Genomic DNA, 68,685 nt, shown 5'->3' with positions numbered 1-68,685 from the left:
TTTTATCTAATTGGGGAGCACTTGAGAATGACTGACTAATATCAAAATGAACAAAACAACCCCAGTTAATCACTAGTGTCAATTGCTTTCCCCTCTGTTTAAAATTCTTGTTACAGTCTTTTATCTGTTTCTAGAAATCTTTTTAGTTATTTTCTTTATGTAACTTATTTTAGTATCTATGAATTCTTTTTAACTAAAACAAACTATTTAGGTAGTCCTTGCACAATAAACGTCTTATAAACTGTTCACTTTCTACCAATGTGTGCCTCTTTTGTCCCTTGCGCCTTGAACAAGTACCATCTAAGGTGCAAATCCCCCCGATAGGTTTGAAGATGCAATCCCCTCCTATTGCCTTAAGGCGCGCCCGAAGTGTTTGCCTTGCATTTCAATGTTGCATGACTACTCTAGTTTCTTTTTATAATTGTTTACTGCATATATACATGTGACTTAACTTTTATGTAATAAAATTAAAGTCAAAAGAAATTCAAATGCTGTCTCTATTGAGTCGTAAGAAGCTAGTTTACCAACCTTTTCGGTCCTGCTTCTTTAGTTAACTGGGTAAAAGGAAAGCTACTTATAAGCCCCTCCACGAACAAGACCTGAAGACCTAATTGCAAACATTTTACAGTGGGAGAACTTAATAGTGTAACATTGTCCCTATAAGTTCTAATCCTCTTTTGGATTCTTTGTACAGTTCTTTTCGTTCAATTTTAATTCAAATTGTAAAAAAAACAAGACCTGAAGACCTAATTGCAAGCCTGATTCCACAACTTTCAAGTGTCAGGTCTCATTTAGATGTCAGGTTCATGCTGTACAAGGGTTATGTCTGAGCTGCAGAAATATGAAGAAAAGAGATTTTGAATCGGTCGGCTCGTCAGCCGCATGACCTGAAGACAGCAGTTTGCTCGTCAAAAGATGCGTCTGTATGGACCGTCGATCACTTACTAGGAGCAAAAACTCCGCTTGGCCCACAATGACATGGCCCCGTAGGGAAATCTCAATCTTTTGGATCTCCCTATACAATCAAATAGATTGCCTCAAGGGCTCTACTTCAATTTTGTTTTGTTCTTTCTAACTTACGCAATGCTGTTTTGATGGGTTTAATTTTATCTTATGAAAAATGTGTAGGTTGTATGTATTCTTGTTTATTGTTTTTCTTGGTTATTTCAGTTGTTATTATTTTCTCCATGAAGGGTGCTATATTTGCAAGCATGTCATGTATTTTTATGAGTCATATTATGAAACATTATTCTCCATAACCGGAATTGTTAATATTTTCAGTAAGTTCTCTTTGAAACTGCCTATCTCACTTTGCAAGGAGCTTGATAACTATATTTTGATGCTTATGCAGGTGGTTCTCTTGGTTCTTGACGTACATGCATGTATAGCAAGAGATGCACCCCAATTCCGCCAACTTGTTGTTTATTTAATGCAAAACTTCCGAGTTGATCATTCCCTTCTTGAGAAGTGAGTTGATTCACTGTTTCTGGAACGAAGTTTTACATTAGTCAATTGATAGTGACTATAATAATTGTGTCAGATCCCGTTTCAGTAAATCTATCCTTTCTTGTTTGGCTCAGGCGTGGTGCTATGATAATCCGCCGACTCTGTGTTCTTTTAGATGCTGAAAGGGTTTACCGTGAACTATCTGCATTCCTTGAAGGAGAAGCCGACATGGATTTTGCATGCCTCATGGTTCAGGTTCTGTTATTTATATTGGTGTTAGAATAATTTTCTGTTATAGCCACATATACTGACCTTCTCCTCAATCTTTCATGTGTTCCTTATTTATCTGAAGGCTCTGAACCTGATCTTACTTACATCATCTGAATTGTCCGATCTGCGAGTCCTTCTGAAGAAATCCTTGGTGAATACTGCTGGGAAGGATTTATTTGTTTCTCTGTATTCTTCTTGGTGTCACTCTCCAATGGCAACAATAAGCCTTTGCTTGTTAGCTCACGTGAGTATGTTATTGTGGCAATTAGATTATCGAATATTTGAATGAATCTGCATACTAAATTTACTTATCGTTCGTTTCTCCTCACAGGCTTATGAGCATGCTAGTTCTGTCATTCAGTCACTGATGGAGGAAGATATCAATGTGAAATTCTTGGTTCATCTTGACAAGCTGATTCGCTTGCTGGAGACTCCGATCTTTGCTTATCTAAGATTGCAGGTGTAATGTGTTTTTCAACTTAGGGTTTAACCTTTACCCGACTCTGAATATTTGAATGAATCTGCTTACTAAATTTTCTTATCGTTCGTTTCTCCTCACAGGCTTATGAGCATGCTAGTTCCGTTATTCAGTCACTAATGGATTGCAAAATTAGAATAGAAGTGGCTCATTTAAATAAATGAGTAGAATTAGATCATTTCACAGTTGTTGTAGCATTGCAGAATAAAGAATTAAAACTTATTTACCTCAACTGTTTTAACAATTAAAAAGCAAGAAAATGTTAAAACAAGTGAATGGATATAAAAGTATGAACCTGTGATAAGTTTTGACGGATGGATTAGAACTACATAGTTGAGTTTTGTAAGCTCAGTTCTGTTTAGTTCCGTTTCTGAGGTAGCATGACTCCTAATACATTAGGAGTGAAGTACACTACTTGTCAACTCTTTATAGTTACCTAACTATTCTTGAAAAAAAAAATTACGTAAAAAGTAATAACTCAAGGAAAAACCAGTAACTTAATAAATAAATTGAATTCTACAAAATAACTCTACGCTATTTATAATACCATTACAAGAACAATTTGAAATGAACTAATGTACATGAACACCAAGCAATAATGGCTTTGATTGTTCTCAATTCTTTTCAGGTCGTGGAACACTATATAGAATTATATGATGGTTATCTACTATTAGGATTTTATCATTTGTTTAATGCTGTATTTTAGTTTAATATACTATATCCAAGTCGATTCTGTCATTTGATATTTGTGTAATGGTAAATACATATATTTGTATACAACTGTTGCTATTTATATACGTCTGTAGTGTGATTAGTTAGAGTCGTATTCCCTAGTTGACGACTTGCATCCAAGTTTGGGATAAAAAATTTAGTTTGAGAACTCCCATTATTACTTATATTGGAGCTTCTGTAACTTCTTGTGTGGTGTTGGTGTTGCAGCTCCTTGAACCAGGAAAGTATGTGTGGTTGTTAAAAGCTCTGTATGGTCTCCTGATGTTGCTACCACAGGTATACCTAAAAAGTTAAATGTATTCTTTTGTTTGGATCTTTCAGTATCACATGATGATTCATTATGTTTTGGTATAGTTGTTTCTTATAGGGTATAGAGTATAGACAATTAAGATCTAGGAAGATGTATATTTCACAAGTCAAGTTATCAAGTATGAAAGAAATGTTAAAGAACCGTCTTGACATGTTAGCGAATGAATAAAATATAAAGAAGCATCTATTGTGGTGTTCACAAATGAAATAAGAACAAAGAAGCACAGCAGGGACGCCCTATATTTACGCAAGGGTAAATGAATGGGAGTAAAAGAAAAGAAATATAAGCATCCAAGTGTGACAGAATTGAGTTTTTTGAATTGTCTGATTGTTTGAATCTTTTCCTATGTCAGCTTCTTTACCTGAGTTACATTTGGTATTGGGTGCACCTAAATCACTTGTGTCGTTGAGCTTAAAAGCAGTTAAAAATCATTTTGGAATATGCTTTATAAGCTTGAGGCTATTCATTATGCATAGTTAGACACATCAATACATATCAAGTTTTATGTTACTTTGAGTAGTTTCCCCTTCCAAGGAGGGCCTAGGAGATGGCATAAACATTACGTGACAGGACTAGGTGATCATCGTCCATGCACGTGCCAGTTTAATCATTTAATTGTATGATATAGTTCATCTTTTGTCGGTTCAAATATCAAAATTTTAAATTTTTCAATATATATATATATGTTATATATTCTTCTTAAACTATTAATCCGTTACATTCAAATGTTTTTTCGAGTTCTTTCTTTTATTAACATATGCTAGTTTCATTTGATAATGCAGCAAAGTGCAGCCTTCAAGATATTGCGGACTCGGTTGAGAAGTGTACCTTCAAACTCTTTTAATGTTGCACAGTTGAAGCAAACGTCTTCAGGAAATCCATACCCTCAGAATTTTCATCATACACCGAGCGGATCACAAATAATGGAGGATGGACAAATGAATGAGGTTTCAGGAAATGCCCATAATAATGGTATCAATTTCGAGACAAGGTTGCAGCAGTTCCAGCGCATGCAACGCCAACACCGTCTCCATTCAAAATTAAGGTCGCAATCTCGTAATTCCTCGGCATCACAGGTCAGATTTGATCAATACATAGTATAATAATATAGTGACGAAAATACAGTATCATGTATTAGTATGGTAATATATTCCCTTCTCATCTAATACTCTTTTCTTCGCCATCATTACATTTTGTTTAAACTCCTTACAGTTTTAGTATCTGGTTAGCTCTCGTAGTCTGCCATGTACACCAACTTCTAGTGACCGGGTTAGGCACCATCATGACTCACGTCATCTGGATTGGTAGCAGTGGTTTTTCTACACTCACGTTGGAAGAGGGTGAACCGAAATTCACAATATATTGATACTTTGCTTGTATTCAACAGGTAGCTTTAACTGTTGAAATGCCGGTGCAAAGACAAGAAGAAACTCGCAGACCATCAATGTCAGATGTACCGAATCGTCCACCTTCAAGAACATCACGTGGACCATTTCAACCCTGATATTTATATATAAGAACTGAACTTGTTCCGGGTGAGCCGTGAAGATGATTATGTGGTGGGTCCCCTCGAGTTACAAAGTTGTATATCTTATTGATTTATTTGTGTCGGATTTCTGGAGGTTTGACTGTAAAAGAAGTCGAAGAGTTCAAAAGAGTTATAAGCCTGAGGAGAGATATCCTAAGCTTATTATTTCGTTCTTCTTTTACGGGTAAGGCAGGGAAAGCTCATTTGGTCTTCATATTTATTTTCATCGAAGACCAGTTGGGTAGGAAGGAGTCTGGGAGATATTGATTTGTGTTGGAGAGCCGATGGAGGGAGGTCGGACATAGAATGAATTTGCCCTGTTACTTAGAAGAGAGATTTGTCTCAAAAATAAAACCAGCAGCAGCGAATGAATTGTACTCCCACATTTTGTTCATATGGTTTTCTCTTCTTTTTCTTGTATAATTTTGTATCCGGTCATATATTTCCGAATTGTTAGTTATTTTCTTCTTCCAAAATCCAATGACATGAATTTGGAGTCAATTGATTATTGCCTGATTTTGTTTAACAGTTTTGTCTAACCTTTACTTGAATGCCCAGACCAGATAAGCACAACCGTAATTTCTCAGGTGTTGGGCTTAAATTGGACCAATCAGCTACAGTGGAATACTGTGGCGTATCGGTTGCGATTGAAAACACAGATGTTCGGGCTCACACTTTGGCCAATATGATTGAACTAGAATGCTATTCTGTTAGTACATTAAGCTTTTGTGAATTATGATTGTCCATTTTAAGATTGTTGAGAGTGCATTGCAGTCTGTCGAACTTCGACAACTATTAAAATCATCTAAAGGTAAGGAAACTTGCCGAAAAGTCATTTCCTCAGACATCTTATCATCTTATGGTGTCCCTCGACAAGGCGACAACTGAGTACCTGGTTTGACTAGTGAAGGACAAAAGGATGGAGCATGAATTATATTTCTGATGTTTTTCTTCTCTGATTATTCAGAGAGGCAGCTGTTTATGGCTGTTGGGTCCTGTTGCAACCGAGCCACAACCAACCTGAGTTTAATGTTTGCACCCAATTCATGAAGGAGATTTAAAACCGTGTCACCATGAATCGAAATCGTTCTGTTGTTACTTGTTACTAAGGTGGGATAGATGAATTGTAAAGATGAACTTGACCGGGTAGCTGGCTTGAAAGCACAACTGCGAAGCCTCTTCTCCACGAAAGATTTACAATAAAATTGTCGTTGGCTATAAGTACAAGCTCAGGCTTAGTAAGTGTTTAAATGTTTTGGGTGGGGTTGTGGATTCCTCTATGAATAAAATGTTGTATTTGTTGGGCTTAGGCATGGTTTCTGAGGTACAGACAATATCGATATTTGTTAAGGCTTGACTATATGTGCGGCTCAAACTAAGTGTCAAAATCTTGTGGGTGGACTTCACACCCTCGGTATAAAGACAACCCAACACTTAAGTTAGGACAAGGGTCTTTTCGTGGGGGCAATACAGATACTTGACAAGTGCTGAGCCATATAGTAATCAGATCTGACTAAATCAAGAAGTCAACAGACTGACCAAGATTGCACCCGAGCATTACATTGTCAAACCCATCAGAGAGGTGGACCTGAAAGAGCTCTATCACCTGGGCCATGCCTTGAGAGGGCGACACAAGTCTACTAGGTACTTTGAACCCCTGGCTGGCCCAAAGGTGGATACGAGTCAGTTCTGCCACTGAGCTCGGCTTAAGGCGAAACAGAGTAAGGAGGTCTGTAGCAGTTATCCCGAAACTTTGAGACCTCTACTTTCTTGAAGCAAAAGGGCAGGTGAATTCGATTCTGCTCTGCCCCTGGGCTCTGCTCGACTGAAAAATCGAACAACCCAAAATCGGTCTGATTTGGTCTCGACTTGAGTTTCTAGAAATCGCCCAAATCGAACCGACCGAACTTTAATGAAAAATGAAATAATAATTTTGTACAGAAAGTGTTAAATTAAAAAGGATTTTTAAAAAAAAAAACCCTAATCTAAGTCTTCCATACTATTATCCATCCTCCTTCCTAGTTGTTGTTGTCGCCTTCATCAACCACCTATTCAACTTGATTGAAAGGTTTTAAAGTTAAGTGTTCACTGATATTCTATTTACCACAACCCATTCTTAGTTAGTAACTTAAAATCATAAATTTTGTATTTACACTTCTATTTTTTTTTTTTTTAATGGTAGAAAAGTACGATGAATTTTTAATTTTCATTCTCGGCATATGTAATGGCGGAAAAATATGATGGGTTCTTAGTTTTTATTTTCGGCATATGCAATGAAACGAATAACATTAGTTTACAATTTTCTCTAAATTGTGTTCGGCTAAACCGATCAATCGAACTCGACCGAGCCGAACCAAACCGAATCGAACCACGTCGGCCGGCCAAATGATTGGCTTGACTTCGGTCGACGATTTAGTCAAACCGTCATTTATTGGTTCGGCTTCGGCTCGAGCCAAAACCGAAAAAAAACGACCCATGCTCAACCCTAGTTTTTTCCAAACTCCAGCCCTTCTTAATCTAATCATAACGAGAGTTCATCATCTAATCCTCAGCAGAAAGATATCCAAGAAAGCCACCCTAAACATCATCATTAAAGTCATCATCTTCCTAATATGATGACTTTAAACATCATCATTATTGTCCCATTGTAGATCTATAATGGGACACTCAATCTCTAACACTTAGAGTGTCACATAGACTTTTTGGAGTTTTTGTTAAAAAATCATCTCCAATGGAACACTTTATTAGACACTCTAATATGAGGTAGACACATTTATTATAGAGTGTCTTGAGAGAGAAACTCTAAAATGAGAGTGTCTACTTGAGACTCTCTAAGTGTCACTTTTAAATTCCAACCAATAGAATATCTTGCTTTCAACTACTTTTTATCTGTTGAATTGAAGAAGGACATGTGTATTAAGTATATACACTTTAGAGACCTCCTGGAGACCAACAAAAATTAGAGTGTCTCTACATTGACATTTAGGAAAGAAAATCTCTATTGGCCCTTGACAACTAAGACTTTTAGAGTGTTTGTTAGAGTGTCCCATTGGAGATGCTCTAATGTCCCAATTGACCCAATATTACTAAATAGTGAATTATACGAGCATCTCCAATGGGACACTCTTACAAACACTCTAAAAATCCTAGTTGTCAAGGGCTAATAGAGATTCTCTTTCCTAAATGTCAATGTAGAGACACTCTAATTTTTGTTGGTCTCCAATGGAGGTCTCTAAAGTGTATATACTTAATACACATGTCCTTCAATTCAATAGATAAAAAGTAGTTGAAAACAAGATATTCTATTGGTTGGAATTTAAAAGTGACACTTAGAGAGTCTCAAGTAGACACTCTCATTTTAGAGTTTCTCTTTCTAGACACTTTATAATAAATGTGTCCACCTCATGTTAGAGTGTCTAATAAAGTGTTCCATTGAAGATGATTTTTTAACAAAAACTCCAAAAGGTCTACGTGGCTAATTGTTAGAGATTGAGTGTCCCATTGGAGATGCTCTACGTGTGGAGTATTATCAGATTTCAGTTCACGTATTAATGCATGTTTGAGGGAAGCAAAATGAGCAGGAGTAATTCAGAAGAAACATACACTATGACAATAAAGCATTACTTTCTCTCTCCTCTCCATGTCAAGTTTCAGAGATTACATTCACTTCTCTACTCCACCTGGTTCACCCCACCACCACCATCATCATCATCCTCCTACGTGAATCAACACGACGACCCAATTCTCACAACCATCTCCGAAGCAATTAAAAACACCCCATTAAAACCTCTTGATTCCTCTCTCAAGAAACTCATCCCTTCTCTTACAGCTCGCCATGTTATTGATTTGATCACCAAAAATCCTTTCTATTTAGACCCACCTTCATTACTCTCTTTCTTCAAATGGGTATCCTCTCAAAAGGGTTTTCGTCACACCATTTCTTCATACTGCGCCATGACCAATTTCCTCTGTAACCACAAAATGATCAATGAAGCTCAATCTCTTCTCAGTTTTGTTATTTCTCGAAAAGGAAAAGACTCTGCTTCATCAATATTTTCTTCTATTCTTGAAAATAAAGGTACCCATCAACTTAATTTGGTTTTTGATGCTTTGATGAATGCATATACAGATTCTGGTTTTGTATCAGATGCAGTCCAGTGTTTTAGGTTAGTTAAATCAAATGGTTTTAGGGTTCCTTTTCATTCTTGTGGGTACTTGCTTGATATATTGATAAAGTCAAATTCACCTGTAATTGCTTGGGCATTTTATTTGGAGATTTTGGATTCTGGGTTTCCACCAAATATTTATGCTTTCAATATTTTGATGCATAAGTTCTGTAAAGAAAGAAATATTCAAGAAGCCCAGAAGGTGTTTGATGAAATTTCCAAGAGAGGTTTACATCCTTCCGTTGTTAGTTTCAATACTCTGATCAATGGGTACTGTAAAAATGGAAATTTGAATGAGGGTTTTCGGTTGAAGCGAGTAATGGAGGACACCCAAGTTTCTCCTGATGTTTTTACTTACAGTGTTTTGATTAATGGGTTATGCAGAGAGAGTAGAATTGGAGAAGCAAATAAATTGTTCGATGAAATGTGTGAGAGAGGGTTGGTTCCTAATGATGTTACTTTTACTACATTAATTGATGGACATTGTAAAACAGGAAGAGTCACAGGAGCTATGGAAATTTACCAGAAAATGTTAACGAAAGGCGTTAAACCCGATTTGATTACTTACAACACACTTATTAATGGTCTCTGCAGGATTGGTGATTTCGTGAGAGCGAGAAATATCGTCGACGAGATGAAGAAGAAGAATTTGAAACCAGATAAGATAACATATACAACACTAATTGATGGGTTTTGCAAGGAAGGAGATTTGGAATCAGCTCTCGAGAGTAAGAAAGTAATGATAAGCCAAGGGGTAGAGTTGGACGATGTTACTTATACTGCATTGGTTTCGGGTTTATGTAGGGAAGGGAGGGTGGAAGATGCAGAGAAGACATTAATGGAGATGGTGAGAGCTGGTATAGAGCCAGATGAAGCAACTTATACAATGGTGATTGATGGGTTTTGCAGAAAAGGAGATGTTAAAAATGGGTTTAGGATATTAAAGGAATTGCAGAACGGCGGGAATGTGGCTAGTTTGGTGACATATAATGTTCTTATGAATGGGTTGTGTAAACAAGGGCAGATGAAAAATGCTAAGATGCTTTTAGATGCTATGTTAAATTTAGGAGTAGTGCCAGATGATATTACGTATAATATTCTTTTGGAAGGGCATTGCAAGCATGGAAAATCGGAGAATTTTGATAATTTGCGGAGTGAGAAAGGACTTGTTTATGATATTGCTGCTTACAGTTCACTTGTCAATGAATTCCGCAAAAGTTCAAAAGCCAGCTAAGAGCTCATATATGTTTTCTGGAACTTGGAGAGAGACATAGAGTGTTAGTTGTTGGGATGAATTATGATGGTGATGGTTTGGTCCATAATTCTAAGAGGGAACTCTCTCATTCTGAAGAAAGTTCAGCTCCGACCACTCTCTCCAAACCACTTGATAGAGTTCAAGTTTGGGCATGTGGATGAAGTGATCGTTGCATCACATAGCGATGATAAGAGAGAAAAAACAAGGAATAAGTTGGAGGCACTCACCACATAAGTGTTCTAAGTTCATATTTGAAAATTTCGGAGATGGTATTGTAGTGTGGTTGGTTCGTAAGGCACCAGCCGCGTTGAGGATCTCAAGCTAATATAAGAATGTGTTTTATAGCCTAGATGGAGAACGATATTTCATGACTATAGTAACGACATCTAAAACCTCTTTCCACTCATTGCCAATTGGGTTCGAGTTAGATGCCGAAGAAGTTAGTAGAAGGCTTACAAAAGCGATTGTTGTGATATCCTTTTCTTCTTTTGCCTATCGAAGCTTTACGGACCAGTCGGGTGTGGTGGTCCTATTCATGGACATCCTGAATTACAAAGTATCGAACAGATTTTAGCAAGGGTTGGCTATGATTGTTAGCAAGTGACCGTAGTGATTCAAAAGCAGGTTTGTCTGGAAATTGGAGAAGGGAAAAAAAACACCAAATGCAATTTCTTCATTCATACGAAACTGAAGAAACAAAGAGTTCTTCTAAGGACGACCCCAATAACTCTTCTTGCTTAGTCAAGAGAAAAAAAAAACTTGGGCACAATATTCCCTTAATGATTTGACGACGAATAGAATGCTTTTACTAGCAGATGGGTTGAGTTGTTCTTGGTTGGTTCTATCCTGGTCAGATAGGTCGCTTTTAGGAAATTCAATTTGTGTTGTATACCTATGTACTTTGACATGTACATTCATTTGTGAGGAGCGAAAAGAAAAAATGAAGCGAGAAATTTATTTAACCTTCACCTTCTCTACGATTTCAACACTCCCTCTGAAATATTACATCTTTAAACAAAAGAGACTAGCTGAACCAAAACAAAGTAGAACACAGGCGAAACAATATAGTAAATAATGTAATAAATTTGTTGAACTTCAAGTCTCTTTCATGTTGTTGGGCTTCAGTCCTTGTAACGACTAACGTAGATCGTAGTCGATTTCTCAAAAAACAATAACATTTCATAAACATTTTTATATAGCAAAAGTCAACCAATACAATTGAAGGAATTTCATTCTTCATGTTTACTTGTTGTACAAGAGAATTAGAAGAAAAAAAAAGTGACACATCCGTTAATGATAACTCCCCATCCAAAAAGATATTACAATCATGTAAGAGCTTTATACATCATCAGGAAGACAGGAAGTAATAGCTGCTATTTTGACCAAAACCCTCGAAGTTTCACTGAAATCAATACAGACATTTGTTAGTACCTACTCAGCAAATATGGAGATTCATTTGGGGATAAAAAAAGTTCACTAACATGAGATTTGGACAGACAAAAAGTTCACTATCATGTCTGGTGAAGACTGGCAAAGTGACTAACCAATAGCTTGGGCCAGTCCACACCGAATTTCAGTTGGATTTGAGAAATGAAGGTAACTTAATGGCTGTGTAGGTAATCAGGACTAAAAGTTTCAGAGACACAACTTGAGTTCATCGAAAAAATCGCAAAATAGCTCTTCATACCTTAATTCCACACTTGCCTACTCAGACCTAAACGACTGAAAGGTGCACCGGCAATTAGTACTCTATAAAACCTAAGAAAACTGTCATTGAAACCCCTAGACTTAAAAATGATTGGAAGAACATAAGAGCTACTGTTTCAGGGAAAACTCAGCAACGGATAAAAGAGATGTCCTTCAACAACTAAAAACTAAGGATGGACAGCTGGTTGCGAAGTGGATTTATCTATGCTAAGAATAAAAGAAACTATTTATGATTTTCACACGGCTAGGTGGATATAATTAATCTAGGAGGGGCAATCGTTTTCTGTTCATATGGGGAGAGCTTGCTCGATTTGGCATTTCTTTTGCAGCAGTAGACGATAATTTCTTAAGCGAGCAAGAAAGAACAAGCCAACCTCCTTTTGAACTTATCCTACAGAAACAATCTCAGAAGAAAAACGATGATAATAACGGGTAAGAACATAAACGGTTTAGAGCTAAGATAGTTGAATTATAACTTGCAACTGTCCCACCAAGATGCAGAATGCCTTTTCAACTGAACACTTCATGAAGGAGCTGCTCAAAAGTGGAAATCTGAATATAAACTCAGCCGATATCCCAACTCATACCTTCTCAAAATGCACCACCCTTCAGAATGAGAAGGTTCCTGACAAGGTAAATCTAAAAAACTAATGTCAGTTGTTAAGGTTAGCAACCAAGTAATAGAACTGCTGCATCAAAACCTATAGATGATTTTTCAGTTTAAAGTAAGAAGAACCTGGAAGCATTTAGACAAACAACCTGTTCCTCCTTTGAAGTAACAAATAACTTATCAATAATCACTTCGGCCACAAAACAAAAAGAAAAATGATGGGAACTACATAAGAATAAGAGGGATAATGCTACATGTACTCGGATTTATGACCCAATTTTTGACTCAAACTTGATTTGTTACAATCTATACTTTCGATTTTAAATCATTGAGATTTTCGAAAAACAATTGACAGGAGTATGTGGTCAGGAAAATGTCACATCAGATTTTGAATCACAAATTAAGTCACTCGTCGAGTACAAGTAGCATTCCCCTAGAAATGCTTCTTTCCATGAAGTCTTACTCAAAATTCGACTCAAAAGCTAATGCTGCATCTCTACTTGATCACATAATGTCATCACTGCTTTTTGAAAATCTCAATGATTTAAAACTAAAGGTACACATTGTTATATCAATTCATTGAGTGAGACATATAGTCAAACTCTAAGTGATTGTAGCACTCCTCCCCGTGAAAAAGAATCCGAGAGTATCAATGTATGCAACTAGTTAAGAATACTAAATATAGCTACCCAAATACCCAAAGTCTCATAAAAACAAGCTAGAGGATAAAAATTGTCAATGATGTTACACCAACTTCCTATGAAGATGTGACCAATCAATGGACAGGCTGCCACGGCTCTAGAACAATAAACATGATATTTTGAGCGGGCTCCCTAACTTTGACTGATTAGTACTTGTGGTTATGATAAATCTATCGGGTTATCATAAAAGATAGTCGAACTATAGGTCACAACCACCCCCAGCAAGAGGCAGAATACCTTTTCAATTGACGACTTTATAAAAGAGCTGCTCAAAAGTGGAAATCTGAAGTCACCAACATTCCAACTCACACCTTCTTAAAATGCACCAACCTAATCGAACCCACCTTCAGGATGAGGAGGTTCCTGACAAGGTAAATCTAAATAAGCTAATGTTAACTGTTAAGGTTGGCAACCTAGTAACAAAACTGCTACAGCAGAACCTATAGATGAGTTTTCAGTTCAAAGTGCAAAGAATATGGATTATGGAAGCATTTAGACAAACAATTTCCTCCTTAAACTAACACATAACTTATCAATAATCTTTTTGAGCACAGAACAATGAGAAAAATGACGAGAACTACATAAGAATAAGAGGGAAGATGTTTGTGGTCCAATTTGCAGCTCAAGGCTGATTTGGTACAATCTATACTTTCGATTTTAAATTATTGAGATTTTCAAAAAACAGTTGACGGAAGTTTGTAGTCAGGAAATGCCAAATCAGATTTTGAGTCACATCGTCAAGTACAAGTAGCATTCCCCTAAGAGAAATGCTTCTTTCTCTTTAAGTCTTACTTGAGATTCGACTCAGAAGCTGATGTGACAGTACCTGATCACATTATTTCACCAATTGCTTTTTCAAAATCTCAATGATTTAAAATTAAACGTACAAATTGTAACTACATTAATGCATTGAGTGAGACTCTAAGTCAAACTCTAAGTGATTCTAGTACTCCCCTCCATGAAAAAGAGTCTGAGAGCATCTATACATGTAACAACTTAAAGGAGTACCAAATATAGCTGCCCAAACAGCCAATGTCTCAGGAACAACAAACTAGAGGATAAAAATTGTTAATGATGTTACGCAAAAACTTCTTGTGATGATGTGACAGCACAGGCTGCCACGGCTTTAAAACGGTCAACATTATATTTCGAGTGGCCCCTTCACTTTGGTAATCACACTAAACTTTGGTATTTTATCACTCATGCAAGGTAAAGCTACAATATGTATTATATACTAATATAACATGCATAAAATATAGGGTACACCCCCACCTTCTTGTCCCTCCCAGCACCACTAAGTTTAGACTCCTTCAGCCGCCTTAGTATTCACCCCTAACAAACATGCTTTTACATCTAGAACTAGGTGAAGTTATAAATATCAAAATTTGAGTCAAATTCCAAAGTAGAGAAACAAATGACTAATGGTTCAGAAAAAAAGAGTCCGTCAGAAGCACGAAGCACAGTACCATATTCTCCAACCTGCAAAGTAACTAGAAATCTCATCAGACTAGTATGTAATGTAACAAAAAGAGCAAGGGTAAATAACCCATGCTATGCAGCAATGAAGTTACACATGCCTGCCATGAAGAACTGGTTTAGGGGCAACCCTTAAGCAGCTGCACAATATGATAACCAGGTAACTTGAGATGATCAAGCAGAAGCCGAAAACATGGGAGTAAAATAACAAAGCTACTATTAATCAAGTGAAAGAAAGTTCCTAAAAGAACATCATCTCAAGCAAAATAGGAAGTTATAAGTCCATAAAATCGTCAAAAAGCAAAACATCTAAGAGAAAGGTTAGCACATTAGGTCCTTTTTGGAGCCAGCAGAAAAAACGACGAGTCGCCCCCATTAAGCAAAGAAAGGCGTATCACATTTCTCTACATATAAACCAAGTTAAATCTCTGCATTTTTCATAACAGCACAAAGTTAAAAATGTGAGTCTCAAACTTCCAACAAGTTGTCATTAGTGTAGGAAAGCAAGAACACAACAGCTCCAAGAAATGTTAATGCCTGTCAAAAGAGTACAATCACAAGAAGAATGGTCAATAAGCGTGAGAATTTGAAATGAGAAAATTAAAATGCACATGGAGGAGAAGTGGAACTATTCATATTAACTCCAACACAGCATCATTCTCGACTCTGCAATTTTATATTTGAAGCTGACAGTCCCCTCTGCTAAAGCATACCGAATAGTTAAATTAGTTGTAAGCAGGAAATATACGAAATTACTCACTATCTAGGAGACTGAGAATGAATACCCTAATAGTACTAGTTTCTCCCAGGTCATTAAGATGAATCATTAGAGGGAGAAAATATGACACCAATGCAAAAGAAAAATAACTAATGTTATGTGCTTACAAGCTCAGCAGCTGAACCACTTCACTTTAGATCCCCCATGAACTTCTCATACTCTGCGTCAGCACTAGAAGTGGTCTGCTCCGCAGATGAAACAGGTAGTGGCACTGACTCCGTCAAGGACCAAGGGACAGTTCCGATGCTTGGTGAGTTATCTACCATCGAATAAGATATAGGAGGAGGTCTGCCATAATAAGACGGATAACCTAAAGAAGATGGGGGATATATGGTGTTTGATGGTGCCCCAAACATACTAGAGGACATAGACTGTGCAGAAGTGCTTTGAGAATGCACACCAGGTGGGAAACTCTGTTGTGCTTCACTGGAAGAAGCTGGGGCACCAGGTGGAACAGTTTGAAGTGATGAAGGGGGATAAGGCACACCATAGTGGGGCATAGACTGGCCCGGCACAGGAGGGTATACAATCGAACCAGGAGGGGGTGGTCCATATGGAGCATATGGAGGACCAGGCGGTGCCCAAGGAACTGGTGCCCCCATGTAGCCACTATGAGATGGATTTGAAAGAGGACCACCATAACTAAATTGCTGAGAAGCATATCCCCCAGCAGCATGATCTGAATTAGGATATGTGGGCAATTTCTGAGACAGAGGATGTCCAGTTGGTACAGGAGGCTGAGGAGGTTTACCCGAAACTCTGACAGCTATTACTCTCCCCTCTAGACGGTAACCATTCATACTAGCTATAGCATTATTTGCCTGAGCAATATCTGAGTACTTGACAAAACCATAACCTTTGCTTAATCCAGTCACCCGGTCCTTGATAACCTTGGCCGTCACAATATCACCAAATTGTGAAAACAAAAGTACAAGTGCATCATCATCGAGATTCGGAGGCAAGTAACTGATGTACAAATTTGTATAGTCGTGCTCCTTTTCTGTTGTAGCTCCAATTGCCGTTAATCCTGCCTGTGATGCAGTCCCAATACCAGCTGAAATTTTGCTACCACTAGCCCAAGGAGGACCACTTCCGGAGCCTGAGCTATTACACCCAAGAAGAGGCACTGCTGAGTTTTGCCTAGTCAATGAATCTGGTGCACTTCCACCTAACTCAGCCAAGAAATTCTGGTACTCATCATCCATTTTCTTGCCTGCAGTGCCCTTCATGGGACAATCAATAGTAGGGTGCCCTCCATCACCACATATCTTACAAAGTACGTCACTCTTAAAAGTTGATGTACGGGCAGGACAAGCATATTGGCGGTGACCAGGTTCACCACATAACCTACAAAATTCCTCATCCCTTATTGTTCCATTCAAAGCAGCCAGTTCCTTCAGTTGTTGCCTCTTATGCTCATTCAGTACTTCATCTACAGGCTCTAAGAGCTTTTCCACCATTCCGGCAGCAGCATCAAGTGCTTCCTGAGTAGCAGCCTCTACCATGACATGTAAATCTTCATTTTCATCTATATCCGGTTTGAAGTCATGTTTGTGATGCAACCTTCCTTCTTTCATTGACCCCTTTCCGCGAATCACAATCTTTGCCCCTGTTTCCTTCTCCATTCTCTTCTGGGTGTTACCCCTGGGACCAATTATAAGCCCTATAAAATTGTAGCCTGGGTATTCCTTCAACGGTATGTAAAGCTTCTTATAAAGTTTAGGAGGTCGGTAATCCGCCGGGGGTTTAAAAGCAGGGTTTCGCTTAATGAGTTGACTAATTATTTCTGATCTCTCTTTAGTAAGTCTCTCTCTAGCACGATACTCTCTGGTGTTGATTCGAACACCCATTTTATCGTACATAGGTTCAGGTGAAGGTGAACGAGCACCTTCAGGTCGATTATCTAAAGGTAATCCAGATGATAACATTCTACTAATCTCAAGAAGCCGAATATTAAGAGCTTGAACTTCAGGATCAAGTTCCATAGTACCCATAAATTCCTTCATGAAATCAGGGAGTTGAATAACTGGCTTCGGTAAATCATCAGACCAACGCGATTTTCTCTTTCTAGTTCCAGCACCAGAATTAACATTTTGTTGGTCATCGGATTCAGAAGGATCCCACCTACTGCGACGCTTTCTTTTACTACTCGTTGCTTCCTCACCACCAGAACAATCTCTGTCTGCGGCACCGCTGTGGGTGCCACTTAATCCATTTTCAGATGGTAAACGCTTCCGGCTATCTGGTTTTGATTCTCCATTCAATAGTATCGAACTTGTGATTTCAGATTTCTCAACCAAGGTCGATGAATCTGAACCTGGAGCCAAGGTTTCTGAAGTAAAAGGAGAAACAGGAATGTTTTCTTCTATAAGATTTTGTTGATGTGAAGGGGGGTTCTCCATTGTGAGATGGATGATTTATTTGAAATTCTAGAACGGAAAGCAGAGGATGATCTTGACAACAAGCAAATTATACCCGTATCGTTCTCCAAAACACCTGCAATTTACATTAACCAGACATTAGTTAAGAACAACAAACAAAAAGAACAAATCAATGTATTCATAGGAGCTTAGTAAACAAATTTAGCCGAACACAAAGCGAACTATTTTTCAAACTACCAGCTATAATTTAATATCTCTATGGTATTATCCGCAACGTTGATGCACACAACTAGGGTTTCATAACCAGTTCATCACATCAAAGGCTAAGTATTCCAAAAAAGATAAGTTCTACATCTACCAACTAAACCCATTCAACACAAGAAACCAGATTGAAATTATTCGAAAAAGTTATAAAGAAGACCCTTAAGCTGTATCACTATTAAGAATATTATGGCAGGCTGCACAAATATAATACCCTAGTCCTAACCATTATACTCAAAATCGCCTTCCAAAAAGCCCTAGAAAAAAAAAAATTAACTCCTACACACCAAGGTTGGTTTTGTAAAAGTAAAAGAATCTAGTTAAAAACTACAAACTGAGCATCTGCCTTCTTGAAAAGCATATAATGTCTAGTGGAAATCAATGAGAATGAGGAAGAAGAAAGGTTACCTGTTTTGAAATAGTTAAGCTTGGGGAGAAACCGTAGAGAAAGAAAAGTTTAGACGGAGAGGAGTAGTACGGGGAAGAAGAGTGGTAGAAAGGTCGGTGTATCAGGAGGTTCGGGTGGCGATGGCGTCTGTGATCGATGTCTCTGTTAATAAAAGGATGGAAAGAGAGAGAGGGCGGGAGAAAGAAGGCTCATGAGTAAATACTCTACAAAGATAGATGCTACGGCCTTTATATAGTATTTAAGGTTTCCTAAACATATTCAAATTCTAATTATCAATTTCTGATTATCAAATTCTAATAGACAGAGTATTAGTTTTCTACACCTAATCAAACTTTAATTAAAAACTTCTAAATAAGCCAACAACTGTGTAACATCTCATGTTTTTAAATAAATAAAGAGTGTAATTTGGGGGTATTTGCAATCAGGCCAAAACCATTTTTGATGAGACTTATCTTCCTTATCTTCTATAACCCACAGAAGCTAGGGTTTCTTAGAGAACCAAATTCGATTAATGAGACTTTCGAGTGGTTTTCAAGGGGAGATTCGATTTTTCTTTGGAGGTAAGTGATTTATAATTGTTTATGCATAAGAACTTTCATTTCTCTCTCCCTAAACAGTCATAGTTTTATAAGTTCGGGTTTTAATGGAGTCTTTGGTTTCGAATTGATAGAAATTGGAATGAGTTTCATCAAAGGAGAAGCTAATCAACTAAATTAAGGTAATTTTTAATTTTATCATGATGTTATTGCGTAAGTATGGATTTTAAGGTTTTCATGATTAGGATATTGGGGGTTTTTAATTCATGGAAAAAGGGTTAATATTGTTGGAATTTGAGTAATTTTGAAGTTTATACAATGTTAGTGAAGTTTATTGTGTTTGATTATCAACTAAACGACAATTTCGAAGGACTGCATAGTACAGTCTGTTGTCGGACGATCTGGGTCTTGTATTGTGTTCGAAAAAACTTTCTCCAACATGAAAATTGTAGCTTAAGATGTTAGCTTTCTGACAAGATATGGTACAAGTCATTTGGATCTCGGACGAGAAAGGTATGACTGTTTTAGCTAGCAGTGCGATGTTAGGAACATTTTGTTTTGTTGTTGTTCGTGTTTTGCTAATTTCGAAGATGATTCAATCTGAATTTGGGGAAGACATTCAATAATAAAACGTTAAGGATAGGAATACCTTTTAAAAAGTGTTTGATCGACCTTAAGTGGACATGGCTATGGAAGTTAGAGATTGATCGAAATTCGATTATTCGAAGTGTTCCAAACGTTATAGATTTCTTTTATGTTTTAAGTTTTCATTGTTTTATTTTAATTATTCTTTTTGCTGTACGAAGGTTCTTAGTACCTAATGTTTCGATTCAGTTTTTTTGGTTATTCTTCCTTATCCCACAGTTTGCGAATGAGCAGGAATAAACTCGTCTCGTAGGTGGGAGGTCTTTGGTGATGCAAGGACTGAGGTATGAGTTCTGAATCCTTTTACCAGCATGGTTTATAGATAATGAAATATGTTAGGTCTTATAGTTTTGTGCGTCATTATGTCTAGAGTTTAAGGATCATGGAAATCGAATTTGAAATGATGAACTGGAATATGCTTGAATGGTTTTACTGCGACATGAGAAATGCTTTTGAAATATTTTTTACTAGGAATTCATGAAGAGATCGAAGTTGGAGTGTCATACCTGCTGGAGGTATATGAGAGGAAAAAATGAAAAAATAATAAGGGTGAGGCTATTTTTCGTACTTTTAAGTGCAAAAACGGTTTCGTTAATTTCCAATACAAGAGGGGGTATCCCTAACTGGACATTGGTAATGGTGGTGCCGTGATATTATGGTGGTGATGGCCGAAATTTGTGGTGGTTGGTCTGAATTTGTGAATGAAGGTGAGATGAAGACAAAAAATAAGAGTTAAAAAGCAATCAGATTTATTATTGGACTAAAAATAAATATGCTTTCGAAACCAATCTTGGTTGACTAAGTCTTTACGCTCCAGACGCTTTTCTTTATGCCCCTAAATCGTGACCTTTCGAGATTTGTGGACATCTCTTATGGAGTGTATATTTAGACAATTAATATGTTTTTCCTCCATAAACCCCGTATGATTTATATTTGAGTTCTTCATATATTTCATAAATTGATATTTATGTCCTTTTGTATCTGTACTTTTGGGAAGAACATTACATGGATCATTAAATACATAACTCCCTAAGTATAAGGGTTTAATAAGAAAAACTAACCGTAAAATCAATATTTTATTTATTTTTGAAGTTTTCTCTAAAATATTCGGAACATTAATATCAATCACCACCATCTATCAACATAAACTACAAAATACACAAATTTATTATCATTATTAACTTAGTTACAAGTTCTTGATAATGCCCCATAATATCGTGAATGAAGCATAAACACTGCTTAAACCAAGTCTATGAGATTTGAAGAGGATGACAAGATAGAGATGATGGAAAGTATGAGCGTCCAAAATAAAAAGAAGTCATTAATATTCAAAATATTGTTAGGGGAGATGATGACAAGACGGAGTAGTAAAGAAGCTAAGTTAAAGATAAATGAATGGTGCTCTTGTGTTAGACTCGATTTATGATTTAGGTAAATGACTATCTTTCTGGTTGAATATAGTTTTAGGACCGGAACTGCTTTTTTACATCAATAATTTTATGGGATGGTTTGTAAACAAATAGAAATGATTCCCCAAAACGAAAAACATTTTCCGTATTCGATGCATTGCCTATACGAGGTAATGTTTGTTCTATGCGAGAAAGCCTTTTTCAACTATACAAGTCCTAATAAAACAAAAAGTGCTAGAAAAGATTGAAAAAATGGACCTACTTCACACTTAAATGGAAATCAACGGTCTTGATTAAGATGAGAACGTCCATCAAGAGAGGGAGAGAGTCTATAAAAAAATCATAGATTTTATTTAGGGCCGGAGTAGGGGTAAATTATGACTTCTAGACTTGTTTATCATTATCTATTATATAAAAGAGAAGGGAAAACGATGACTGGGACAAACATTTTTTTTTAATAAAACACTAGGTATGACCCGTGCCTACGGCACGGATGCTTTTGTTGAATGAAAGTTGAATAGAATTATGAATCTAAGAAACTAAAGTTATATAAAATGTTTTATTCTCAAAATTTGAAGAAAGACTAATGAATTGAACAAAAAACAATAATTACGAAATGTAGAAATCGGTATCTAGATATATGCTTGATTGGTTGTTTGCTCAGACCTCACATGCACTCGCCAAGAACACTCGTCGACATTGAATTAAGCACTTTCAGTGTGTTACTGTAAATGACTTAAGAAATTAATTGATGTAGTGTTAGTGTAAATGGCTTAACAAATATACTTAAAATTTGTGGCAATTAACAAACTTAATGAGAGGGACATAGAACCTAAAGGTGAAGTCATTTTGTAGTTGTTTAGTTTGTAGAGATAAAAAGGTTGGTAGAAAGAAAAAGTATGAGAAAAAAGATGAAGTCATTTTGTAGTTATTTAGTTTAGAGAGATAAAATTATGGACATGATGAAGAAAAGAAGAAAGGTTGTGTGGTTATAAAGATAGCAGAAAACGTTACGTATGAGAATTCTAAAGGTTTCCATAGGAAATGGAAAAGTTTTCAAGGTCTGTTCGTGAACAGACCAGATCTGGTCTGTTCACGGCTCCGGCGAAGGGAAACCCCCTTCGCCGGAGTTTTTAGAGAGAGAGAGAGATGAGAGGAGATTTTTTTTTTTTTTTTGAGGTTGCCGGCCGGAAAATTTTCTGGCCGGCGACTTTAATCGGAGAAGATGAAGGTGAGTTGGAGAGAGAGAGAGAGAGGTGAGTTGGAAAGAGAGATAGGTGAGTTGGAAAAAGAGAGAGGTGAATTGGAGAGAGAGAGGGGGGTGAGTTGTAGAGAGAGATGAGGTGGAGAGGGAGAGAGGGGTGAGGTGGAAATAACTTTTTTTAAATGTTTTAAATTTAGAATTAAGAAGGGTAGTAATGACATTTACTTGAAAATAGGGGGCCATATTTGAATTTACGAAAAAAAATGGGCCATAAAGGAAGCTGGTCACAAAGTAGGGGGCCATATAGGAATTAACTCTAAAATTTAAGATACAGTCCTTCGTAGAAATAAAGTTACCTATTTAAAAAACAATAATCCTTTCTTTCTGAAAGGAAACCGATGACTGGGACACATACTTTTTTTTAATAAAGCATATTGTTTAGAAGCCCTTCTCAAAATTTAAGATATATTCCTTCGTAGAAATAAAGTTACATATTTAAAAAACAATAATCATTTCTTTCTTATAAATAAAACAACTAATCTAAGAAACAAAGAAACAAAATAAATTTCAACGGTTAAAAAAAGAAATTAAAATCTCTCTCTCTCTCTCTCAATAAAATAATAACTTATTTAAGAGAAAAGAAACAAAAAAAATACAAAAAAATAATAACTAATAAAAATCTCTCTCTCTCTTTTGATAAAATATAACAATAAATTCGTAACATTTGATTGATACAAGTGTCTGTGCCCTAGGGCACGGGATATACCCTAGTCTATATAATAAAACAGAAGGGAAAATGATGACCGGGACAAACATTTTTTTTTTAATAAAACATACAGGAAATTGGGCAGGAGGCCCAATTTCTTGTATTTTTTTGTTAAAAAGACAACCCATCTTTTTAACTAGCTAGGCCCCAAGTAAGTTATAAAAATAGGCTTGAAGGACATTTTTAAAGGCACCAACTTTTTAAGAGTCAAAAATACCCTTCATTCAATTAGAAATACCTAGTAATAATCTAACTAATAAATCAGGAACTTGAGTTTTTCTCGTGAACGAACCGAGTTGGATTGTCGACGCCGATTAAAATTTCTGGGGTTTGAATCGATTTTGGCTATAAGATAGGTTAATGTTTTTAGGTTTTGGTGATTTAATCTATTTGCTTGTTGTTTGAAGAGGCTTTTAAGGGGTTTGATTTAGTTTTTGGTTCTAAATTCTAGAGAGAGAAAGTTTTATATACTTCCAATGGAAGGAGAATTTGATAGTGTTTCAAGGTATAATCCAACTTCTTCATTGCTTTATTTTCATTGAGTTATGAATAATGGATAACAATTTGTTAGTTTTGATGTTTATGTTCAAACTTATTTGTTGGATTTATATGAAAGTTGTGAAAGTATAGTTGATGCAAGCAATGTGTTTGATAAAATGCTTGAAAGAGATGTTGTTGCTTGGAATGCAACGTTAGTTGGTTATACAAGACGTAGGTTGGTTGAAATAGCTATAAAGTTTTTAGATGAAATGCTTGTGAGAAATATTTTTTTCTTGGACAATCATGATTGGTATTTATGTTCAAATTGAGAATTTCATGAAAGCTTTGGAAGTTTTTCGAAGAAAAGTAAAATGATGGTGCTAGAGCTTATAAAATGACTACTATGAATTTGTAGGGTTTTTAGATAGTTTTTCGATACAACATTCTATTAGACAAAATATAATAATTTGTAACAAATTTCATGTTAAATCAATTCAAAACTAATTTGCAAACCATTTGCATGGCATTGCAAGGTGTTTGCAAGGCTCTGCAAGGTGTTTGCAAGGCTCTGCAAGGTGTTTGCAAGGCTTTGCAAGACTCTGCAAGGTGTTTGCAAGGCTCTGCAAGGTATTTGCAAAGCTTTGCAAGGCTCTGCAAGGTGTTCGCAAGGTTGTGCAAGGTATTTGCAAAAGTCATGCAAGGTGTTCGCAAGGTTCTGCAAAGATTTTGCAAGGCTCTGCAAGGTGTTCGCAAGGCTCTGCAATTTGTTTGCAAGGCTATCCAAGGTGTTTGCAAGGCTCTGCAAGGTGTTTGCAAGGCTTTGCAAGGCAGTGCAAAGTGTTTGCAAGGCAGTGCAAGGTGTTTGCAAGGTATTTTCTTAGACTAGGGTTAGGTTGGTCTTTTTACTGAAATTGAAAATTACATAATTGCCATCAGGGAGGTGAAGCCTAAAAAACTTTGATGAATCCTTTTTAAACAAAAACATAATTTCTTAGGGAGTTTTGGCCAAATTCCCCTAAAACATATTGTTTAGAAGCCCTTCTCAAAATTTAAGATATATTCCTTCGTAGAAATAAAGTTACCTATTTAAAAAACAATAATCATTTCTTTCTTAGAAATAAAACAACTAATCTAAGAAACAAAGAAACAAAATAAATTTCAACGGTTAAAAAAAGAAATTAAAATCTCTCTCTCTCTCTCTCTCTCTCTCAATAAAATAATAACTTATTTAAGGGAAAAGAAACAAAAAAAAAATACAAAAAAATAATAACTAATAAACATCTCTCTCTCTTTTAATAAAATATAACAATAAATTTCGTAACATTCGATTGATACAAGTGTCTGTGTCCTAGGGCACGGGAAGCGGTAGATTTTGACTTCTAGACTGTATATATCATAAGGAAAAGGTAGGAACAAAAATGAAAGATTTGTCATTTGATTGTACTTGGAACTTCATTGAAAAATTTGAAAGAACTTAGTTATAGAATACATATTTTGAAATGGAGCTTAAATAAAATGAAAATTGGTTATGGGCCAAAGTCTACTTCAATAAAACATTAGAAGATCAAACAAACAGTTCACAAAATTAAATTTCCCAAAATTTGAATAAATAATTTAGACATGTACAAAATAAAATTTCATCTAATATTCTCTCATTTTACTAACAATAGACTAGAGAGAGAAGACTCTGATAAGAAACCTAAGAGAGAAAACTTAACATGAAGACAAATTTTGCCTTTATCAATATCAAGCTTAGCTCCAGTAACTACCCAATATCCAGGAGTATCCTTTGGACCTTTACACATTTCAGTAGTATCAACAAATCTCATAAGTTTTTGTCCATAATTTGGTGGACCAGTAGGGAACACACCGGAATCTATGATAATTTTGGCCTGTAATTTTAATTTTTCCGAGATTCCGGCCGCCCCACTACCTGAAGAGAAGAAGCTTGACTTAGTACTGTTGGATAGGTTATCTGAACTAAGTCCTGCTTGTTCGATTACTGATTTTTTTGTGTATGAGTTTTTGAGTTTGGTGAATAAGAGTCTAAGATGGAGTACATTTTTCGAATCTTGCTTCTTGAGATGGAGCTGAGCCCCAGTTACTATATAGACGATATTTTTATCGACGAGTGAATCTGGTTCGTATTGGACGAACGCCGTAGATAGGTGTGTAAATCTCTTGGATTGAATGGGCTCTAAGTATCCGCTCTCGTCCGGGGCTATCTCGTCTGAGCCTATCCATAATGGAACTTCGTCATCCGCCATCTTGTCTTCCAGTACTATCGGATTATTCGTTAGGTGTTTCAAGTGTATAGCAAGCCTGTTTAATTAATGTTGTTAGTTTCATGGACAGGATTTTGTATACATGAGATGATGAATAGTCCCACATGGACCCAAGTAAGTTTTGTTAGTGCTAATCCCAAATTGGTGCTGGGAGAGGGTAGTGGTCACCTTATAAGTGTGAGGGAAAGCCTGACTTCTTGAGCTAGCTCTTGAGATGAGTGAGTATTCCCAAAACCACTTGCGGAAAAGGAAACCTCAAGACGACACCCACAAATAACATCAGAATGCCAAAGTTTACGAAAATCTTAGGTCACTTGTGGAAGGTAAAGATAGTCATCGAGGCCTAACGTGTGGAGAAAAAGATTGTTATTGTTCGTCCCACAATGGTTTTGGGTCACTTTGTAAGTGTGAGAAAGTCTCACCTCTTAAGCTAGCTTTTGGAGTAAGAGAGACTCAAGACTACTTCGAAACAAAGAATGCCTAAGAACAAGACCACGCGTTTTGTGACCCACGATACAATATGTTCGGCCTCTCTAGTTATTGTCAACTGGTTTTGAGTTTGACATAGACAAACTTAAAAGGAATTTAGAGCTAGGTCCGCACAATTATAGGCCCAAGAGAGTACGAACGATAGCCAACAATATAGCATTTGGATCACTAGTCGGTGTGGCTCTCATTTGAATACCCATATACTTAACATTCTATACTTGGTTTCCTGAACTCTAGTCTTGATATGCATGGGTCTACTTCGATTTCGTCCCTTGAGAAATATATAGACCAGTTGTTCATAAAGTAGATAGATATTAATGAATGGTTGCGTGACAAACCTGTTTGATTTCATTCCCTCAAGATATAACCTCATTCCTGTGACTGGTCTCTTTCCTACTATCACCTGTCATAAACACAGTCACCATAAGAGGGTTAGTATTACCCAAAAGTGCTAGATGTACACAATCAAGTCACGGCTATATCATCGCATCTCTAGAGTTGGTTGGTTGAATTAGAATCGCCGTGTAAACTTCAGTCATTTTGTGAGACGTTTGTATATACAGATATGTTTTCTTTCTTAGTGTGTTAAAAGGAAAATTGTTGTAAGAAGAAAAGTGAGTAAATACCTGGAGAGGGTTAACATATAACTTAGGGCCCATGAGGTTGAGAGGGAGTGCAGGAGCAGGGATGGCAATGTTTGTAGTGGGACCCAATGGGAGGTCATTGTGAATTGGAGCCCATGCTGCCTGTGATTGGAAATCCAGAAAGTACTGTAGATCCGCTAGTGGTGGCTTATCTGCAGTATAATAGTATTTTTCTATAGGTTAGGTATTTTTTTTCTTCACTAGGTTAGAAACTATAAAAATAAACTTCAATCTTGTATTAGCTACAATTAGTCAATGTTTGGCGCACTAGAGTGGAATTTGATTATCAGGAGTTGCATTTAGAAATGATGTTTCGTGCATAGAAATATGAATCAAGAGCCACATCCCAAGTAGGAATGAGTCAAGATTCACATTCTAGGTAGGAATGTGACTTCTCCTAAAGGAGTTGCTAAAGCCAGATAGACTAGATTTGTGATACTCTTTTTTTTGGAATCGTCAATCAAATAATTCATAAGCAAAATCAACCTCTACAAATCATATGTTTTGTGCATTACAGAATTTCGTGCACCAAACATGGCTTTGCAGATGTCAGTGGGACGGATTTGAGAGAAGAGAGAGAGAGAGACTCACAGCGGAGATAGATATTGATGGCATGATGTAAGAAACCCTTGCCACGGAGAGCTGGTCTAAGGAGGGAAGTGATGGGAATGAATTTGAAATGGATGGCATCAGGGTTGTTTGGTACAGTTAACAGCCACTCACAGTGACTACTAGCACTTGTATCCCCTCCTCTCTTTGTACATATCACTGTGATCCCCTGTTGTCAAACCCAAATACATTCATGTTCATGGCCATTGCTTTGCTTATCACATTTACAAATTTCCATTCTTCGCTCTCTAATATACTAAGGGGTGGAGTACACCTCCTTTACACCTTTGTGCTCTGTCCATCCTACGTGGATAATAGGATAAGGGGCAATATTGTCTTTTGCATCCTTACAATGGGTGAGAAAAGACAATATTACTCTTTGTCTTATTCAAGGCGGTAGGAAGGACGGTGCACATGAGTGTACTCTATCAGAGTCATATATATCCAATAGAAAGTTGGAATTTTAGTTTTAGGAGTTAGGGTGAATGAAGTAAGTACTTACATCTCTAGAAGAAGAAGAGAAGCTGTTGAGAAGCAAAGGTTGAGGATCAAATAGATTGAAAGCCTTTGGAGCCTGTTCATAATGAGTTGGACTAATTGGGTTAGATTGATGCATTTTCAAGACATAACGACTTCGAGAAAACTCTCTAAGGCAATTTCTTTTTGTGAAAAAGAACCTCTCAATTTTTTTAGGGCTTCAGCTCCCTGAGTAGTATTTGCACAAGTACACATACACATTGTTAAGTCTGTACAAATTCATATATTTTTGTGAATTTTGCACGAAGCGTCTAATAATATTGGCATGTCCTTATAATCAAGACAAACGGGAAACTATGTCTTTCGTCCGATTTCCCTCTTCAGATAATTAATTTGATATAATACTGATTGGACACAAGAATATTGAAAGATATATGGATGAAGAGAGAGAGAAGTGGGAACCTTGTTGAGTTTGTGTTGTTGTTGGTTTTTCTTGTCAATAGTGCAAGTTCCAGTGAAGAGTTGATCACCAAGGTTTTCCAAATGCTTCTTCAGCTCAGAGGGTTGTAAATTGGAGGAGGAATCTTGTTTTACAAGCACCATATCTTTGCCTCCTATACTCACTCCCACTAAAATATGTGTCCCATATTTCTCTATAAATCTTTTCACATTTATAAAAACCATAGTATTAATTTCTACTACTATATGTTATCACAACCCAAATATCAAATTGCATTTCGACTATCAATGTTGACGTATACATATCCATGTTTCATTTGTTGCATTTCAATTGATTATGGGCGAAGCCCGAACAAAGTAGTCTATATGTATTGAATATATCTATTTCGGGTTGGTCTATATTTTGATATAAATACTATATTGTTCAAAGAAATACTCAGACGATATTACAAGTCTACAAGTGAGAAACATAGGGTTACCTAGCGAGGGCAAGTGGGTCCCAAGTAGATGGAACGTCATCTTCGACTTGATCATCGAGGAGGAGAAGGGGAGAGTGTTGGATGTGAAGGTTGAAGAGAACAATGAAATAACCATCCAAAGACAAAGATTTGACGTTGGAAGCATCTCTAGCCCAAGAGCTGCTCTCAAACCCAAATATAGAATTGAAATGTCCAGATGGTATCTTCCCTCCCAATGAGTTGGTCCTATTGAATAACTCCGACATCTGCATTGTTTAATTCAAACAAACATTTTATTATAATAAACTCTGACGTTTAAGAGATCGTTTCAAAAAAAAAAAAATAAGAGATCGACCCATGAGAGAAGAAGATGACGACACCTAATATTGTGTTGGTCGACTCATTAAGTCTCCATATAGAACCGTTGCAAATTCTAGACCCGACCCAGTGTAAAGATCTAAATTTTGAGGTTATTAGTTTTTAAGTAAAATGTAAGATTTCAACAACAAAAAAAAAAGTAAAATGTACAAGCATTTCTGTGTCAATGAAATCATAGAGCTATTAATTTGATTTTTTAAAAAAATTGGGGGTCTTAGTTTTCTCTTCTACCACCACCTAACTTTGATGTGGTTATGATAAATCTAATAAAGCTTAAATTGTCAAACTTATTGAATGAGAAAAAGACCCCACGTCCCTCTACTTTACAAAACCTAAAGTCATCAAGTTCAAATAATGTCAATTATACTAATGTGGTTACTATTTTAATATCTCTTCCCCCCATTGGGGAAAGCTATATGTTTGGACCTTGAAGATAAATAGAGTTAACCCCATTCTTATTAGTTGAATTAATCAAATATATTTTTTTACTTTATAGAAATATTCATTAGAAATGAGTGAATTGTCTGTTCATAAGCGCGTAAAATTAAACTTCAAATAATTGACCTAGTGAAATGTTTTGACATTGAACGAAAATTTGACCACCTTTTTTATTTCTCTCCCAACTTTCCTTAGCGTTGATACTTTCGACTTATAATAGTTGATACAAATGAAAACGCTAAGTAAACAAGAAATTTTGGACACTATCTGAGCAAAAAAAAATGTGTGGCTTTCCATGATTGAAACATAAGTGGATACGAATCATTAAAAACTCCAATCGTGGCAAGCCACATATAATTTTTGCTACAGAAAACTTCTTGTTCCCAGCACTACTGGATAAAAATATATCTACGAATTATTCAAAACTTGTTCTTTTTCTATATAATTGAGTTGGTTTATTAAGAGTGTCTACTATTTTGGAGATTTGGAGATGGATAGTTTCACAAAGCATTTAAGGTAAGTAATTTGATAGTGTGTGAAACTGTGAACTAGTGGGTCAAAAAAATCTCTAACCACAAAATTTAGAGTGCATTTGCTTTACTTTTATATTTTAACCTACCTACTTTTACCTATGTGTTGTCTTTGATAAATGAGGACATTAAATATAGATAGTCACACAAGTTGACTCAATCCTAAATCATCTCAATTCCTTGTATACAAAAGAAATGGAAGAGAAGATTACCTGATTGAATTCAAGAACATCAGATTGATATCGAGTTCGATCTCCTTTATCACATTTTATATCTATAGGTACTCCACTAACCGATCCAAATCCAGGAACATCGAGTTGTTTAGTCTCTGTTTCGTTTAGTAAAACCAACCTTTTATCCCCCTTGCAATATTTCAATCTAAAATCAGAAGTTATATCAAACCCTTTTCCTAAACTACTTAGAGCCTTCTCTAAAATTTCCATCATCTCATATAACTCAAAAGTTCATACTAACAAGAAGCAACATAAGAAAGAGGAAACTATATAAATAGAGAAGAATATGAAGACAAAAATGATGAGATAGAAAGAAGGTTAGAGACCAAGTCTTTGAATTATTTCTAGTCATTTTCTTCACATAAATGTCAAAATAAGGACTTTTTCCGTTTTCATACTTTTTTCCGTTTTCATACGAGAAACGTACTAGCCGATTAGTAAAATACAAAGATTCTTTCATTTTGTTTGGTCTTTGTTTTATTATATAAATATGAACAACTTCTTAGTCGGCCCTTTCTATAAGAAAATCCTACACAATTTAGAGTTGCCGGCCTTCAACCCTGTTTCTTTATTTTTGAAAACAACAATGTGTTGATGACGCGTAGAGTACTAATGTCAAAACTTAACAGCGTCACAAGGTAATCGAATTATAACAATATTTCTCTAGGTGATTACATCATTAGAACACTCTTTCGAAATTAGTCCTCCATTAAAATACAAACTATGATATCAATTATTCTTGAGAGACTAATCCTGCTCCCAGAGTGTGGAGAGGACTGTTTATGGAGTTTATTATAAGGGTTAATTCCGTTTTGACCTCCTAGAGATGACCAATTCACCAAATACCCCCTGAAAATGACCACCGTTTAAAGTGATTCTCTTTTTCAGATCACTACGGGTACACCTGCCCGTACTGCACCAATATACAAGGATTATTCGAAAAGAAGTGCAATTGAAATACAAAATTAATCTTTCATGTCCTATTTCTCTTTCCCACAGAAAGGGTCACCACCTTGCCGGATGATTGGCCTGCCAGCGGCGACGACCATTCATTAGGAAAACGGAAAAACTCTCCTCCTACTCCCTTCGTCGACCGACCACCATCTCCTTCACCATCATCTATTTCATTTCTTTCCTTCTGAAATACACACCTACAAGAAACCAGCCTGTGTCCACCTTTTTTCTACCTTCTATCTACTAATCATCTCTTCAAAGAAAACACTCTATATTCTAACATGAAAAACATTACATCTAAAAAACAATGGGTAATACTGAAGAAACAGATTTTGGGCTTGTCAATTGAAATGGAAGAACTCTGAATTTCCGTAATTACTCGAGGTGTACATGGATAGAAACTTATTACACAGAAATGTATATATAATTTATACTATAGTTACTGCAAGATTATAGCATTTATGAGTAACAATTGCATATTGTTGGAGTGCGAAAGTTCAACTATTTCATATTATTCACAGGAGCCACAAAAATCCCTCAATTGAGATGAAGCTATAGAGTGTCTCCAAATCATTCATGATATATGCACTAACACCATTGCCGCAAAAAAAAACTGTAAATAGGCCAAAAATGTTTCGTGGTCAAGATATACCTCTGGCGTAAAAGGTAAGCATTCACAAACTAAAACAAAATCGATGACGACCCACAAAAGAACTCATTCCAGGAAACTTTTTATTATTCTTCAATTGTGATGGTCTCTGTAAATTCTAGTTTCTCCGTTTGTTTGGTTAGAAGCTCGGGATTTTGATATGTTTCCATCTTAGTATCCCTGTTATTTGATTTAAGCACCATTAGGTTATCCTGATTCTGAGGGTTATGCAATTCCATCTCATCAGAACTGCAGGAGTCTGGACTAGACGAAAGAAGCTGCTCCATCATAATATCATCTTCAGGTAGATCTGGTAAGATATACAAGCCGTTCGTTTCTGAGGGAATTGAGTCTGTTCCCGTTGAAAACGGTGTGACCTCTCCAAATGACATAAAATCAATATCCATAAAGAAATCATCAACCCCGCTTGGAGAAGGATCTGATTGTTCAGATCCTGAATCTGATGTTGGCTCGAGTAAGGGCTCCGAGGCCTCAACTGTCAGGGGCTGATACCTAACTAATTGACCATCAGAAGCTTCCGATTCTCCATTCTCTTTACTTTGTCTAAGAACAGGAACTCGTCTCTTTTTTTTCGTATCGGCCATGCGCCAATTGTTCCTGTTTTGCTGAATGAGTTGAGCCAAGAACCCAGGATTTTGCATGGCCATTGACAATAATGAGAACATCTGTTGCTGACTCTTTTCCATCCCTTTAATACGTTGTCTTAAGCAATGCAACTCTCGGTCCCCGTCATGCTGCTGCTGCCGGCATTTAACCAACTCCTGCATCAGTAAATTCCTGTCCCTCTTGAGGGTTTCAACTTCTTCGAGGAGCCCAAACATTCCAACTTCTACACAATGTACTTTATTTTGCTTTGCCTCTTTTTCTTGACTACTGGCCTCAGTTTGTTTTCTTCTACTGATATCCTTCAACAAATGCTTTTTACCCTTAACAAATCCATTATGTACAAATTCCCATCGGTCTGGATCAGATTTTCTGAAACCCTGAAATAGAAGTAATATCGAGTAAACTTACTGATAAAATTATGTCATCCAAAATAATTGTTGCACCTATAAAGAAAATGAACTTCAACCAAAATCTTCAACACATGAATTAACTAATAGACTGCTTAAACTTTTGCACAGACAACGTTTGTAGTAGATAGTTATGTTATAATCTTACATTCTTGTTATAATAGATTTAATAGTGCAACCATAAAATTCTTTTTTTCCCACATTGAAATCACCAAGCAAAAGAAAATAAACACGAGAGTTTCACAACTTTGTTTGTAAAGAATTAAGAATTTTACTTTAAACACTCAATAGAGATAGAAAATAAACACAAGGAGGTGTGGGCCGTGGGGGAAGGTGTACCATTGGATGTTGAAAAGTAGTTAGCAATTACGTCCTTTAAATAGTGAAGGGAAACAAGAAAACAAAACAAAGGAAAGATCCACAGATGTAGGGCAATACCATATAGTAGTCAGCAATTATCTCCTCTAAACAACAAACCAAATAAAAAAATGGAAAGGAAAAGGGTAAAAGAGAGAATAGAAGCCCATAAACATATCAGTAATTGTCTAATTTATCTCCTAACCAAGAACAATAACGAAAATAAACCAAAGTAATCAGCAGAAATTGAACCAGACTCTGGCTTCCAAGTCATATGGAAATGAGGTAAACGGTATCTCGATAGCAACCAAAGTTGGCAAAGGTTGGGCATGTTCTAACTTGCAAGGGCCCAATCCTTGAGTTCAGCCGACCGGGTCAACATTCTTGGCCAGAGTTAATTATATTATATATGAAGGAAAATAGCCGAAACTCCCTAGGACATATTCTTTTATAGGCTTCAGCTCCTTATAAACCCTGCACCAGTTTGCACAAGTTCGTGCATAGTATGTAAGGTTGCGCATAATTTGTACATGTTCGCTTAGTTTGCACATATTTACATAACCATCCCAAGGCAAAACATACTGACATTTCTTTTCAACCAGGACCAACAAGAAATTGGGACTTCGGCCCAATTTCCTATTCGATATACTATAAACGTCTTTTACGCACTATGCATAAAGAGAAACCAAATGTGTATATGTGGTAAACCTTGTAAGACCCTCCATCCCTACGTTTTACTCTGACTGTATCAGACGAGTCCCAGTGAATCGGAATCCAGTCGGTTGCGCTCGAGCAAGACTCAGTCCGACTTGACGATACCCCCTAGCTCAGGGGTTCCGCTTGAAATGGGTTCAGGCTACTTCCGAGTCGATTATGGTTACATGGATTAACATAGTTTTGTAGTTACTTCTCTAGCATTATCAAACTTGGGTTATCTAACAGAAAACCTGTCACCTCAAGAATTTCTTAAAATTGACTGTGAGACCTAGAAATTGCAAGTAACCATCCCTCATATACAGAAAGATAGAGTCTTTAGAGAGAAAGAGAGAGAGAGAGAGAGGGTCTTACATATGTGTTAAGTTGTCTCCAGAAGCTAGAGAAATTGTTATGTTTGAAGTATTTGGGAAGCAATTGAGTCTGAAAAGAAGTCATGTCCCAAATAATGAAGCTATCAAAAGAAGAACTCCATGAGATAACAGAATCACTAATTGGATCATCAACCATATTGTAACACTTTAGGAGGAATGGAGGAAGATGACCTCCCTTTTCAGACTTTGATTCACCCATGCTGATTGGATTAATCAAAATCTACTCTGCTTTTCTTTACTATATTCTACAACCCTAACTATTGATTTTGGGAATTGCTGCCCAAAAATTACTATAAGAACAGATTGGATAAAACTTGATTGTTTCTAAATAAGGAATACCGTATGCATGTAATATACTAATTCTTGATGAATTTGAAATTGGAAAAGAAGGAAAAAAGAATAATCAAATAAAAGCAACAAATTGGAAACCCTAAAATCAATAAAGAGAGATGGGTGTTTTTAGTGTTTTGTTTGAAAACCCTATGATAAATCATGAACCACTGACACACAGAGCTATAGAGAGAGAGGGAAGTGTTTGAATGGCTGGAAGAAGTGGAAAGAAAGAAAGAAAGCGGTGAGCAAGAAAAGGGTAATTTTATTCTCCGTGGCCGTGGGGAACAAGAAATCCACCTTCAACTTTCCCTCTCTTCATTCGGTTTTTGCATAAGGGTAATTTTTTACTAGGGTTATTTCCCCAATGGCCCCCAACTTTGTGACCAGCTTCCTGGCTGGCCCCCTATTTTAACAAAAATATCTATATGGCTCATTTTTTCAGTTATCTTTAACTTTCCGTTACTCTTTTTCCTCCATCTCGTTTTATCTCTCTACCACATCATTTGAGCACGCCAAATCATCGTCTTCACCGGCAGGGTCGCCGGACGGCCAAATTTTCGGTCGGCGACCTTCAACCTTTTTTTTTCTCTCTCTTCTTTCCCTTTCTAAAACAAAAGTTTGAAGGTCGCCGACCGGAAATTTGGCAGGCCGGCGACCCTGCCAGTGAAGACGATGATGTGGCGTGCTCAAATGATGTGGCAGAGAGAGAAAATGAGATGCAAGAGAGAGAGTAACAGAAAGTTAAAGATAACTGAAAAAATGGACCATATGGATATTTTTGTTAAAGTAGGGGTCAGGCAGGAAGCTCACAAAGTTGGGGGTCATTTAGGAAATAACCCTTTTTACTAACGCCCTCAATTGGCGACCCTTAACATATAATGCACAGTTGGAGTTCAACCACTACACCTTCGATGAGGAATTTATAGATCAAGGCAGTGGACGTTTTTCACTTTCTAAAATCGAGAGTCACTACTAGATGCGCTAATAGTGTATTCAGGAGACACTACATAACGACACTACAAAACTAGAGAGATCTTAAATGCCCCTCCAAAATATTATTGGGGGCCACCTAAAAACAAATTTTAGAGGAAGATTTTGAAGAAAAGAGGCGTCAATGACACTTTAGCTTTTAAAACACCCCCTTTTGATATGTACTTGCACAACCTCTATAATGGAACTTTATGGAAATTTTAGGAAACACAAGGATTATTCTCGCAGTTATTGTGGAGCTACTCTAGAAACCATACATCAAGAGTTCGACATTTTGCAAAACTGAAGATCGACTCCTTGTTAATTTGTATTATAAGAGTATTTTTTGTTTCACCTTCGGGTTTTATGAGTGCATCTGGAACAGTTTAACGACGGATATAAGTATGGAACAGTTTAATCACGGTTATAAGTATATTCCATCTTTATGATGTATCAAATGATGTGTTATGTTTGTTGTAATCATGTAGTTGAAAATGAAAAGAATAGAAAGATTTGGGACCAAACCCCCCAATCCTCTTGACGGATACTCTATTCATCTTCGCCTAATTCTGTCAAAGAGAGAACTGGAGACCCATAGGGGTTGCAAGAGCTATATTCTAAGACTTACTAAATATAATCGAAAATTGACTAATAGCGTACTAGACCTTTTTTTTTGAAAGGATGCCCTACTACACTTTAAGTGTCAAGTAATATCGATCTACTGGTGAGAAGAAATGGCAAGAATAAGAACTACTAACCAAGCTAAAGAAATGATGTCAATATATCAGCAAGGCAAGTTAATCTTCCACCCCCAAAATACTCTTCATCAAATGTCAATCTGGTGAAGATCTTACATTCTGTTGCATTAAGCTTTTAATCGTGTTTAAGAGCTTTAGTAACCATAGCCCTAGTAACAATTATAGCTAGGTAAGCAAGAAGTGTAACAGCTATTCCGCCTGCAAGGACGATATTGTCATAAGTTGCATCTTGAACTTTGTAAACTCGGAGACCTAATACGTTCCAAAAGCTCTCTGTCCATACAGGGTCGACCAACCCCATAACATCAGAATCATTTGCTGGTATCAGGTTCCACTTTCCATCATCAAACTTCAGTCGAGTTGAGTATGCCGGAATGTACCTGAAAATTTTGGTACCCAAAATTTTAATAAAGCTCAAAGACACATGCCAGGAAAATTATGCCATGAAATTATTATACACCAAGCGGAAGGCGTCTGATTTGTGATCCGGACATAAACAAGGATATAAGTAATCCTAAGAGACGAAAAACATATTTCTTGAATGGACCTGTTTCTTTTTACAAGAAAAAGAATATAGCGTTATTGATGAAAAATGGTCCTGAAATGTGGGTTTCCACTTCAATCTCCGACAATATCTCAGAACCTGAAAAGGGAAAGCTGTTTCAGGTTTTCCTTTTCACACTGTGTATGTACTCCTTGTGCAAAAAAGAATGTCAGCATTACCAGACACCAGACATGCCTTCCAATGTTAAAAATGATAGGATTAACCAAAATGTTGGGGTTCTAGGTTTTAAACTCGTGTTTAGATAGCTAATCGGGCATGGCTTCTCTATCAGTAAGAGTGCTAATGACACATGCAGTTCGCCTAAACCCAGTATAATAGATAGAAGAAGATCAAACTCGTGTCCGACTTAAATATGATTATCCAAATTTGTCATTTTAGTTAATAAACTCACCTGGTTGTAGAGATAACACAAGTGCCCTTTTGATCTGTTTCTACCCTGACGCAAACTCCGCCATCGTTGCTGCAATCTTGCGAACAAACAGAACTATTTTTCTCCTTTGAGATAGATGTTTTATCCGCGAGAAAATTCCAAATGAACCGTGATATATCACTCAACTCCTCAAGATATGGTGTTGATGAGGGCGGACTCGCTAGAACACCGACATAATGGTTGGGACATGTAGTGGTGGGTGCAATATATTCCTTCACCAACCCACAAGAAAGACCCGGTTCACAGGTCAATAGACATGCTAAAAGTTCCTCAACCAGAGACGAGTTTACGTTGATAGAATTTAGTTGTGTTGTACTCAGTTCCTTGTTATCATTTGCAAGAATGTACAGTGTTCGGGCAACGACAGAAGCAGCCGCTACTACTGCTGAAGAGTTGATATTTGCTGCATTAAAATAATAAGCATATTAGGTAAGTACGTAGTTTAAAGGAAGCAGCGCCACGGATTTCAGTAGTTTCAACTCACACAGATCATCAAGGTGGCTGTGATAGAACTTGTTTGTAAAAGCATTGTCGAAGTCTTCCAAGACAACTCCAGAAGTAGAAAGGTTCTGCAAAAAAAATATTACGTTTATATGTATTACTTTCAGAATTCCTAGCTTCCCATTAACAGGAACCAATTGGATCTGGGTACCATTTCTTTTACTGTTCCAGCATAAACTCATTAAGAAGCAGGATATTGTCATTCACACATTGTACATGAAGGACCAGGAAATGACTTTCAGTATGGAGGACTTGAATGCAGAAAGATCATTCTCACCAAACACTACATTCTAAAATGTCTAATCTCATCAAGTGTAGTTGTATATGGTCCTCCATTTAAGCAACAAATAATCAATTTGTATTTGTTTTGAACCACAGGCCTTGTTTACTACCTCGAATGACAATCAATAGATAATACAAAACCCCTTGAGATTTTTTAATAATAAAGAAGGAAAAATACATAAATTATTTTGATTTGCCTTTTAGTCTTTAGAGGAGTGTAGAAAAGTAAACAAAAACATAAGTTGAAACGTAGGAGTTATATCTCCAACCTTTCTCAGGAACGACATCAATGAAGACGGAGGTATCCCTGGATTCGAACTACTTGCCCTTGAGATCTTTACGCGCTCTGATCCCAGTGAACTACTTGCACGTTGCAAGGCATCAAACATTCTATTTGTTGCTGATGAATCCTATATGAAGACCACATGTCAAGCAAAATTATGGGAATTAGAAATCTGGTGCCATACATATCACTCATATATGGATCTGGCATTTAAGGTAGACTAAGCAGTATATAAGATAATTAAAGTACACAAGTAAATTAAATTCAGACTAGCAATTGACTTTTTATATTATCTTAGACTTTTAGTGTGACGAGGCATCGAGGGCTATGATTCAACATGTATATATTCTTGTCTTACTTATAAGGTCTTTTATTTTGTGCTTGCATTCCTAACTTTTAGGGTCAACCAATTACAATAAAACCAAAACAATTTAACTCGGGTCATGTTGTTCGCACTGTACAATACGTACATGAGAAAAATCTCAGAGTATACCTACTACTGAGTACTGACTACTCTACTAGAGTGAACACGAGACTTTCAAAAGGGTATCCAACACGACAAAATATGCTGAAAAGGAGGACCGATATATAGGTTGCAATTAGTAATTTAGTTTTTCTCCGAGTGACTAAATCAAATCGCAGAGAAGTTCTCACTTCTAATTATTGGAACTTTTACCAATTTCCCACCATGACTGTCTCTGACACAATACTTGGATTATCCTCCATGATTAAATAAGGGTTGCATCAAATAGCCACCCAAAACATATCTATACCTTACAAAAAATTAAAACAACAATGATAATACGGATCGATTGCAATAAATTAAAAGTGAAAAAAACTTGAATAGATAAACATGAAATTCTATTGAATTTTATATCTAATTTCTTACCCCAGCTGCATGTGCAAAAAATGAGTTGACCCCTTGGCTGAACCCTTTCCCAACAGATCCTATTTCCAAAATCTATAAAGGACATCCACCATAGAACAGTTAGGTTGTAACATTATAATATAATGGTGCATTTACGTTATAGCGTTAGTTAACTGAAATATTTTTGGAGTAAGGACCACTCCAATGCCACCATATATTTCAGTGATCTAATTCTACGCAGAAAGAATTTATAACCTTTCGCTAACCAAGCTTGTAAATTTTTTGTAGGTTCTAACTAGAAAGCAATTATGATTGCAAAGTAATTGTATTCTGTTTAACTAATTTTTCGTTAAGGAAGTTAGGATGATAGAATAATGGATTTATATAGGAGGAAGTATCTCCACCTATACGTGGTCTTTCCACTCTTTTCAGCCTTATTGGCTTTAAGAAAAGAATTGATGAGCATGATAAGAAAGATCATTTTGAATCAAATTTGGAGAAAATAAAATGATTAGGTTGACAAACACATAATATATTGCATATTCCAAGTAACATCAACCTCTTGCAAAGCTTCATATAGGGGAAAAGGACAAGAGTGATGAGGCAACTTGTTACCTCAGAAAAAATTATGTGTATGACCATGCCCCCTTTTTAAAAATCAGATGTCCTTTAGAGTAAGAACCTTAATTTCTTCGTTTTGAGACTCTGAACAAAGTCAATTTCTATAAAGTCATACAAAAATTGTCCTACCATCCATGACATCATTATCTGAAAACATTTAACTATTTTTCGCAAGGAAAACAATCTATTGGCCAACCTTGATGCAGATGCAACACCAACAAAAATCCAGGATTAAAGATCTTTACATTGCAACTTTACCAGCAAAAGAAGAATACCGTCTCAATCAGCGAGCTGTTAAGGCCATCAACAACATCCGTTTGCTTGTCTAGTTCAGAGAGAAATCTACGACTGCCAAGGTATCCCCAGGCTTCTCCGGTGAGAACCAGAAAAATTAGCTGCACAGAAGTGAAAGCATGGTGATAGAGATGAATGGCAGCAACTGTTTAAGGCACATGAGAGACGTCAAAAGAAGGATTGCCAGACCCAAATTCTGATTTGGCGTGTCTTGCATGAATGGCCCAGTTAGAACCTTGAATAATGCGGGCCTGATCCACATGTCTTTGTGGAGATTCTACTAGTTTCTAAGTATTAGGATGGTTAAGTGTCTTTAATGTCATTTAGTGTCTCTTTAATGTCTTTAATGTCTTAAATGTCCTTTATAATGTTTTTTAGTGCTATAGGAGTTTAGAAGTTCAATAGTCTACAAGTAAAGATAGCAAAGGTGGGTTTTAGGCCTATATAAGGCATGTAATTCTGCTGTTTGGAGGACAGACAGAGAGTATTCCAGCAGCTAGTTAAGCTTTATGTGTTTGTGTGATGCAAATACCCCAAAGGTGTGATGCCTAAGGGCTCTAGGAGTGATTCCTAGTTTGTACTGGTGTGATACTAGTGCGTTATTTCTTATATCTATAATATAATCAGGCTATTTTCTTCCTTATTTCCAACTTCCCATTTCTGTCCTATATCAGTTTGGTATCAGAGCGAGGTTACATGATGGCAACTAGATACGGACTTAGGAGAAGATTAACTGAGAATGAACGAGACGATATCATTTTTGAAATTACAAAACGACTCAAAGACGTGCAAACCAGACTAGCTAAGATGGAAACTCGAACACACCATCTTGCTAAACATCCTGAAACTGCAAAAGAAGATGAGCAAGCCGGAAATAATGAAGAGAAAGCTCTAGAAAATGAAACTTTATTTGATTATGGAATCTATGAGTATAATGACCGAGAGGAGGAAGAAAATAGTTCCCATGTATGTGTTGTTGGACTCGTTACCACATCTCTAACAATGGAAAACAAAGAAACTAAAGACATTGTTGATCATCAAAGTGTTTCTATCGAGGTGGATTCCCATCAAGGATATTGGATTAATTGGAAGGGGCACCCACTTACTGACTATACAAGGATTAGATATGATGAGTTCAAAGTACTTGACGAAGATCTTTATGCATTTAACTCGCCAGAGTCGAGCTTTCTCAAACCCGGGAGAATTGATAGAGATGATGAGTCCAAAGTACTTGACCAGGACCTTGATGAGAAATTTTATGCATTTAACTCGTCGGGGTCGAGTTTTCTCAAGCCCGGGAGAATTGATAGAGATGAATGGCAGCAACTGTTTAAGGCACATGAGAGACGTCAAAAGAAGGATTGCCAGACCCAAATTTTGATTTGGCGTGTCTTGCATGAATGGCCCAGTTAGAACCTTGAATAATGCGGGCCTGATCCACATGTCTTTGTGGAGATTCTACTAGTTTCTAAGTATTAGGATGGTTAAGTGTCTTTAATGTCATTTAGTGTCTCTTTAATGTCTTTAATGTCTTAAATGTCCTTTATAATGTTTTTTAGTGCTATAGGAGTTTAGAAGTTCAATAGTCTACAAGTAAAGATAGCAAAGGTGGGTTTTAGGCCTATATAAGGCATGTAATTCTGCTGTTTGGAGGACAGACAGAGAGTATTCCAGCAGCTAGTTAAGCTTTATGTGTTTGTGTGATGCAAATACCCCAAAGGTGTGATGCCTAAGGGCTCTAGGAGTGATTCCTAGTTTGTACTGGTGTGATACTAGTGCGTTATTTCTTATATCTATAATATAATCAGGCTATTTTCTTCCTTATTTCCAACTTCCCATTTCTGTCCTACATCACATGGGCTGAAACATTATAGATAACATACATGCGAGTAAATGATAAGCCGATAAGCTTGCTAATATTGAGTTTCTGCTAGATAACCCAAGCAGCACAAGGACAAAACATATTACTCAGTAGTTCTAATTTACATATTTGCGGCACTATAAACTATGTGAATGACATACTTCAGTTCTAAGAATAGTATGTATGAGTTCTAAAAATAGTATGTATGAGTGTATGACTACAATGCAACGACACTCCGGAATCTCAAAGTCATAGACTCATAGCTGGTAAACAAAATTGCGGATAGCAAAAGAAACAGCTTTCCATGTTATAAACATATAATCATAATCCCAGATAAATGAAATATTTAAGTTAGTGCATGAAAAAAATTCAAAAGACCTGTTTGTTAAGCTCATTTGTGTCATCGATCCGGGAGAGAGCGTCAACTGCAGCCAGCAACGAGACCATCCCCTGACCAATGTTACAATCATGTTTTTCAAAACTTCTACGCACAATGAAAGACCCTTAGACTAATCGGTTTAAGAAAAAAAGATTCTGGAACTTACAGATAAAGGAGAATCTGCACCCGGACTTTTGTCGCGGAAAAAGGACACAGAATCCATTGATGCCACTGCTAATACAATGGGTTTGGGTCGTCCTAAGGAAGAATTATTAAGAGGTGGGAGTGAAGACATGACACTGCCCTTCAAATACCAGAAACATACAATTAGAAGGTACTCTAGAATGTTTTTAAGTAGTGCTATAACATCATAACCAACATGTAGCATAAAACTGTTGACTTTATAATATAATTAATGGTAGCAGATACAAGAAAATGAGAAACTTAATTTCAAAATAATTATCCAATTTAAAATGCGAATAAAAAATAAGGTAGGCAAATTTGCCACATCCCGCAATATTTTCACTATCTTTTCTGTATTTACATAGAATAGCTCCTTCCCTAGATTGCACGTGTTCAGCTAGGTATCCCACAAAGGTAAGTAACATCAAACATGCCAGAGGAAGTAAAGCTATTCCCAAAATTTAATATCACTTTCAAGCCGAAGAAGTAGAGTGATGAACTAAAGGGGAACAATGGCATAGCACGCGCTTCAAATTAGTCTCCACTAGATGAATGAGTTTGAATGGGGCTATCTGGGATTGTTCGACCCAATATTCAAACCAGAAACTGAAGAGCAAGGTATGAACTTCACTACCATCAAGTTAAGTAATCAAAGCTCTTGTGTTTGCTTCAATTTGAAAATTATGAGTTTCTACGTTCTACTTCTCCTACATTATTGTAGTTATGTTTAATGTTTATATGTGTTTAGATGGTTCAGTTGGAGAACTACAAGAAAAAAAGAATGAACCTAGAACTAGAAAAATTTGAACAAGTGCAAACACTGATAGTTACATCTGCATTTAAATCACTACAACATATGTTTCTTAAGGATGTCATAACGATAGCTTTCTTTATAAATAGAATAGAGTGGATCACGCAATAAAGTACAATGCAAATTATTATAGACATCCTATAAAGACGCTTCAAAGTTTAGACAAGAGAATCATTCTAGTATACAATCAAAGAGGGTAACAACACCCACAATAAGATTTCATCTGCCTAATGTGTTAATCCATCATACTCCACATATATGCCGAATGACATCACTACTTCAAAAGGGAGTGGTAAACCTTTTCAAACAAATTTCAGCAAACCTTATAGAAGTGTAGAAGCTGAAGAAACCTCACCTATATCCACCTAAGGGCAGACAACTCTGTTCCTTTAGACAAGATACTGAATCACGTGTTCCAGTCTTTGTTGTCTAATCAATACAGTTGTATCAGGTAATGTTAGAAAATGGAAAATAAAATCCCTTTGAGAATAATTAAAACCTCATACTAAATGTAAACAAAATTTCGCAGAAAAACTTTACCTGCATGACCAGATCAAACTCGGCCATGTCTACAGTATATGATTTTTTGCTCTTCTCAGTCTTACTGACAATCTGCATTTTCAAATGACAGTCTAAGCTAACAAACTGAGAATGTTCATATTATTGTTACAACTTGATTGCTTCCAAGGATTATTTACAGTTTGTTTGGAAGGATCACAATTGCATGACCATAATTCGCAATACTAGTACACATCATTCGTTAGACTGGGATTTAGGACAAATCGATGACATCTGATTACTACATGAAATTTGGGTTGATTTTGTATGCTCCTGTCAAATATATACATTACCAAGAGTTACATAGTCTTTTTACTTGGGGGTTGTAACGTTGTATATATTTCTTCTTTTCTAGGTTAACATTTCATCATCCGAGACTTCTCGTTAAGATGCTTGAAAGAAAAATATTTCATGTTAATATTTAGGATAATGTGAAAATAGTTGGAAATTATAAGAAATGGTTAAATTAATATGCAACAAATAGAACTATTTTCTATCTTCTAAAATAAAAGAACAACCCCCCAAAAGTCATGTTTTGGATAATTTAATGTGGCGTGGGCTACATCAGGTCATCCACCAAGATATGAAGTACATGTTACTATTACCTCCCGCAATAGCACTGTGCTCTCCTGGGAAAGTAAGAAAACAGGAAAATCGTATCCTTTCCACATAATATTTGATCCCTGCAAAAGTTAGCAAGTTTCAGTTTCTTTCTCAAGCCAAAGTGTTAAATAATATCGGTCCACTTCATAACAGACAAACAAAATGGGCTCATTATGTTAGCTTTTATCCTTTTCACCTTCCTTTGTTTTATCAGTCAACAAACAAATTTCATTAAATATTTATTCATAACTTACAGCAGGGTTCCATTCATAATTGAGCTTCTTGTAAGGGGAAAATTCAGCTTGCGGAAATTTTTCAACGGGAGAAAAGCCTAGAAAATGAAAAAGATTTACAATCCTTAATGCAATGTGGCCAAATAAAAGCACAAATAATGGACAAGTAACTGCAGGCAATACCTTGTCCATCATTTTGGAATTTTGTATTAGATTCAACTAAAACACCACCTACTTTTGTAGCAAAGTTTTTATCATTTGATAGTCTGCAAAAGTGCAAAGAGAATAGATCAAGTTAGGACTCACATATTGAATGTACAACATGAGAGTGACATACAAAGGTTAATGTGCACATGCATATCAAAATGATTAGTTAATTAGAGAAAGACATATTGATATAAGCACAAGACGAACATAAATTGGATACCTTCCAGGGATATTAATTAAAACAGTAGATGCATATTCAAATAGTATCATATGAAGCTATTATAATTTTAACTCATTAAACAAAAGCTCATTCTATGGTCTCCTTAACTCCCTATATGCTTGATTGTTCTTGTACATGGAATATGATGTACTTGTCTGATTAGAATTTGCAAGTGAAGTGAGGAATAACCATTCATTTTGGGTGTTTACAGCCCACCAATATGCTACAAACCACCTTAATCAGATATTAGTTGCAAAATGCGAGCTTGTTTTCACTAATAGTGATTATTTTCATTAGGCCCCAGAAGTTCGTTGCTACGTAGAGATTATTTGGACACTTTGTGTGGCTTACTTATTCATTCTAATTTTTTTTTTATGTTATGAAGTTAAGTTTGCACCTACGTATATTCACTATTCAGTTAGTTACGACATGAGAGCATGTCTCTGGTGTTCATTTGCACTTGTATAAGCATAGCAAACATATCTCTACATGCAACTTAAATTATTTTTGGACTGTAAAAGAAGAATTGCATATAAACAGGAGAGAGTAAGAAAATGAAGACGTAAATATCAACTGAGGGGGGGTTAAAAATACCTGGTAAAGAGATTTTGCATATCATCTAGCGAAACCAAGACTGCAGATGACTGAGCCATTTGCTCAATATTCTTGTACCTCACAATTGGAGAAACAACCTTTTCACGTCCAGGATCTGAAGAAATTATTAGAAGATCAGAAAATGGTAAAGTCTGGACCAAAAGCACCCAAAAGAAACAACATCTATTGCATGCCATCTTTTGGCATGGATGTTCTTTCTTAGCAAAAAACGGAACTCCTAAAGGCGCCCTGGGTTATTGTCATAGACACCCCTGTACACATAAATCACCCACAAAGTTTGCCTGTAGCTAGGTGTGGGAATCGGTCCGGACCGGTCGGTATCGGACTCTAACTTCATCGAACCGGTCGACTCGGACATAAACTGTTGGTGACCACCTATTTACTCGGGCGGACTCGGACGGTCACTCTCAAGAATTCTTTGTCCATTGACCGTCCAAGACCGTTTATTTTACCGGTCCAGTCGGGCACCGGACGGTCTCGGTCCGGACTTTCCAATAAATTTACTTAATTCAGAACTTTATTTTTATTACCACAAACAAAATTACTTACAAATGAAGATGTTTAGCCAAGAAATCAAAAGTAAATATAAAAAAGAAAAAACACAGTGGATCATCATTTGACAAGATATAATTAAGCCATGCACTAATGTTTGGTCTTCCAGAGGACTATATGACTATAGCCAACGATCATCATATATTCATATGTCTATAAAATTCAACGGTCAACTTCTAAAAATGAGGACAGTTTAGTCGGTCAACCTATTCGGTCACTCGTACCGGTCGGTCAGCGGTCGGTCCTTCGACATAGAATTTTGACCGTGACCGTCCGCCAATCTTTCGGGCCGGTCGGACACTGACCGTTATGACCATCGGGTGTCCATGGACACTTTTTATCTCGGTCGAACGGGTCGGATAGCGGTCTTCCGGATCTTTTTCCCACCCCTACCTGTAGCAATAAGTCAGCACTTATAGAGCTTCCCAGCGCAAAATTGTCATACCAGATACTTGTATTTGACACTTGAAAAGTACAAGAGCATCGACGCCCTTCCTTCTAGCCATTGGCTACACCACATTGTTACCTCGTGCATAAAAGATATTACACATAGAGAAGTATTTTGTGGTCATCAAACGTTATTTCTGTTTTTTAAATCTTTCATCTCTTTCTCAAGAAAAATAATCGTGTTAAGACCATAAAATACATCATGTTTTTGTATGATGTAACAATATCATGTGGCAGGGGTTACAAGGTGTGCCCTAGTAGGCTAGTATTATATTAATATCTAGTAACCGCAATTAAAAGGTTCTATTTAAATAACGTAGAAGATATTTAAAGTTCCTATAAATTTATAGTCAGTAATCTGTACTTTCCTAGTTTAAAGAGATAGAGTCAAACTAGGGAAGTCATTAATCTAGCAACTAAAAAGTAGCCCAATCCTAGGCTGATCGACTTCTCTTTAAGTAGGGTCTCTACGCTTTTAATTATCAATCAATCAAAACAATTCCAAAGTGGAAGCAAATAAAGAACAATTCAACTCCATGAACAACCAAACGAACGAGGTAACGGACTTCATCAAGGACCCCCTCGATTACTGGCCCCAAAACCACCCCTCTGCTGCACTTCACCAGTCACCACCACTTCACCCACTCAAACACACCCCACCTTGGTATAACCCATTCAGCTAACACAAAACTAACCGTATCTTCCTAGCCCAACCAACCCTAGCTACCAACCCAACTAACCCACTCACCTACAACATTTCCATATAAAATCTTACAAATTTAATTCGTTAACTGATTCTAGTCGTTAACTTATCAACTAGTTAACCTTATTATACCTTGATTGAGTAAATTAAGCTGAAGATTTTGGAATGTCAAATCTAGAGTCTTGGATGAAAGTACCCAAAACTGGACACTGAATCCAAAGTTCCAATTTCCAAACCAAAAAGGGGTTCCCGAGAGAGGGTAACTTTTCCAGCAACAATATTTCATTCTACATTGGATTTCGAGAAGAAAAATTTTACTTATACATATGAAATTACTTACTTGCACAACCAATTTCTCCAGAAAGGTTCAGCAACCGTACGCATGGATATCCATCAACAGTCAAATACATTAACTTCTCAAGATCAGGGACTGACTCTATAGAATTAACACCACCTGAACCACAAAAAACATATAAAACATGTGCACTAACAAAATGGTATAAATAAGTACAGGGTTCTTCAAAAGAAAACACAATAGTTCATTTCACCATGTACTAGGCTAGGGTTTACATAAAAAAAGGACAAATTAAAGTTATAGTAGCTTTTTAGGCAAAATGAAAATTTCAAGAATGCGTAATTTAGAGTACACCCATACAAAAAATGTTAGTAATTCGACAAGTAATTTTCTAGTTTATCTAAAACAAAAATTGATTCCCATAATCAAAATGCACAGAGATATAAGAAAGGGCAAGGAAGATTCTTAAATACAAGAATAGGGGAAAAAAAAGTAGGATTGGGGAGGAAATCTCACCGGCGACGGAGGGACAAAGCTGTTGACAGATGAAAATTAAGCCGACGAGTAAATACAGATGATGATTGGCCATGGCAGGCGAAAGAAGATCCAAATTTGAAAATGAAACTTGCAAAACCCTAGTTGTCAATTAGCATTTCAGCTTTTCCCGCTCTCTCTCTCTCCTACTCTCTCTACCCAACACAACGTTGACAGACTGCTCAGAGAAACCAAACTAAAATTTATACAAACCTATATGCGTCAATTGTATAACCGTCTGATCACTTGATCTTTTGTTGTCCTCAGCCTCGAGATTGAAAACTTGATGAGATCGGCTGGTGGTTAAGAGTATTTCGCAATATTCACACTCCAAAAAGAGTGTCACGTAAGATTTTTTTTATAGTTTCTTTTTTAAAATGATCTCCAATGCAAATTCATGATGAATCTATGAAATCATGTGCCAAGATTTATTTTAGAAATACTTAGAACACGTCCAACCGGTAGGAGTTGAAGCTGTTGCAAATTTGAATTTTCAATCTTAGCCCCTAGGTCTAACCGGCTTCTTTTGGGCTGAGCTTAGGCTCAGATTCAAAGAGAAGCTCAGTCGACTGAGCCTATTTTGGGTCGGTATGCACATGTCCGTTGGGAGCCACCTTCTTATTTATCAAATCTCTTTCTATTTTGCTATATAGACTCAAGTAACTTGAAAAATCATAAATCATGTATTTGAAAAAAAAAATACTCATAAATCATGTAGAAAAATCAATTTTTCTTCAAAAAATTTGTTCTGATGCTTGATTCTTCTGTGCAGAGAAGAAAATCATCCAATGTCTTTTTGAGAAACCGGCTATGATTTACGTTAGTCGTTATAAGACATTGATATATCAGGAAGATGTGATGAGCACAATAACTGTCTAAGTTCAACATTAATGAAAGAGGCCTAAAACCCGAAAACATGGAAGAGGCATAAAGCCCGACAAATACATTACATTAGTTGCACCTTTAATAACCCAAGTTGAATAATCCATGGATTCCACAATCCACCCTCCTTCGAAATCTAACCTGGGACTTCCAGAGTTTTTGGAGTTTATGTCAATATTTTCAACCCTTGGGTAAACTGACAGTATTCGTCCAACGTCAAAAAGAAGAAAAAAATCTTCAACTTAAAGTACATCCTGAAATCACTTTTGAAATGTTCTATAATTATGCTTGTGAGAGATTTACGTATGTTTGGGTGTTAGTTGATTGTACTGTCTTTGTAGATTTGAATGGATGGTATGAAATTTTGAAGAATCTTTTTTGTAACTCAAACCAATGACAACCAAACCGATCCCCTTATAAGAAATCGACTTCACCCAATCGATTTGGACCTCAATGATCGAGGTCAAGTCACTTCTGAATCTGCATCGCCATTTTTTCTTGTTTGAATTTCACACATCTGAATCAAATAGAAAAAATCAATGGAAAATTTAGCCGAGTCAAATTTCTCAAGCGAGACAAAAACCAAGTCTCAATTTTGACTCGAGTCATTTCAGACCTCAAATCAGATTATATGGAGGAAAGCACAATGGTCACCCATTATGCCACCCATGCCATGACAGCATGACCCACCTATCAATAATTCGTTAACTGTTTTAAGGCTCTAAAATTAAATTTTCCACTAACACCTAGCCTAGGTGGGGGTTGGATCATCAAGGAGGACGAAAACCAAAACGTTTTCCCGACTTTCTTTCTCTTCTTTTTTCCAACTCCATCTCTAATCTATGGAGTGAACGATGCTAGAGAGAGAAAAGGGGCGCGTCCTTCAACCAAAAAAAAACCCTAATTTTAACCCATTTCATATACCTAATTGTAAGTATCTATTCATAATCAACTGTTAATGATCTTTCAATTCAACCAAAATCAACAAAATTTCTTTCAATTTGTCGTCTTCTTTACTCAGTTTCAACCAATTTTGAATCAAATTGTCAGGAAAAACGCCAATTTTGTTTCTTATAATCACTTCGCGCCATTTTACACTCATTACTTTTTAACTTTAATTTGCAGAAGAACTGAGAGATTATCAGTATTCGTCGTCACATTTCTGGCGTTTCCATAGCTAAGATGTTAAAGAAGTAGAGATTTTCATCTTTAGCAGATAAGAAATTGAGTTCGAGTTCATCTTGAGGAAATAGTAGGAGTAATGGAGGCGATTTGTGGAACATCAAGAACAAATTCAGTAGTTCTGATCACGTCAGGAGCAAGCGGACGCGTAAATGCATTTCTTTCCTTGAGAGCTTTGAAGTATATAGTTATGCTTATCAATGCGTTTCTTCTGCTCTTCCTTCTTCCATTCCAGGGACGAATTAGGAATCGCTGCTGCATTTCAATGGCTGAAAAATCAAGTAAGGATGATGATGACCACGATGATGATCAAAAGAAAGAACTTGTGATTAGTAGTAGTCAAGGTCGGAAATGGTCGCCGATAGTTACTGCTTGGAGGAATAATGTTGATAAGGATGCTGATATTACGAGGAGACGAGCACTCGCCATTAGGAGAACAACTCATGAGGATGATGAAGGTGATGAGTTTAGGTCTGTTAGAGAAGTTTTTCTCTTTTCAACTTCAAGAGGTGATACTCTGTTTACTCAGTCATGGACTCCATCAAATTCAATTAAGATTAAGTAAGTCTTGGTAAATTTTTCCAATTTGTGGTCACATTTTGTTTGATTTGGTTTCTATAATCTCATAAATAATTTTAATTCAATTGTTGTTCTCTTTGAGATAAAATTGTCATATGGGGCAACTTTAGTTTGGGTTTTGAGTTCTCATTCATCTTGATTAGAAATATGGGCTAACATCTCCTTTGATCCCCTCCCTCATTACTTGTTTTATGTTAATCAGTACAAATTTTAAGTACCCATAGTTTTTTAGAAGGTATGAGAGAATATAACTTCTCTTCTAGTTCTTCTATCTGTTTTGTTTTGTTGTTAAATGGTATCCCTGTTTTTCGAAAACGTTTCAAAGGAGGTATAAAGTTGAAAAGAGAGTAAGGAAAATGGTAGCTATGTCCAGACAAAACTGGTTGCTTTTCTTTGCAGGGCATATTCTCTTCCATTTACGGACAAGAGGCATTACATGCATTTCACCTGTTTTGATAATTGTCATTCACTCGAGTGTATGTTGCTGGTTTTTGTGAATACTAGTGGTATTAGGGAAGGACTTAGCCCCCTGGAAACTAGAATAACAATGACCAAGTAACTACATAATAGTTCTTGTTTTGTTCACTGGCGTGCAAGTTCATTGTCGGTCTTTCTGGCCTCGGGCAAGCAGTATTGAGATGGAAAAGCATATTGCTCACAACAAATTAACTAGAAGTCTAGAACTATTAATTCTTAACCAAGCATATCGTGTTATGTTTACTTGATTACTGTGGAGAGAAAGTTGTCCTTTTTAGTTCTGCATCTTCTCTGTGTATGGAAAGCCGAAATGCTAATAGCACTTTATAATTGCTTCATAATTGTGAAGCGCATATTTATGTTCTACAACACCCTGTCTAGTAGTTGAGGATGTCAGTATCAATATGGTATTAATTTACCATCATTAACAATGAGAAGTTGAAACGATGTAGCACAAACCTGAGTCCACTTCACTAAGTAGCATTAAGCGTCTTATTAAGGTAAAATTCTTTGTCCATCTCTTATATAAATAAGAATTAGGTTGAGTCAATTACATAGAGTCCAAGCTTATCTCGAGCTACTACCACTCATGGGTATTATCCACAGGCCTATAAATAGGGTTCTAGTTTGTTCTTTTAACTGGACATATGTGAATTTCTTAACTTACTCGACCTTCTTGTGGAGGTGAACTGTAACAGTGTCAATGCCCACAAATTGATTACTGAAATAATCATTTTCATTATCTCTAACCAGTTAATGAGCTGCATGAAATGCTTTACTGAAACTCAAAGCAAGAATGTGCTATTCTTGTTTTAGTTTCATTAGCCTTCTTGTCTCCCCTACTGGATGAGACTTCTTATTAGCTTGAACATCAAAAGTAGCTATGTCTATAAATATGTCATCTTTTTTCGCAGGGGTCTGGTGGTCCTTTTACATGGCCTGAATGAGCACAGGTTGGAAAAATCAGTTTCTTTGGTATAAATCTCGAAGTTTTTTCCATATCAGTTTCAAGTTCTCATTGCTATTAGATATTAACATCTGCAATATGTAAAACAGTGGCAGGTATAGTTTTTTCGCAAAGCAACTGAATGCCAACGGATATAAAGTGTACGGAATGGACTGGATAGGTGAGTAAATATATTTCCCTACCTTAACATTTACTCTTTTGGATAGGCATTACTTGGTGGTACATGATATTTCATCAAGAATAACAGGCCACCATTTGATTGCCGAGTCAGTATCACCATCTTTGATGAGTTAAGCCTTTGTTAGATACCCATCTAATTTGTGGAACAGAACTTCTTTAGCAATTCCTCGTGTGATCATGTATGCATTGATCCGTAAGAACAGGAAGTTTGATAAGCTATAACGAGGGCTTCTCATTCTCATCCTCAAATAACTAACAAATTGCTGCGAAGTGGTATTTAATATATTGAATCTGTTGTTGGGTGATTCGAAACAACTGATTGTGTGTATTCATTTAGTTTGTAAAATTATCACTTAATTATTTTTATGTGCTTGGGGTCATACTGTCTTCATAAGTGTAAATATCATATAAATTTGGATATTTGAAGATTTATTCTATCAAAATTTGGCTTAGTTGTGGTTATTCATCCATCTAACAAAAGAAAACTTCTTTTCTTTTTAGGTCATGGCGGAAGTGATGGGCTGCATGGATATGTCAGTTGTCTTGATGATGCTGTTACTGATATGGTAGGTATGAGTAAAACCATAGAGTCTTTTAGTAGAATTACTCTGATATCGATTAACTTTATTATTGCTATTACAGAAAGAATTTCTTGAGAAGGTTCTAGCAGAAAATTCAGGGTTACCATGTTTTTGTTTTGGACACTCAACAGGTGCAGCCATTATCCTCAAGGTAAAATGTTTTGATGAATATCCACCTCATATTGTTCGTTTCCCAAGTAAAACCTTCTTAGTGCTCTTCAATGTATTACATGTTGGCATTCATATAAACTTCAGTCCTATTTAGAACTAATTGGGTGAAAGTATTTGGGTCATTGTGGAAACAAATGAATTGATGGAATGTATATCTAGAAAGTCAACAAAAGAACCATAAGAAAGCATGTTACCAAGTTCTAACAGTCTTCTCGCTCTAGAGATTAAATTGGTAACATTTTTGTTAACCCAGTTATCAATAGCCTCATATTCCATAAGGTGAAGTAAATAATTCCATTACGTAAAATCAGAACTTTTGTAATCAAACTTGTACATTTTCTTAGCTTTTCTAAATTATCAGTCTAAATCATTGTCCACGTAGAAATGAACAGTGATTTGTACTGAAACAATCAAAGAATAAATTGTATGTTGAATTTTCTGTCGGTGACAATTGAAACAGAATTATTTCGGCCATTTCTATTTCAATCAAGTTTTTTTCTTTTTCCGGTTTATAGGCGGCTATGCACCCTACATTTGAAAATCTCATCAAAGGTATTGTACTAACGTCACCTGCAATACGTGTTCAGCCATCCCATCCAATTGTTGGGGTAAGTATACACTATAATTCCTATCATTTTGTTTATCTGAGAGACTGAGACAGTGTGAGAAATGCTTCTTTCCATTAGGGTGTTAAATCGAAGGTTCTGACTGTGCCACCAATGTACTGAGGAAGACTTTGAGTAAAACTCTTATTGATTTTAGCACTCGTTAAGTGTTTGGTTTGCTAGTTTGTTATAGTTCTTGTTTTTTTCCTTTCTACTGGTTTATAAGTTTATAGTTGCATCTAGAATAAAATTACGCTCTTTCATTTTTTCAGGTACTTGCACCAGTTTTTTCCCTTCTATTGCCAAGATACCAGTTCAGTGCTGCTAACAAGAAAGGAATGCCAGTTTCTCGTGATCCAGAGGCATTAATTGCAAAATATTCAGACCCTCTTGTATACACTGGTTCCATCAGGATCAGGACTGGCTATGAGATTCTCCGTGTATCATCTTACTTGGAAAAGAACTTGAGCAAGTTGACTGTTCCTTTTCTAGTTCTTCATGGAACTGCTGATACCGTCACCGACCCAGAAGCTTCGGAAAAGCTCTACCATGAAGCTTCTTCATCTGATAAATCTATCAAACTCTATGAAGGATATTTACATGATCTCCTTTTCGAACCTGAGCGAGAAGATATCGTGAAAGAGATCATTAATTGGTTGAACTCCAGAAGTAAAGTTTAGCCAGTGAATGTGACTGATATAGAGCTGAAAAGGAAAAAAAGAAAAGAAAAAAGAAATCGTAATCACTTTCTGGGGTTTCTCATCGACATCATCTGCTGCAGTTAACTGCAAGAAGGTACTGAGGCTGATCAACTTTTCGGGTTTCCTTGCTGAAGACTTCTGTATTTAGTTTTCTTCATGCGTATAGCAGTCTTTGTTAATATATAATAGAGTGTACTAGTGTTAGAAGTGCTTAGGAGAAGCAACAAAAAATATAAACTTTTGTCCTTTGATCAATGAATAATAACTTCAGTTCTACTTATACTTCGTTCTTCTTTAAGGTTCAAACGGATATTTCAAACTCTGTAGATTAGTTGAATTGTTCTAATCAACCTGAGCTCGATGTTCATTTTTGCGCAGGAATCCTACAAAATGGAAATATTCATCACACAGGAAGATTTCGATCGTCTGGTTAATTACATTATCTTATAGAATGATTATATACGGAAGTGAAGTTCGACTTGTAATTGGCAACATAACCCGTCTTTTTGTTTTCTGATTTCGTCTGAGGCTACTATTAATTTTTTGTATATTTTTTGCGGTGGTGGTTGGATCTATAGTGGTTCTTGAGGTTGAATGCTGGTGGTAGTCTTGTATTACTGGCCATGTGGTGGTGGTTGTTGGTCTCAGGTGTACGCAGGCTCGCAGCAGCAATGGGGTTCGGTAGAGTTGCTGGTTGGGCAGTGGTGATGGTAGTCAGGGTGGTTTTGGTGATGGTAATGTAATCATGGTGGACAGGTTTCTTGGTTTTTGGTTATGTACTTATGTGGTTGTTTTGTTGATGGTGTGGTTGCCGTGGTGATGGTGGTGATTAGGTGGAGGCAGCAGCATAGTGGTAGGGTGGTGGTGGTGGTGGCGGTGGAGAGTAGACAAGGACATCGACAAATAAAATAAAGAACTATGTAACTACAAGAGATTCCCAGGCAGTAGTGAAAGTATCCTAACTTAAATTAGGGAAACACTGAATAGAGGATCCCCAATGAAGAGCAGATGCTTGAAACAAAGGATGGTATGGTTGAAACACTCCTTTATGCTTCGAAAAACCCGATTACTTTCTCCCTCTAGATAGTTCACCATATCGAAACAGTAATCCAATAGAATGGAAGCCACGACTGGTAGGAGAATCATTAGTTTTCGTCTCGCGTAAAAATTAAGGCGGTAGAGGAATAATGAAATGAAAAATTTGTGTAAAACTAGACGAAATAATATGATAAAGCTTTAGTCGGTGAGCATTTCACCAAAATATATTCGGCAGATTCCTACATGCTCTTGCATAAGAAGGGGGTGGTCGAGGTCGTTGAACTCCTTGAATTCGTTTAGCATTTTAGTTTGTCTCCTCAAAATATTAGTAGTTCACTTTACCACCTTGAGATAACGAAATCTATTTTAGGTAGTTAAATCTTAAAATGGTATATGTGCGTACAGACATGTCAATTGACCAAACTACCCTTATTTTGAATTTTATAACGAACTGCATGGGTCTCCACGTTTATCTGGATGTTTCTTTCACTTTCATTTTCAATTTATATGGGTTAGGTTTAGTTGAGATGAGTGGAAAGAAGGGGGGTTTTTCTCCTCCCAAGTGGGAGAATTGCTCCCTTTTGGACTATTGGTGGAGTTGGTTTTGGATGGAAATTGGTTTAATTGAAATGCGAAGCTTTAAGGCCTGGTGAGGAGCTGATTTTTAAGGACTTGCCCATGTATATTGAGAGCTTTAACTATTTTATCTTATTGTGACAAAACCATACATTACTACGTCGCGCTTACTCAGTTCGTACATAAACTTGAAAGGCATACTTCCATGTCCTCCACCTGAATATCCAAGACTGGTTTCAAAAAATGTCCCATGGAATGACTTATGATACCATTTTAAGGATTCTGACAAGATTGGAGTATTAATGTGTTTGCCCTTGAATCCCACCACAGGAACATAGTCAGTCAATCCTCAAGATACATGTAAGTCTAAACTTGACTAACTCAGTTCACTTTTATGATCTACTTAACAAAAGAAACATAAAAAAGCACCCATCACTTTCAGTCTCCTTGCTGCTTTCCACCATAAAACCTAGTTGACTTCATCACAAGAGAGTATGCTTTAAAGCTCATCTTTTTAACTAAGAACTTCATTACTTGCTAACATATATTACACAAACTTTAATTCTTCTCTACAACAACAAAGTGACAAGTGTCCCCATATATTTTCAACAAAAATAAAAAAGTGTCCCCATATATAATATATCTATATATGTATACGTATATAATATGTATATAGTAATGTGTCTCAATTTCAAGATATTTTTTAACAAAGGAAAAGTTCAAGATATTTTTGCTTTATCTAGATATTAAAACAATAAGGTGAACTAGGCTAGGCTAGGTTAGGCTTTCCATTTGCATAGGAGAAAAAATAAATATTACTTTGGCCTATGACACATTAGTAGTTTTGCCTTGGCCACCGGCCAACTTTAGTTTAGGTTGATAGGCTAAATTTCCGTACTCCAAATTCAATTTGTTTTTGTGGGTGTCGTTTCAATATCATTTATCTTCTCTTTATCTATTTAGTTTTTTGTCAGTATTACACTATTACAGAAAGAAACTCTTCTGTCAGTAATGCTGGTTTTTTGTATTGTTGTAAGTGTTCTAAAAATATTTAAAGTGTTCTCACTTGTTCTTAAAATATAACATTTCTTAGATACATCTTTTGTGTTTTTTTTATCTAAAAGAAAATCAACTCTTTACGGAAATAACAAGTAGGCACCAACTACCCCAAGTCCCCAACAAATGAAAACTCCAACTCAACTTTGAGAGTCCCACTATATATGCACACTAACTTATAATTATTACTCGTCTCACATCGTCTGGGCATTATAATTTGCGAAACACAAAAGATTTGTGCTATCCATTCCTTGCAAACTGTAGGAGACTCAGACCCTTTACCATGGTATTAGAACTATTGTCCCATTAAAGAGTAATAATCTTTGCCCTTGCGTGGATGAGAACGTCAAGTGATTTTAGCCCTGACATTGTGGCAGATATTAATATTATTTCACGACCCAATATCCACCAATGTATAGTACTCTTATGGCCTAGAAAATGTACTTAACCAAAGAGAACGACATATTCATATCAAATCAAAGATTTCTTCGGCCATGAACATATTACCTAGATATTATTAGAAGTATCTAGTAGGGACTTGATATTGACATGAAATGTTGTTGTGTCAGCTGACATGGCGTCCAGCCAAGTTGATTAAGTGCTGAATAGACCTTGACAAGTGGATGTCAAGTTGCATATATGAGGCACTAACATCATTATCATCACTCACTTATCAATGGCTCCCTTTCCAATTTTAATTTATGAAATCAAATCCCATTTTCATCATCCCCATCGTCACCTTAACAAAATCTTTGCACTCAACTTGCACAATGGCTATACTGCTATAGTACCTTTTGGAATTAATTATGTAAATTGTTTTTATAAGGATACCAACTTTATAGGGACATCAAATCTTTTGGCAAGTTGAGAACTTATTATAATTTAGTTCACCAAGCTTCTTATATTACATTCAAGGACCTTGTTTTGAAATTTCTTTTTGTTTCACCTTTGACTAGAACCTAGAATTTTTCTCCTCTTTTTTTTCTTCTCTGTATATCAGAGGAGATTAGTAGATGGTGAAGAAGAAGAGGGAGGAGGACAGACAAAAGAGATGGCGGTAGTGACGAAGGTAGTGGTAGTAGCGGTGGTGATGGTGAAGACAAGAGAAATGAGGGTTGTTTTGAGAAGAGAACAAAATAAGGAGGTGACGTCGGAGATGACTTCCTCCCAATTGGTATGTGACATCAAAATCAAAAGGTCGTGGGTCCGGGGCATCCAAAATTTTTGGTTGTCCCGAAGACTTCACCACCTCTTTTCATTTACACTGCTAAAGATTGCTGACAAACTACCATCATCGACGAGTTTTTAGAAAAAATCATATCTTCCTCTTCTCCCTTCACCTTCACCTTCGGTCACAATCACCATTTTTTTTCGTTCTCTAGCTCTTTCCTGTCTCCTTCACACTCTCCCCACGAAGGGAATGGCTCCCTTTGATAGAACAATGAGAGAAAGCAAGAGAGAAGAAGAGACCAAGATATGGTGATGATCTGAGGACTGAGGAGGTGGTAGTCGGATGCGGTGGTAGGAGGAGAGGAAGGAGATAAAGAAAATTTTGAAAGATTCCTGACTATGACAGTCTGCCAACAACTCTTGCCTGTCAGAAAGAAGTCTGGTTTGAGGCTTCCAAAAAATTTTCACCCAATTTTGAAAGCGTAGATACCTTTGAGGATGCCCAAATCCCCAACCAATCAAAAAGCTAAAAGATTTAGGTGCTCCTCCTTTACACCAAGTGGTCCCTATACATGGGATGGGGGCATGGGGCCTATCCGAAAAATTGTGTCATTGGACCCTCCCTCAAAAATAACTATCCCATCATGGAAAAACAGTAGCATCTAGCTATTTACTCTCTCTCTCTCTATTGGTCTCTATCCATACATATATATTATATATATATATACCCACACAAACAACCATAACCAATCCCCTATTTAGACAATAAAGAAGGAAGGTATTGAGTTCTCTAAAAATAAAAACTAAGACATACTCTCCAAGTTATTATAACTTCTTTGAGGAACTTCTCAAGAACATCAATCATCATGTAGCTAGCTAGGCAACTGATAATTTACCTATTTAATAAAATCAACACAACACATGCAAATTTGCATGAACGCGTTCGAGTTTTGAAGCTAAAGAAGATACAAGTAGAGTAGTACTCCAACACTAAACTAAAGCTGCTTCAATAATAATGGATACATCAAAGTACAGGTCTGATACCTACAGGTATTTAACCTAACCTTTAACTTTGCTTTCTCCGTGTACGTGTCTCTTCACTGTCTAGACCAGAATTCAAATCTTACTGTATTCAGAAAGAACTTAAAGTTTCGTTTATGACATATCAATCAATTGAATATATCATGATTAATTCATCATATTGATTAATGGCCAGAGTATTTGTGAGTACATGGAATGTGGGAGGAGTGGCACCACCAGATAATGCTCATGATCAGGATATTATTAGCTTGGATGACTTGTTATACACAACCAACCACACTTCTCATGACCTTCATCACATCTATGTTCTCGGGTACGTGTCTATATATATACATATATCGTTTCATATATAATATGTACTGAGTTAGGACGTGCCGTGAACTTGTTATTAATGATCAGGTTCCAAGAAATAGTACCACTTAGTGCTGGAAATGTTTTAAGTATGGAAAGAGGAAGCAGTAAGGTGTCCATGAAATGGAATTCTTTGATTAGAGAAGCTCTAAACAAGAGTGCAAAAACATCAACATCAGGTACTACTGTCTTAGGGGATACCCAAAAAGTTTATCCTGTCAAGGAATATGGGGATTCAATTGATGAAAGCAACAACCAGCAGACAATCATCAAGGAGGAAGACTACTTTCAGTGCATTTTGAGTAAACAGATGGTTGGAATATTTATCTCCATTTGGGTTCGAACCGATCTTTGTCCTTACGTCCACCATCCTAGTATCTCATGTGTGGGATCTGGTATCATGGGTTATCTCGGAAATAAGGTACTGAAAAATGATTTAATGAGTTCTCGTTCAAAATACGCTGATGTTTAAGGTGGGAGCTTATAATGACCGTTCGTAGATCTTCGAGTGATAGTATTAGAACATCCAAGTCCAAAATAATGAGTGGGGAGGTCCTCAATATTATATTATTTGTTAACAGGGCTCCCTTTGACCACAGAAGATTGTTCTCGTATGCTCCATTAGGTGTGGTGTTGTTCTTTGAGTTGAACACGTGTCTTTTTATTAGGTGTTGTGGAACACGTTACTCTTGGGTCTATCACATCACATGTTGGCCTGACACTGATACTATATTAAGTTTGTCTAACTAGAAACCTATTGGTAATAAGTTGAGGGGGCCTAGACATTATGTCGTGACCTTTGTCCATGTGAGACTATTCCCACACGTTATGTTACATACATGAGGCATTCTAATATGAGTGTTTAGTTCAGTGACATGGAACATGCATGTATTGCCGCTATCGCATGAAAATCTGGGGAAAATTATCTCGGACTCAAACAGTGATATGTGAGCTTGGATTTCATTGAATCATGCATCCTAATCGTTTCGCTTTTTTTCATCTCATATTTCTTTAAGTTTTCCAAATAATTGGTTAAACTTTTCTTAGCCATTCCTAATTAATTATTGAGACTGTTAATTACTATTACAGTCAAGAACTTGAGTTTACATGATTTTAGTATCTCTATGAAACATGCAGGGTTCAGTGTCCATAAGATTAATGGTTCATGAGACAAGCTTCTGCTTTGTATGCACTCATTTAGCTTCAGGAGGTAAAGAAGGAGATGAGAGATATCGAAACTCAGACGCCATGAATATACTAACTCGGACGAGCTTTCCTCGCGATCCATCCTCACCCCATTTGCCAAAAAACCTTCTAGATCACGAGTACGTAAAATTAACTATATCTTTTTCAACTTGATCATTTTTTTAATGCACATTTTTCTTTTTTTGCAGATTGGTTGTTCTTGATAAATTAAGTTATTCTAATCTTCTTCTTTTTATAAGTTTCAGAGTCCAATAATTCATTATAATAATTGACATATTACAAAGTTTTACTATTCATTCATTTTTCTTAGGCAATCCTAACAAGGTTGGGGGTAATGGACCACTTGATGTATTTTTAGTTATGACCACCTAGCCGGCTTTGAATGTTAACTACCCACAACAAGACAATCCTAAGAGTTAAACCCTAGAGATTATTTTATTTATATATTATATTTATACATTTTCTTTTTGTGTGGTTAGGGTTTCTTATGGAGGACTTTATGTATGTCACAAAATTGAATTCAACAATATTCATTTATCTACTTTCATACGTAAAGTTGTTAGTTCAAGAATACCAACCATCAACAAGACATAGAAATTGATCTAGCTCAAGTGTTTGTTGTATTAGTAGTTCGATTTCTATTAGGGCAACTGAGTTTTATCGACCGTTTACATATATTCTAGGTTTCCGTTTACCTAGATTGGTCGAAGTTTATATGTGTAAATTTAGGTACGTAAAATACAAAATTATTGAGGAAGAAAGATATACTAAACAAAAAAATGAAGCAGTTAGTGGCGGGTTAAACTATACTTTCATTAATTTGTTCTTAATACATAATGTGATTAAGTAAATGATTCCATTAAGCAATATTCAATTAAATGTTTCTAATAAACAATATTCTCACTAATATTGTTGACCCAATATTAAAACCTAGGCCGGTTGTTTAAGCCTCTGATACTCATTTCATTTTTCTAATATCTATAATTAAAGCTTTTAACAATTTAATATTATAAACCTTGAATTAAGTTATGGAAGAAAAAAAGCTAATTTGTTTGATTAATAATTTCATTACTTTCTTAGTACGATTAGATAAGCAATAAACTTCATTACTCCTATTAATTAACCGAATGGAGTTCTTTATATTATCCTAATACAATTTATTATGACTTGGTTGTTAACTTTTCAAGATCAAATCATGTGTGAGATAAATTATTCGTGATTATAATCGTATGTTGCTAATTATTTGCATCATCTCATACAGTCATGTGATACTACTCGGAGACTTGAATTATCGAATCTCACTATCAGAATCAACGACACGATCATTAGTAGATCAAGAACAATGGGAAATCTTATTAGAAAATGATCAGGTGAATTTCGAAAGGTTTATTTTCAAAAGATTTTGTCTTAATTTGTTTTCTCAAATTATTAAAGATAGAACTTATTAGGTTTTATTAACATGATAAAAGCTAAAGGTAGAACTCGAAGGTGGAAAAGTATTCGAAGGCTGGCTCGAAGGTGACATACACTTCCCTCCGACTTACAAATATTATCCGAACTCAAATGTATATTATGGGTTTGATCGAAGCAAAAAAGGCGAGAAGAGAAGGGCTCCTGCTTGGTAAGTTAACCTACATTCAATCAAAACATAATCAAAATTAAGGTGATATTTTTACTCTAATTGTCTGAATCTGACTCGCCTGACTTGTATGAATCTGAATCGAATGGACCCAAAATCAACCCAAATTGCTTAACGGGTAATCCGGAAAAATTGCTAATGAGTATGCATTTGTAGGTGCGATCGCATACTTTGGTTTGGGAAAGGACTAAAGCAAGAGCTGTATGAAAGAGGTGAACATCAATTATCAGACCATAGACCTGTTCGAGCAATTTTTACAGCAGAGGTTAAGGTCTTGAGAGAACTTCCAATGGATTAACTAACAAACATGCGTATTCTCTATCGGACAAACTTGAGTAAATACAAAACAATTTCGAAGTTTTACCCGCATAATATTTTTCTATGTAATGGTAAATCTAAACTTCAAGACTTAAATGTAAAAAAAAATTCTGACTAATCAGAACCTTGTGATATAAAATTAAGAGGTGATATGTTCTTAAGATGTATAATTTGAACTCTAAAGTATAGCTAAACGCCTAAACTAAGTACATTTCCAAAAGAATCATGTTAATAGATAGTACCTATGTTCTTGTATACAAGGAATGGTAATTCAAGACTGGTGCAGCCAGCATCAACTTGGGAACAAATGTTGGATTTTCAACTTTCACGAGAAGTATCGCCATATACCCTAGTCTTCAGTTTACTTGAGTCTTCATAAGCAAGAAAAGTAAGAGAGAAGTTAAAAAGTTTAGTCAAGAATTCAAGATACAAGTAAATCGAAGGTAATAAGCACATTGCTCGGTACAGTCAAAAATGGATTTCTGAAGAACATTACTACCTTATGCAGAGAGGGAGAGAGAGAAGACATGAAATCAATGCTGAGCTTAAAAATGGCAAAGCCGTGCTGTTTAGGAACCATATGAAGATGTCATGGTATAAAGTGACGTTGTGGTCTTAGGCCTTGACCCAAGTTCTCTTGGGCCTCAATCACCGCAAAAGTTAGCACAAGAGTTTCTCGTACTTACAAAGTGACCACCACACTCTCCCACAACCAATGGTGGGTAACTCCAAACCCTTTCCTTACACCTACTGGAACCTGATAGACTGTCTTCCACCTTCACAATAGGACTTGAAAGACTTCGCTAACCTTGGGCTCTGGTACCACTTGTAGGTGTTATCTTGGGTCTTGTTTACCCCAAGAGCTAACTCCATTTGCTTGTGGTTCGTTGTCAGGGACCAAGACTCTAAGGATCATGGTATAAATTGGTTGTGTTCAGAGCTAATACTTACGAACCTCACTACCTCAGGAAGTTCATTAAATGGGAAAGACAAGGTCTACATCTATCATGATCACACAGAGGCAGATCGTTTGGTGTTTATGGAAATCTAGGATTCCAGACATCTTCTACTATGTACAAGACATTTTTACAGTTTCACCAGAAAGATACGGCAGACTACGCACCAAAGCAAAGAAACTTACAAAATCTGAAACTTCATTGTGTACCATGGCTACACCTCTCACTTTCTAAATATGATCAAACGGGAAATTGCAGTAGCCACTAGCCATAACCTCTCCTCCAGTAGAGGACAATGACTGCTGAGAGCATCCTGCCAATAAGAATCCATCTCCACCTCGGATTCTTAAGTTGAGATTGCAGAAAGATGTGTTTTCCACATTTTGGGCGAAAGAGCCTGGGCTATATTCTACACCGTACTCACCAACCAATTTCTCTTTACATAACTACCATAATTGAGTTCTTTTAGAGTCTATTTGTTCTATGTTTCTTGATTACATTTATCAACAGTCCATTAAGCAGCTATAAACATATTCTGGGAATAATGAGCTTTCGTTGAATGAATGCTAATTCCAGTGAGGAACCGTGTTCTATCATCCAAACCCCAGAATGTTTATATTTTGTACTTGAGAATGCCTCTGAAGGGTTGACTTACACTAAACACTGACATTGAAGTAAAGAGAAGACTAAAAACTACTCATACATGATAAGCAGAGAACTATCCATTTCAAGATATAAACCTTGAAGTTGAAGAACTTAAACGCAGATTTATGATCCATCCATAACTTTAAAATAAATTGAAATTTACCTCCAATTTATTTTTAGCCTCGTGATCGAATGCTTTACACAGAATTTCATAGTTCTTGTCAGCTCCCATCTGTAAATAAAGGATTAAGTGATCTACAAATCAATGTGAAGTGAAGGAAATTGACTCAAAGGTATTATCATCATATAAATTTCTACTCTGCTAATGCCAAGAATGAGCATACCAATGGATCAACCCGAGATGGTGAAATTGATGAGATCATGTATCTGCATTTAGCGACAAAGAAGACGCTCAATTTCTGGAATAACGTCCAAGTATCGGATGCAAGATGATAAATGAAATAATAATCCAACTAATAAATTGTTTACCTCAGCTTACTCATGTAGAAATTCATTGCTAGTAAATTTGCTTTCTGAACTGTTAACATCACAGCACCCATACGGTTCTATTGAGGAGGAAATATGTTCTAGTCAGAGCTCGAAAACATCAATGAGGCTATCACAATTCTATACATTAAAAAAAGGAATTTTGAGTCAACTATAGCGAAAGCCTAAAAGGGAAGTACAAATGTTGGAAATGAAAATTGGCCAGAACACTCCATCAGCTTCTTATGTAAGGTTTGCACGGATTTGGACAAGGAGGCAGGAGCGGGAGCCTAAAAAAGTATGACATGTTCTTTAACCACATCCGACGGGAAACTGGGTCTTCGGCCTAATTCTTTGTAATGGAAATAGTCGATATAGAGGTTTGAAGATGTTGTTATTTCCTATAGGATTTAATATAATAAAACAACAGATTGAGTAGATAAAACAAGTACCTTCTGAGCAATGAGCTCAATTAACTGCATTAGAAATTTTCCTAACCCCTTCCCCTGAACTCGGTTTTCTAGCTGTAATTCATAAACATAAGCAACAGGTATATCTTCCTCCACAACAAACCGATATTGCACAAAACCTACAACTTCATTTTCATCCACAACCCGTCGCGTAAAACCCATTTCCTCTTCTCCCACAGAAATGTCATCAGCTGAAGAATTTCCATTACGAGATTCTCGAACAAATATATAACGTGCCTCGGGAGAAACCATTTCCTTGCGCTTCACTTTCTCTTCTATAGGCCATTCTGATCCATATGGACCTTCCATGTTAACCTAGAAACATTTTCCCATACCATAAAATCTTGTAAACAAAAACTATAATTTTCTCATCCTACCCAACTAATAGAAAGAACAAATTTGCAAGTTTCTAAAGTAAAAAAACTACCTTGAGGAGGTTTTGAATATATTGCTTCATAGGAGATGATAATTTTGACCCATATCCTGACTCCAAATATACTGATAACCCTAATTATTTTATATTGAACCGTGAACATCCATGAATTTGATTGAATAAACAATGATACTCAGCTACTAGTAAACAAAAAAATTGTTGAAATCAAGGAGAGGTTTAAGTTGATTACCATTTTGGTGATATTTTAGGTAAGATGGAAATGAAGAGAGATGATCTTTGTCTAAAGATGAAGCATTTCTTATAATATCATCCAATGATTTCTTCTTTTCGAGGATCTGCACCATTTAAACAACTTAAGCCCAAAATGTTTGTCTTCATTTAATTTAAGCATTTCGATTTCGAAGAACATAAAATAGTGGTACCTCTCTTCTTTTCATCTTCTTCTTCTTCTATCTGATGCTGTTTATTAGACATTAGTAGTACTCAAATTTCTTATGAATTTCTCTGTGACATTAAGGGCCCTCTCGGTTTAGGGCCACTCCCTCTATTTTCAATTTTTCAGTAAGCATTAGTTGGGCCTTGTGGGCCTGAAAATGCACTTGAGCATGTTTATATTTTATAAGCATCTCCAGTAAACTTTCAAACTCTAAAACTTAGAGTGTCACTTAGGGCAAATCTAATGTACGGGGGTTGAGCTCCCAAAATCCCCCACCCCAGCCCCCTGCCCGTGCCTCCAAACCCGGGAGCCCCGGGGCTGGGGGCTCCCAGCCTCAAAACAGAACCGTTGGAAGTTCCCAACTGTTAGTCGGGAACTTCCAATGGCAATTTGGGGTGGGTCCCCCCACCTCATTTTCTTATTTTTTTTTTCTTTTGTTTAAATGTAAAGATATGTTTAATTTTTTTTAAATGTAAATCTTTTTTAATGTAATCTTTTTTAAATAACTTTTCGTTGATTGAAAACCAAATACCTAATAACTCCCCCACAACACATAATCGAAATAAAGAAAAATAAGTAAAATGACGATGATAGTTTCGTTAGTCGGTGCGATCTTTAGTATTCCACAAGTGCTCTACAAGATTTACCCTTAATTGTGTATGAAAATCTTTGTTTCTAACTCAGCCAAGACGATCAAACATTTCTTCAACAACATTTCCCCCAACACGCACTTCTTCTGGAATACTTCCATCAAAATCATTAGTTGCATTAGGTCCTTCATTTTCGATTATCATGTTATGCAATACAATACATGCCTTTATGATATAACTTAGTGTTTACATCCCAAATACGTGTCGGTTCTCGGATAATAGCAAAACGAGCTTGTAATACACCTAAGGCTCGTTCAACATCTTTTCTTACTGATTCTTGACGTCTCGTAAAATATTATTCTTTCACAGTTAACGGATTTTGTATGCTTTTAACAAAACAAACCCATTGTGGATATATCCCATCAGCAAGATAATAACCCATGTCATGTGATTGCCCTACCTGTGGCAATCACATCGAACACCAGAGAACGCTCCAACACATTGATGTCATTCAATGATCCAGGCAACCCAAAAAATGCATGCCAAATCCATAGATCCGACGATGCAACAACTTCTAGCATGACTGTTGGACTATGACAATGGCCAATATACTGTCCGTGCCATGAGGTCTGACAAATTTTCCATTACCAATGCATATAATCTATACTCCCGAGCATTCCAGAAAATTCTTGTTTTTCACCAAGTTCTAAAAGCCTACAAATATCAGATTCATTAGGAGACCTTAAGTAATGAGGGTCAAACACATTGACGATCGTTAATACAAATTCTCGTAGTGAATCGATTGTAGTCGTCTTTCCAACTGAAGGTATTCGTCAATTGCATCTGCTGGTGTCCCATAAGCAAGCATTCTCATAGCCGCAGTTATCTTTTGATGGGGTGATAAACCCATTTACTGAAGACGTCTGGTGCTTGTACAAAATAGGGATTATGAGCAACCACAGTATTGAGGATATGAAGAAATAAATCACGACGCATGCGATATCGCTTTCAGAATGTAGCAGCATCATAAAGTGGATTCTTCACAAAATAGTCATGCATCAGTCGTTCATGACCTTCTCATCTGTTACGATCTATCGTTCGATGACCCGGAACAGAACCAACATAACGAGAACGTGGTCATTGATCCATATCTTGTAACTCCGCTAGATACATTTCATATAAAATTTCATCATCTTCCCTATCTTGTAACTCTTGTTGAATGACCATATTTAGTAACTCGTGAGTACGATCTA

At 36.4% G+C, this 68,685-nt stretch overlaps 7 protein-coding genes, 1 long non-coding RNA gene and 1 pseudogene across 21 annotated transcripts in view; 4 read left to right on the top strand and 5 right to left on the bottom strand.

Annotated features, from left to right (window-relative positions):
* Positions 1 to 10,295, top strand: part of LOC147564182 (ARM repeat superfamily protein) — a 15,550-nt gene extending 5,255 nt beyond the window's left edge. Inside the window, exons 14-22 of the mRNA XM_086667224.1 lie at positions 1,352 to 1,467; positions 1,581 to 1,701; positions 1,799 to 1,960; positions 2,048 to 2,176; positions 3,134 to 3,202; positions 4,019 to 4,312; positions 4,624 to 4,737; positions 5,518 to 5,575; positions 8,315 to 10,295. Coding sequence (XP_086523350.1) covers positions 1,352 to 1,467; positions 1,581 to 1,701; positions 1,799 to 1,960; positions 2,048 to 2,176; positions 3,134 to 3,202; positions 4,019 to 4,312; positions 4,624 to 4,737; positions 5,518 to 5,575; positions 8,315 to 10,164 — 2,913 coding nt within the window. The 3' untranslated portion in view covers positions 10,165 to 10,295. The remainder of the gene's footprint in view (positions 1 to 1,351; positions 1,468 to 1,580; positions 1,702 to 1,798; positions 1,961 to 2,047; positions 2,177 to 3,133; positions 3,203 to 4,018; positions 4,313 to 4,623; positions 4,738 to 5,517; positions 5,576 to 8,314) is intronic.
* A 1,047-nt stretch (positions 10,296 to 11,342) lies between these two features.
* LOC147564181 (splicing factor-like protein 1 pseudogene) lies at positions 11,343 to 18,707 on the bottom strand (annotated as a pseudogene). 8 transcript variants are annotated; one of them, XR_015226188.1, is made up of 6 exons: positions 18,508 to 18,647; positions 15,565 to 17,953; positions 14,476 to 15,381; positions 13,441 to 13,566; positions 12,480 to 12,531; positions 11,343 to 11,587 (listed from the first exon to the last, which is right to left on the bottom strand). The product of XR_015226188.1 is annotated as a splicing factor-like protein 1 pseudogene, transcript variant X5 (transcript). The 8 variants fall into 8 exon arrangements; XR_015226187.1 differs by having other exon boundaries at positions 14,476 to 15,378; XR_015226184.1 differs by having other exon boundaries at positions 11,343 to 12,531.
* LOC147564180 (uncharacterized) lies at positions 18,707 to 20,745 on the top strand. The gene is made up of 4 exons (XR_015226199.1): positions 18,707 to 19,068; positions 19,179 to 19,226; positions 19,924 to 19,973; positions 20,161 to 20,745. It is a non-coding gene; the product is annotated as an uncharacterized LOC147564180 (long non-coding RNA).
* Positions 20,746 to 25,077: 4,332 nt separating this feature from the next.
* Positions 25,078 to 30,812, bottom strand: LOC147564179 (MAC/Perforin domain-containing protein). Its single transcript, XM_086644154.1, has 8 exons — positions 30,528 to 30,812; positions 28,991 to 29,235; positions 28,515 to 28,713; positions 28,078 to 28,149; positions 27,558 to 27,744; positions 26,949 to 27,118; positions 26,661 to 26,725; positions 25,078 to 25,870 (listed from the first exon to the last, which is right to left on the bottom strand). Exons 1-8 carry the CDS (start codon positions 30,759 to 30,761, stop codon positions 25,201 to 25,203), a joined length of 1,842 nt encoding a protein of 613 aa, XP_086500280.1. The 5' UTR covers positions 30,762 to 30,812; the 3' UTR covers positions 25,078 to 25,200.
* A 1,148-nt stretch (positions 30,813 to 31,960) lies between these two features.
* On the bottom strand, positions 31,961 to 35,897 carry LOC147564178 (heat stress transcription factor A-1-like). Its single transcript, XM_086644164.1, has 3 exons — positions 35,810 to 35,897; positions 34,611 to 35,310; positions 31,961 to 33,155 (listed from the first exon to the last, which is right to left on the bottom strand). The coding sequence occupies exons 2-3, from the start codon at positions 34,827 to 34,829 to the stop codon at positions 32,238 to 32,240; spliced, it is 1,137 nt and encodes a 378-aa protein (XP_086500290.1). The 5' UTR covers positions 34,830 to 35,310; positions 35,810 to 35,897; the 3' UTR covers positions 31,961 to 32,237.
* Positions 35,898 to 36,672: 775 nt separating this feature from the next.
* On the bottom strand, positions 36,673 to 49,143 carry LOC147564177 (Zn-dependent exopeptidases superfamily protein). 2 transcript variants are annotated; one of them, XM_086644109.1, is made up of 16 exons: positions 48,718 to 49,143; positions 48,247 to 48,360; positions 46,184 to 46,298; positions 45,346 to 45,428; positions 45,184 to 45,260; positions 44,932 to 45,009; positions 44,309 to 44,380; positions 44,124 to 44,197; positions 42,941 to 43,073; positions 42,774 to 42,845; positions 40,516 to 40,635; positions 39,641 to 39,712; positions 38,738 to 38,878; positions 38,170 to 38,254; positions 37,647 to 38,088; positions 36,673 to 37,070 (listed from the first exon to the last, which is right to left on the bottom strand). In XM_086644109.1, exons 1-16 carry the CDS (start codon positions 48,788 to 48,790, stop codon positions 36,806 to 36,808), a joined length of 2,016 nt encoding a protein of 671 aa, XP_086500235.1. In that variant the 5' UTR covers positions 48,791 to 49,143; the 3' UTR covers positions 36,673 to 36,805. The 2 variants fall into 2 exon arrangements, with proteins under 2 accessions (XP_086500235.1, XP_086500242.1); XM_086644116.1 differs by having other exon boundaries at positions 46,184 to 46,485; positions 47,150 to 48,360; positions 48,718 to 48,922.
* Positions 49,144 to 50,276: 1,133 nt separating this feature from the next.
* Positions 50,277 to 56,321, top strand: LOC147564176 (alpha/beta-Hydrolases superfamily protein). Of its 4 annotated transcripts, XR_015226163.1 has the most exons (10): positions 50,371 to 50,547; positions 50,743 to 50,947; positions 51,035 to 51,360; positions 52,770 to 52,808; positions 52,912 to 52,982; positions 53,504 to 53,568; positions 53,645 to 53,734; positions 54,270 to 54,362; positions 54,632 to 55,154; positions 55,439 to 55,655. XR_015226163.1 is itself a non-coding variant. In XM_086644140.1 (9 exons), the coding sequence occupies exons 2-9, from the start codon at positions 50,879 to 50,881 to the stop codon at positions 55,037 to 55,039; spliced, it is 1,161 nt and encodes a 386-aa protein (XP_086500266.1). In that variant the 5' UTR covers positions 50,359 to 50,547; positions 50,743 to 50,878; the 3' UTR covers positions 55,040 to 55,340. The 4 variants fall into 4 exon arrangements, 2 of the variants coding, with proteins under 2 accessions (XP_086500254.1, XP_086500266.1); XR_015226162.1 differs by having other exon boundaries at positions 50,277 to 50,547; positions 50,743 to 51,360; positions 55,439 to 56,321; XM_086644140.1 differs by lacking the exon at positions 55,439 to 55,655 and having other exon boundaries at positions 50,359 to 50,547; positions 54,632 to 55,340.
* Positions 56,322 to 59,544: 3,223 nt separating this feature from the next.
* On the top strand, positions 59,545 to 63,625 carry LOC147564175 (DNAse I-like superfamily protein). The gene is made up of 7 exons (XM_086644019.1): positions 59,545 to 59,950; positions 60,117 to 60,254; positions 60,341 to 60,713; positions 61,430 to 61,617; positions 62,760 to 62,868; positions 62,968 to 63,119; positions 63,294 to 63,625. Exons 1-7 carry the CDS (start codon positions 59,916 to 59,918, stop codon positions 63,433 to 63,435), a joined length of 1,137 nt encoding a protein of 378 aa, XP_086500145.1. The 5' UTR covers positions 59,545 to 59,915; the 3' UTR covers positions 63,436 to 63,625.
* LOC147564174 (Acyl-CoA N-acyltransferases (NAT) superfamily protein) lies at positions 62,899 to 66,935 on the bottom strand. 2 transcript variants are annotated; one of them, XR_015226136.1, is made up of 9 exons: positions 66,829 to 66,935; positions 66,636 to 66,741; positions 66,440 to 66,519; positions 65,995 to 66,327; positions 65,546 to 65,622; positions 65,401 to 65,443; positions 65,220 to 65,288; positions 63,698 to 63,826; positions 62,899 to 63,129 (listed from the first exon to the last, which is right to left on the bottom strand). XR_015226136.1 is itself a non-coding variant. In XM_086644031.1 (8 exons), the coding sequence occupies exons 1-8, from the start codon at positions 66,841 to 66,843 to the stop codon at positions 63,812 to 63,814; spliced, it is 738 nt and encodes a 245-aa protein (XP_086500157.1). In that variant the 5' UTR covers positions 66,844 to 66,935; the 3' UTR covers positions 63,554 to 63,811. The 2 variants fall into 2 exon arrangements, 1 of the variants encoding a protein (XP_086500157.1); XM_086644031.1 differs by lacking the exon at positions 62,899 to 63,129 and having other exon boundaries at positions 63,554 to 63,826.
* Positions 66,936 to 68,685: the final 1,750 nt, after the last annotated feature.

This window comes from Eschscholzia californica, unplaced genomic scaffold, assembly GCF_041429995.1.
Source record: "Eschscholzia californica isolate CP2 unplaced genomic scaffold, dmEscCali1.0.p SCAF_1, whole genome shotgun sequence".
Lineage (NCBI taxonomy): Eukaryota > Viridiplantae > Streptophyta > Magnoliopsida > Ranunculales > Papaveraceae > Eschscholzia > Eschscholzia californica.
Note: the sequence above shows the minus strand (reverse complement) of the source record. Positions and strands in the feature narration are given on the sequence as shown.

Bases quoted from the DNA above. Each gene is read 5' to 3' on its own strand.
- LOC147564175 (XM_086644019.1), top strand. From the start codon at position 59,916: ATGGATACATCAAAGTACAGGTCTGATACCTACAG. The intron at 60,255-60,340 runs GTACGTGTCTAT...ATTAATGATCAG, and splicing joins CATCACATCTATGTTCTCGG to GTTCCAAGAAATAGTACCAC. The intron at 63,120-63,293 runs GTAAGTTAACCT...ATGCATTTGTAG, and splicing joins AAGAGAAGGGCTCCTGCTTG to GTGCGATCGCATACTTTGGT.
- LOC147564177 (XM_086644109.1), bottom strand. From the start codon at position 48,790: ATGGCCAATCATCATCTGTATTTACTCGTCGGCTTAATTTTCATCTGT. The intron at 44,381-44,931 runs GTAATAGTAACA...TTGAAAATGCAG, and splicing joins GCACAGTGCTATTGCGGGAG to ATTGTCAGTAAGACTGAGAA. The intron at 43,074-44,123 runs GTGAGGTTTCTT...TTTGAAGGGCAG, and splicing joins CTGCCCTTAGGTGGATATAG to TGTCATGTCTTCACTCCCAC.
- LOC147564179 (XM_086644154.1), bottom strand. From the start codon at position 30,761: ATGATGGAAATTTTAGAGAAGGCTCTAAGTAGTTTAGGAAAAGGGTTT. The intron at 28,150-28,514 runs GTTCCCACTTCT...CATTATGAACAG, and splicing joins AACAACACAAACTCAACAAG to GCTCCAAAGGCTTTCAATCT. The intron at 27,745-28,077 runs GTAAGTACTTAC...GTTTGACAACAG, and splicing joins TCTCTTCTTCTTCTAGAGAT to GGGATCACAGTGATATGTAC.
- LOC147564178 (XM_086644164.1), bottom strand. From the start codon at position 34,829: ATGGGTGAATCAAAGTCTGAAAAGGGAGGTCATCTTCCTCCATTCCTC. The intron at 33,156-34,610 runs GTAAGACCCTCT...CTTCTATTTCAG, and splicing joins GGAGACAACTTAACACATAT to GGTTTCAGAAAATCTGATCC.
- LOC147564174 (XM_086644031.1), bottom strand. The intron at 66,520-66,635 runs GTAATCAACTTA...TAAAATAATTAG, and splicing joins CCTAAAATATCACCAAAATG to GGTTATCAGTATATTTGGAG. The intron at 65,289-65,400 runs GTATGCTCATTC...CTTTATTTACAG, and splicing joins CATCTCGGGTTGATCCATTG to ATGGGAGCTGACAAGAACTA.
- LOC147564176 (XM_086644128.1), top strand. From the start codon at position 50,879: ATGGAGGCGATTTGTGGAACATCAAGAACAAATTCAGTAGTTCTGATC. The intron at 52,983-53,503 runs GTGAGTAAATAT...TTTTCTTTTTAG, and splicing joins GTACGGAATGGACTGGATAG to GTCATGGCGGAAGTGATGGG. The intron at 53,569-53,644 runs GTAGGTATGAGT...TTGCTATTACAG, and splicing joins ATGATGCTGTTACTGATATG to AAAGAATTTCTTGAGAAGGT.